The sequence below is a fragment of the Carcharhinus amblyrhynchos genome, chromosome 9, assembly GCF_965287045.1.
Source record: "Carcharhinus amblyrhynchos chromosome 9, sCarAmb.v2.hapA, whole genome shotgun sequence".
Lineage (NCBI taxonomy): Eukaryota > Metazoa > Chordata > Chondrichthyes > Carcharhiniformes > Carcharhinidae > Carcharhinus > Carcharhinus amblyrhynchos.
In genome coordinates this window covers 67,240,765-67,312,853 of record NC_137332.1, presented here as the reverse complement: position 1 = coordinate 67,312,853, position 72,089 = coordinate 67,240,765, and positions in this window count along the sequence as shown.

Here is a 72,089-nt window from a genome sequence, read left to right as displayed (position 1 = left end):
AGAGAGCAGTTGGGGCCTCAGCTAATGTCTCCTTTCGGAAGCTGGCACCTTTGACAATGCAGCACTCCCACGGTACTACAATGAAGTATCAGCCAAGCTCATACTTATGGTGTTATTATTGCTAAATCAGGCTGTAAAGTGCTTTGGAAAGCTTTGAAGTTGCGAAACATGTTATATTAACGCAAATTTGTTCCTTCATGAAGTTTTCTTCAGTCAGTGACCAGGAATTTCCCTTGCCTACAAGGGGACTCGTCACAGATGGGATGGAAAATTTGACCGACCAGTTAGACGGGAGTGGAGATTCCTGGCCGATGTCTTGGCCTCCTCTCCCCCATGTTATGCAAAATCAAGCATCAAAGCTCCATTTGATTCCCTGATACAGATCCTAAACCAAACATAAAAAAGATAAAATGTCTTCTCAGAATGACGATATGCAGGGGAATGACAGGGCTCTTTGAAAGTTAATGGAAAGCCATTTCCCGGATGTTTGCTGTGCCTTCAAACCCTACACAGCAACTGTTTTGTTCAACAGTGATTGGCTGGATTTCATCGTCTCTGCCAAAGATTCTGAGTTTACTATAATCAAAACCATTTGGTTTGACCCCCACACTTACAGCTTTGTAAAGTGTTACAGTAAAATGAAGCTTACCCGGACGCATAATGTGAAAAAGGTCTTCCCACAGTCATTGCTTACATAAAAATGTTGGCCCAAATTTAATAAGGGATGCAAAGGTCGCCCCAATTAAAAATAATAAATGCACATCGGTCGACCTGACCTCTCAGTAGGTAAAGCACTGAGTTATAACCCAACATTCTCGAAATACTATTGCAAAAATGATGATTACAATTATGCTAGATTCCCTGGGGAATATTTAGCGCTTAGCAATTTTAGGATCTCAGAAATACAAGTGATATTTTTGCTGACAAAAAGAGACACGCTCTTAAAGTTTTTTGTCATGCACTCGTCAGGGCAGATTTGCAAGAATTCTAAATCTGGCATTTTGGTCAAGCCAAGAAGACGCTCTGCCCACCAGACAAATGAGTAATGTAGTATATGAACTTCAGTGCCAGTGTGATGCCAGGTATGTAGGCTGCACATCCTAATAACAGGTAGTTTGTATCAAAAGGCATGTCCCTTGGGCTGTCCGCAACAGACCATGCTTGCAAAATGAAATGATGTGGAGACACTAGCGTTGGACTGGGGTAAATACAGTAAGAAGTCCCACAACACCAGGTTAAAGTCCAACCAGTTTATTTGATAGTAAACACCACAAGCTTTCGGAAACGCTGTTCCTTTGTGGAACTTTCCACACACCTGACGAAGGAACAGCGTTCCGAAAGCTTGTGGGTTTACTATCAAATAAACTGGTTGGACTTTAACCTGGTGTTGTGGGACTTCTTACTGTACTACAAAATGAAAAACAATGTTTCCAACATTAGATGTAATTCTGCAACAGGAAAACACTTACTAAGCAATCTTGACTATGCTAAGAATTATACTGACAACCAATTTAAGATTATCAATCAGGCACGCAGTGTGGTTCACTTATGAGGGCTGGAAGCTACATTTATTCACAAATAGGACCTATTCATTGCAAACAGAGAGAACAGGACCACATATTGCACCTTTTTCAACTAAACAAAGCTTGCATGACAACCATTCCCTAGTTCATTCCCCTTCGTAATGTCCTGCCTGGTTTGAATTTTGAATGAAAGCTTGGCAGTTAACTGTTCCCTACTGCATTCTCCATGGAAAAACCTCTGCCATTCAGAGTCCACTTGCCAACCAATCAGAGTCCTCTCCTCAAGTGGAGTAGTTTCCTCTGATGGAGAAATCTAGCGCAAGGGGGCATGGCTTTAAATTAAGGGGTGGTAGTTATAGGACGGATGTCAGGGGTAGGTTCTTTACCCAGAGGGTGGTGAGGGATTGGAATGCCCTGCCTGCTGCAGTTGTAAATGCGCCTAGTTAGGGGGCGTTTAAGAGATCCGTGGATAGGTTTATGGACGAGAAGGGATTGGTTTAGGTTAGTGGGTCATTGTTTTGTAACTGGTCAGCGCAACATCGTGGGCCGAAGGGCCTGTTCTGCGCTGTAATGTTCTATGTTCTATGTTCTATGTTCTACTGTTCCCTTTGAAATGTGGTATTTTTGCAAATCTGTTTCAATGAGTGCAAGACAAAAGGTTTCAACAGCCAGTCTCTTTTTTCAACAATCCTTGAGCTCTGTACCACCTAGCAATTAAATGATGTAATGTATTAGGATGCTACAGGCAGTACCAATCCTATATTCAACAGCTCCGTTACAAAATTCCCAACTTGTTGCCAAACATAATGACCCAAATTGGCTGCTGTGCCAACTACCTTATGATTGTAATATTTTACTTTTCTGTGTTGTTGTTTAATTCAAATTATTGGTCATGTTTTTACTATTAATAGCACTTTTGATTAATTGGACCAGAATTCTGTGGTCGTTCACACCATTACCATGGCAGCGTACGTCAGTCCACGGATTTCCCGCTGGTGTGGGGTGATGTCAATGGGAATTCTCAATGACAGCAGCAGGATCAGAGAATCCTGCCGCTAGCAAACAACGTGGCACATCCCGTCAGCAGGAAACACACGGCTGGGAGGCCTTAGAATCTTGCCCCAGATGCCTATTGTATAGTGTGACGCAGTCTTTTTTCACTCTCATCCATGACCGAATGGCAGAGCGCAGACTCAAAGGGCCGAATGGCCTAATTCTGCTTCTATATCTTATGAGTTTATGAATTCTCACACCCTTCAGACCCTGTCACCTACCACCGCTGTCAAAATGCCTTTTCTGGGCTAGGGTGCTTGCTGAGCAGAAATCTTGAAACTGACTTTTGCAAAACTCATCCACCACCACTCCTTAAGGATGGGATAGATAGATTTTTTAGTCTCGCATGTAATTAAGGGAGGCAGTGGGGGAGTTGAAGCTCAAGATCAGCCGTGGTCATATTGAAAGGCAGAGGAAGTTTGATGGGCCATGTGGTTAACTCCTGCACTCTACTGTCCAGCCAATTGCTCCTCCCTTCCATGCTTTGCCACAGATCTCCACTTTTGCAGCCATCACCATTCATTATGTATCCGAGGGCTGCTGCTAAGTGTCACAGCGACCTGCTCTTCAGCTCATTCCACTGGTGAGCTGCCTGTTACTGATCACAGCTCGTTGGCTCAATAGAAATGAGATCCCGGGCCCAATTTTGTAGGTGGGGGGTGGGGGCTTCAGAGCTCACGAGTCAGAGACAGGGTTACTCCCTACTTCACCCCAGACTCCCAAAAAGCAGCCTACAAAATTCCCAATGTGTCTCACAGATGGTGAAGTCTAAATGAATAAAAGGACCCCAGAGGAGCTATACCCTCGTCCTGTGTGAAGAATAAAATGATAAGAGACAATTTGAACAGTGTTTCTAATACGGGGTAGAAACATCAAATGTATTGGTATTACACTACCTGTGTTGTTGACTGACTTCAATCCATTTGGTATGCATATAAAAGGCAATGGTCCCTGCGTCTGGGAATATTCGTGGCCAAGCCAACACACAAGGCAGATAATGTTTATCTTCCCAAGCTAAAATAACAATCTTTGCTGCACTCTGTCTCAAACACATCTATCTTTAGAGCACAGCCGTCTCCCCATAAGAGGAGAAGACAATTCCACTTTAAGAACAGCAGCAACAGTTTTGCACCATGCCCAGAATATTGAGTCTCCTTGCTTCAGGGCCCAAGTTGTTTAAATCAACTAGTTCCTTGGGCCATTATTCAGTTTTAAATCCATTATTCTGAGAGAGCAATGTCCATTTTTTACACAGTTACAATCCCAAATTGAGACCTGTAACTTTTTATTAGAAAAAGGGGAAATCTGAAATCCCACTTACTGAAAGAATGAAGCCACAAAGTTATTTTTACTGTACAATATTCAAACAAAACAAACACCAGATAACCTCCTACACACTAAAATCCCCAAAACAACGTAAGATACAAAAGTCCAAGGTCACCTACCAACCGACTCAAGAAAAGCTTCTTCCCTGCTGTTGTCAGACTTTTGAATGAACCTACCTTGCATTAAGTTGTTCTTTCTCTACACCCTAGCTACGACTGTACTTTACATTCTGCACTCTCTTCTCTATGAACAGTATGCTTTGTCTGCATAGCGCACAAGAAATAATACTTTTCATTGTATACTAATACAGGTGACAATAATAATAAATTAATTAAAACTGAACATAAATGAACAGAGAATTTATGGTTAATTACAAGCTATAAGTTATACATTAAATGGGCAGAAATAAGTAATGATGTGGAGATGCTGGCATTGGACTGAGGTGGGCACAGTAAGAAGCTTCACAACATCAGGTTAAAATCCAACAGGTTTATTTGGAATCATGAGCTTTTGAGCACTGCTCCTTCCTCATGTGACTCACCTGATGAAGGAGCAGCACTCCAAAATCTTGTGATTCCAAATAAACCTGTCGGAATTTAACCTGGTGTTGTGAGGTATAAATAAGACAAATCTTACAAATTGGTTCAGCAGTCCAATCAATCTCAGTCACAAAGCTCTTTAAAAAATGTATTCCTCGCAAAGAATTTCAGCTCCTCTTCTTCAACGATTTAGTCTGATCATCAGCCGACTGCAGCACACAATCAATCCAAGTTCTACAAGTATAGTGGTTCACCAAAAACAGCACGCATCTGCAGAATCTCCTCAATCTTGCTTACAGTGGTCTGATGGCACAGATTCCCCAGTATTATCTTCAGGTAACTGAGGCTGGGATTTTCTTGCTTTGTTGAAATTTAATGGACTTTTGACAAACTTGCCTCATTTCCCGTGATGGGACCCTCCATGGCAGAGTCAGAAACTCACAGCCAGAAACAGTTACAGCCACTGTATATTTGCTTACTCTCTACTTCTGCCTTTGCCTTCTTCAGCCTGCCTGTACTGCACCACTGTTGGGTTCTGCTGCCTGGGCCTCTTTTTGTATAGTTTCAACAAAAAGTTTTGGTTTCCAATCTAAGTTTCAGTTTTGGTTTCCTCAGCCATTAGGAGGGCCAGTTTCCTTTCTCAGTTTATATTTTGAGCCTGCCTCAAAAATAAGGCTTTGCCCACAGGTTCTGTCACAACACCTATAGTCGGCATAAGGAGTAATTCAGTGGATTGACAAATCCAATTCAGTCAGTAATTTCACAGGCCCTCATTGTGAGGGAGAGTTAAACTCTTCAAAATACATCATAATCCTAAAAAAATATATATTTAAAAATAATTTCACATCTCAAACTCCCATCCAGTTTGAAATTTTTAGGATAAGGATCTAAAATCTTTCTTTCCCTTGAGGGTGCCTATTCCAGTTCCAATTTCTGATGTTTCATGTGTTTATAATAACCCCTTAGATAATTTGCTGAAAAAAAAGGTCATGAATAAATACATTTTAAAAACTCCTTGATATCATGGACTTTCAAGGTTAACAGAGAACCATGTTTTCACCATCATGTTCAGTTCCCAGGACTTCACTATGGGACGGGAGGGGAGAGACTGTTCAAGGCTGAGGCTAAATAACTGAACTTTCTGAAGAATCTTCAGCAACTGTGGTAAATATAAAAGTTAGCTCATAGTGAATTTGTAAAAAAAAGTGGAGTTATACGGGAATCATATTTTCAGTTGAATCGTTAAGGTTCATGCCATCTGGCACTGGGGAAAGAGCTGTCATTGGGGGGAGAGGTTGCGGTGGTATAATGGTATTTTTACTGGATAGTAGAGACCCCTGGGTATTGCACTGGGGAACTGGATTCGAATCTCACCATGGCAGAGGATGAAATTGCAATTCAATGCTAATCTCTGTCTTTAAAAGTCTAATGAAAGTGTCATCCATTGTTGCAAACTCCCATCTAGCTCATTAATCTCCTTTTGGGAAAGGAAGTCTGCCATCCTTATCCTTCATGTAACTCCAGACCTGCACCAATGTGGTTGACTCTTAAAAGCCCTCGGCCTAGCAAGCCACTCATTTTAAGTGACTCTAATTGCCAAAATATTGTTTCTCTCTATCAATCATCTGGTTTGCTGAGAGGTCATTCTTTAATTTGACACAATGCCATTCGTTCCTCCTGAAACTCAAACTAACTCATCTGTTCCATGATTGTCTGCTGATCTTAAAAATAGTTGTACCTCTGCAGGTCTTTCACAGGGACACAGACCAGCATTGGTTACTATATTGTAAATTATTATCCTGCTATCTCCATGTTAACATGCTGCTGGGAGGCTGGGTGAAGTCAACTCAGTTCCTGGTGGGCCGCAAAAGAAAATACAAATTGTCAATCATAGTCCAAGAGATGAGAGTGGTATGTAGTGCAGGAAATGGTGATTTTCTTTTTGTATTTATTCCTGGGATGTGGACATCAGTTGTGAATTCAGCTGTTTGCTGACTGTTCTTAACTACTGTTTCGAGGGAGTTAGTAAGTCACCTTCTTCTAAAAAAATTCATTCATGGGACATGGGCATCACCAACTGTCCAGCATTTATTGCCCATCCCCAATTCCCCGAGGGTAGTTGAGAGTCAACCACATTGCTGTGGATCTGGAGTCAAAGACCAGATCAGGTAAAGACGGCAGATTCCCTTTCCTAAAGGACATCAGCGAACCTTCTTGAACCACTGCAGTGTGTGGTGTAGGTACACCCAGAGTGCTGTTAGGGAGGGAGTTCCAGCTTTTTGACCCAGTGGATGTGAAGGAACAGTGATAGTTTCGAGTCAGGATAGTGAGTGACTTGGAGCCAGTGCTGTCCCCATGTATTTGCTGTTTTGTCTTTTTAAGTGCAGTTGAGGTTACAATAAGATCAGACATGACCTAACTGAGTGGCGGAGCAGGTTTGAAGGGCTGAATGATCTACTCCTGCTCCTAATTTGTACATGGTAGAGATCAGAAGTTTGGAAAGGATGTTAGTAGGGCAGCACAGTGATACAGTGATTAGCACTGTCGCCTCACAGTGCCAGGCATCCGGGTTCGATTCTCGGCTTGGGTCACTGCCTGTGTAGAGTCTGCATGTTCTCCCCGTGTCTGTGCGGGTTTCCTCCGGGTGATCTGGTTTCCTCCCACAGTCCGAAAAACATGCTGGTTAAGTGGATTGGCCATGCTAAATTCTTTCAGTGTACCGGAATGTGGCGATCGTCACAGTAATTTCATTGCAGTGTTAATGTAAGCCTACTTGTGACTAATAACTAATCTTTCACTTAACCTTAGTCATGGTCACAGCACTCAAAGGACCATAATTTACTGTAGTAGGGCATCTAACGGCATTAGTTAGACTTGCCCGTACACATTGACGTAAGTTTTTAGCGTGACAAGTAAGTGCAAGTTGATAGCTTGGCAGTGAGCAATACCTAGCATTTGGGACATAAGAGAACTTGATAAGATATTGTGTACCTTCTTAGCCAATCAGTGCAAGGAGTGTAAATTAGCAATCTCAACAATGAATCAGGTACTGAAAGAGAAATAGAGACAGTGGGACAAGGTTAAATTGAGAAAGACTAAAAAACATAGTGAATGGAGAAATTAAACGTGATCAGAATTAAACTGGACCATTCGAAAATCTCAAGGCTTCAATTAAAATTGAAATTTAGGGGGAGATGGGTCGCGGTATTGTCACTTGATCAGCCATCAAGCAGCGCAAGTTAAATGCTCTACAGACAAAGATTCAAATCCCACCATGTCAGTTAGTGGAATTTAAGTCCAATGAATAAATTAGGAATATAAAGCTAATCTCAGCAATTGCAACTATCAGCAATTGTTGTAAAAGCCTATCTGCTTCACTATTCTCCTTTAGGGAAGGAAATCTGACACCTTATCTGGTCTGGCCTATATATGACTCCAGACCCATGGCAATGTGAATCATAGAATCCCGACAATATAGAAGGAGGCCAATTGGCCCCATTGAGCCTGTACCAACCACAATCCCACCAAGGCCCTATTCCCATAGCCCTACACATTTATCCTGCTAATCCCCTTGACACAAGGGTCAATTCAGCATGGCCAATCAACCTAACCCACACATCTTTGGACTGTGGGAGGAAACCAGAGCACCTGGAGGAAACCCACACAGACATGAGGAAAATGTACAAACTCTACACAGACAGTGACTGAGGCCGGAATTGAACCAGAGACCTTGGCGCTGTGATGCAGCAGTGCTATCCACTGTGCCACCGTGCTGTCTTTCTGAAAAAGCACAAAAATATTACCTCACGACAGAAGCTTCAATTCAGTGGTCACCAAAAATGTGCATAGAGGTGTTAAGGAAAATGTTGTTACACGGTGAGTATTTGGGATGCTTTGCTACTGTGAGGAAAGGACTTTGCCATTTTTAAGATGGGAGAGAAAGCATCATGCAAAGAAAAGCCAGAGAATTGCAGATTGTGGCATGCCCAATAGCCTTGCTGTAACATTCAGGGGGCAGTAAACGTTTAAACAAGAGGTCAGTACCATCTGTGTTAGGTTGGCACATGGGACATTGAACAGACGTAGATATGCAGAGCTGGCAGGAGAGGGAAACAATGTGGAGATGCTGGCATTGGACTGGAGTAGGTAAACACGGTAAGAAGCCTCACAACATCAGGTTAAAGTCCAACAGGTTTACCTGATAGTAAACCCACAAGCTTTTGGAATGCTATTCCTTCATCAGGTGAGTGGAGAGTTCTGATCAGAAACAGGGCATATAAAGGCACACACAGAGTACTGACAGAGTACTGATTAGAATGTGAGCCTTTACAGCTAATCTGCTATTCAAGTCTTAAAGGTGAAGACAATGTGAGTGGCAATAGCATTAAGCATAGGTTAAAGAGACGTGTATTGTCTCCAGTAAGTGAGATGTTGCAAGTTCAGGCAAGTCATGGGGATTACAGATAGTGTGACATGAACCCAAGATCCCGGTTGATGGCCTCATCTCACTTACTGTCCTGTCTGAAGACAACACACATCTCTTTAACCTGTGCTTAATGCTATCTCCACTCACATCGTCTGCACCTTTAAGACTTGAATAGCAGATCAGCTGTAAAGACTCACATCCTAATCAGTATTCTGTAAACTGTGTGTGCCTTTATATGCCCTGTTTCTGAACAGAACTTTCCACTCACCTGTTGAAGGAACAGCATTCCGAAAGCTTGTGGCGTTTACTATCAAATAAACCTGTTGTGAGACTTCTTACTAGGAGAGGGAAAGGCAGTGAATTAATTTAGGAGCACTCCAACAAAGGGCTGGCATGGATGTAAAGGATCAAATAGCCTCAACCATGCTGTAAATTTGTACACTCAATGGGGCATTTATAATCCCACATGGCAGTTTGGGAATTGAAATAATCTGGAAACAGTCTAATAGAAGTGACAATGAAGCTGTGGAATTGTTGAGAAAAAGACAATGATTTTGCAGCATGGTGGCACAGTGGTTAGCACTGCTGCCTCACAACGACAGGGGCTGGGGTTCAATTCCAGCCTTGGGTAACTGTCTGTGCGGAGTTTGCACCTTCTCCTCTTGTCTATGTGGGTTTCCTCCGGGTGCTCCAGTTTCCTCCCACAATCCAAAGATGTGCAGGTTAGGTGAATTGGCCATGCTAAATTGGCCATGCAGTTTGGGGGTATTAACTGGATCAATTTGTGCAGGGTTGGATGCTCTGTTTGGGGGAGAGTTGATGCAGATTCAACGGGCTGAATGATGTCCTTCTGCACTTTAGGGATTCAATGATCTTGCCCCATGGATGTTGAACCTTGAGCCGATAGATCCTGTCTGAATCAGCACAGTCGTAATATTACACAACACAATGGAAGGAGCCCTTGGAATGTATGCAGATGGGAATTCACTTGCGCAGTGGTACTTGCTATGATGGACTGATTGATGAGGTTGCAGGGCGGGGGGGGGGGGGTGGGGGGTGGGGGGAGGGGCGCGGGGTTGGGGGGGGGGGGGTGGAGGTGGAGGAGGTTGGTTAGTGTCATTAGATTTTCCGTCCTGCTGGGTTCCCTCAAATTCCACCTAGCAAATATGTCCTTCAGCACACAGCTAACTCCATCAGTCATAGTGCAACCAAACTCCTCTTGGATGGAAATTGCTCTTGTCACCCTCAGTTATGTGTTCAATATGGAGGAGTGTTGATGGATGGATGTCAAGAGGGAATCAGCAGGAGGTTTCCCTGCCCATGTTCGACCCGTTGCCATGAGACTTCATGGAATTTGGGATCAATGATCCCACATTCATTGCAGTGAGTCTCCAATTTTCCTTTTTAAATTCCAATATGTCAGTCAATCTATACAAAAGCCTTGCTTGGAGAAGAACAGGATTCATCTTTCACATGGACCTTTGATTAAAAAAAAGAACAGCTTGTTTGGCTTGTTGCCTATGCTTTGCACTCACACAACAGCAGGAGTGTGGGTTAGGCTTCCAAGTAGTTTTATTTTGCATATATACATATATTAAATGAGGAACATCAGAGCTTGCAAGTGCCTGCAGAGATACATGTTTTCCAGTCAGATGAAATAGCTGAGCTGAGGTGCGAGGGTGTTCTTTGTATTACACACCGCTCCTGGGGTTACTGTCGTCAGATTGTCTTCAGTTTGCACATTTGTTAAACCAGTTTTCCACCCAGGCTTCTTCCTCTGTATCTGAAAGCTCCTTAACTGAGCACAGTTCCAGCAGCATTAGTCGCCCTCTTGCACCTCACCTAAAATAGCCGCAATAGGAATTCTTGGCAGGCTGGCTGCCTTTTAGGGGCATGGAAATCACAATCAAAGCTTGATCCTGGAAACTCCTGGCACTCAGCCCAAATGTACTGCTAGCTGAGCCAGATTGGGAAAGAGCCACAAAGTGATTTAATCACAGGATGAGAATTTCCAGTCTTGTTAAACTTTGCAGGATTTTCCACACGAAGGGAGCGTGGGCACAATGTAACACTCCTGCATTAGCCTGCCTCAGATCAGCTCAAGTTAGCAGAAGGCTGGGTTATCAAGTCCTCATGTTTTAGAGAAGGAAGGATTTTGCATTCGTGCAGCGCCTTTCACAACCTCAGGACCTCTGAAAGCATGCTACTACTGAGGTCTCGTGAAGTGTAGCCACTGATGTAATGTGAGAAATGTGGCAGCAAGAAGTGTAAACAGCACAACCACAGGCACTGTCGCTGGGTCAAAATCCTGACACACTCTCCCTAACAACCCAATGGTTACACCTAGACCACATGGACTGCAGCGGTTCAAGAAGCCAGCTCACCAGTACATTCTCAAGGGCAATAAAAATGCTGGCTTAGCCGTGTCCCATGAAAGAATTTGATAAGGGGTAATGACCAGATAGATTGTTTTTCTTTGGTGTTGCTGATTGATACATATTAGCAAGGGCACCAGGGATAACTTCCCCATTCTTCCACAAAATGATGCCATGGTGTCTTCTATGTCCACCTATTAAGGCAGGTGGAACCTCTGTTTGACGTCTCATCCCTCGCACTGCACCTTCAACAGCGCAGCACTCCTTCAGAACTGGGCTGGAGTGGCAGCCAAAAGTGTTTTGCTCAAATCTATAGATAGGCTGCCATAATTGTGAAAGAGGAGACTGAACTCAGCAGGGGGTCGGTCAGGGAACCATTGTGTGGAAATTGTGTGATTGCCTTACAGAGCCAGGAAGGAATTTCCCAGAACTATCCTCGAAACGAGGCAGAGGTAGAGTGAGAACTGATGCTCACAAAGAATTTTTTCCCTCTTATTTACACCTTCACCTTGTGAGTGCAATTTTTTTCAGGCCCACCGATTGTACTGTTCAATTGTAGAGATTCAGACTGAAATAATCACACAATCACCCTGTTTGACCTCCACTCTCTGAGACACTTAGCAAGACAAAAGGAAGAAGAACAGTTCAGTTTTCACCTCCTATTTAAATTTTTCAGAGTTAGTATAATATTTGACCCTGACTTTAAAATCTGAATTATTTCTTTGTTTCACTGAACAAACTGAACCCACAACCAACAGGTTAGATCAAAGTTCTGCAGTCCTGCAGTTGTGAGTGGTTGACAATTAAACAAATAACCAAGGATGAGGCTTCTTCAAACATCTCCACCCTGACTTCACATTGGTTTCACTCTCCCAAGCCCAGGTACTGACCCTACTTTAATGAGGAGTGCAGGAGAACATGCCAGGATCAGCATCAGACATACTTAAAATGAAGAGTCAACTTGGCATCATAACCCACTCCAGGTAAATTTCCCCAATAATGCTGATAAGGGTTATGCGGAGAGGGCGGGAATGTGGAACTGAGCCACGACAGATCAGCCATGATCTTATTGAATGGCGGGGCAGGCTTGAAGGGCTAGGTGGCCTACTCCTGCTCCTATTTCTTATGTTATGTTATTTGTCACCATCCGACTGCGATACCCCCAAATTGAGCTCTCCCATTTTTATTCATCCCCCTTTTGGTAACAAATTTAAATTTAAAAGGGATCTTTTTTGCAGATGCCTTATCCTAGCTCCAATATTCACGTTTTGAGAAAGGAGCCAATTTAACTAGGTTCCCTTGAGTTAAGGATAGAAATAGTTTATTAAGCACTAAAGTCAAGAAAATGGTAAAACACATTCATATACATTCATACAGATTAGATTCGGTCCATTGGCTATTCCTCTTAGTCTCCTGGGATTCGGTGCTGTTAACAAGGATTAGAAGGGAGAATTGAGTTCTAAGTAAATAAATACTTTTAAAGAAATATACGGAGCAGTCCTTGACACATGAGGAATAGATGATTGAGTGTTGTGACCTTTGCAATTTGAGCTTCCAATACAGTGGACTTCAGTAGGGGAACAGTCAGTTTCAAGGTTAGAGTCAAGTTGACTTCGGCAGGCGAATAGTTGGTTTTATGATTCCAGTGTTCTGTAGTTTCGTGGTGAAGCTTCCAGTTCTCCTTTCAGTTCTGGTCCTGGCTGGCTTCCACAGTCAGAGAGAGCTATTCCTGCAAAATGGCTATTTGTAGAGGTATTGTGTGTGTGTTTACTGGTTTGTACTTTTGTGTCGAAACCTCCAGCACTTGTTCTCACAGACAGACAACCTGGAGTAGCTTTCTGCTGGCTTTTAACCCATTCCTTGCATATTCCAAATGCAAAGGCAAATCCGTAAAATTCATCTGGCTGTTACATTTGGGCAACACAGTGGCACAGTGATTAGCAGTGCATGTCTGATGCATGTAGGAATTATACAGCAAATGGTAGAGCCCTTAGAAGTATTGACAGGCAGAGAGATCTGGGTGTACATGTCCACAGGTCACTGAAAGTGGCAACGCAGGTGGATAAGGTAGTCAAGAAAGCACATGGCATGCTTGCTTTCATCGGTCAGGGCACTGAGTATAAAAATTCGCAGATCTTGCTGGAGCTGTACAGAACCTTAGTTTGGCCTCATTCAGAATATTGTGTCCAATTCTGGTCACCACACTACCAGAAGGATGTGGATGCTTTGGAGAGGATACAGAAGATGTTTACCAGGATGTTGCCTGGTCTGGAGGGTATTAGCAATGAGGAGAGGTTGAATAAACTTGATTTATTCTCATTGAAACAACAGAGGTTGAGGAGTGATCTGATTGAGGTTTACAAAATTATGAGTGCCATGGACAGAGTGGATAGTCAGGTGCTCTTTCCTAGGGTAGAAAAGTCAAGTTCTAGGAGATAATGAAGGAAAAAAAAACATCAACTTACATCTAGGTTTAAAGTGCGTGGGAAAGAGTTTGGATAGATGTGCGAGGCAGGTTTTTTTTACACAAATGGTGGTGAATGTCTGGAACACGCTGCCTGGGGAGGTGGTGGGAGCAGGTACAATAGCATCATTTAAGGTGCAACTAGACAAACACATGAATAGGATGAGAATGGAAGGATATGGACTCTGTAAGTGCATACTGTTTTAGTTTAGCCAAGCATTATGATCGGTGCAGGCTTGGAGGGCCAAAGGGCCTGTTCCTGTACTGTACTTTTCTTTGTTCCTTGCTGCCTCGCAGGTCCAGGGACTTGGGCTCGATTCCTGGCTTGAGTCACTGTCTATGTGGAGTCTGCACATTCTCCCTGTGTCTGCGTGAGTTTCCTCTGGCTGCGCCGGTTTCCTCCTACAGTCCAAAGATGTGTGGGTTAGGTCCATTGGCTACGACCCTTAGTCTCCTGGGATGCGTCGGTTACAGGAATTATGAGGTAAATATTTGGGGTTACAGGGACAGGGCCTAGGTGGGATTGTTGTCAGTGCAGGCTCGATGGGCCGAATGGCCTCCTTCTGCACTGTATGGTTTCTATGATTACGCAGGAAGTCTCTTGATGGGATGGTCATTATGTTCCTTTGTCTCCACCGGAGATGGTGATTAGCTTCTGGATGCCTTTAGAAGTACTTGGCCTGGTAATGGGCTGGGGTCCATTGTCTCCTAGGGAATCACCCTGAAACAGCTGGTGATTTGTGCCTACTTAAAAAAGAAACCTCAAGTTTTATTTAAAGTCCAATTTTTCCAGGTGTAACTTGGTATTTTTTCCCTTCATTATTATGATACAGGTGAAGCTACAACACAGGACTACTTGCATGTCAAATAATGGAAGAAGCAAGCAAAATTGGAGCTAAATGATTCTACAATCAACTGATCAGGTAACTGCCAAACCTAGAGATGAATGGCAGTGGATAATTAAACATTCCCACCCTCAAATAATGGAGAAGTCCAACATTTCAATACAAAAGACAAGACTGAAACATTTGCAACCATCTTCAGAGAGATGTGTTTGGTGGGTGACTCTTGTCAGCCTCCTTCTGAGGACCCCAAAATGTCTTTAGTCGGTTTGGTTCACTCCACACATCAAATCACGGCCCAGCTCACTGGACACAGCAAAGGACATGGGCTCCAACAACATCCCAGCTGAGGTCTGAACACCTATGCTCCAGAACTAGCTATGCCCTCAGCCAAGTTGTTCCAGTAAAACTGCAACAGTGGCAACTACCCAATTATGTGGATAATCTGACCTGTGAACATAAAGCAGGACGAATCCAATATGGCCAATTACCACCACATCAATCTACTGTCAACCATCAGCAAAATGATGGAAGTGTTGTTGAAGTGCTATTAAATGGTAATTATACAATAGTAACCTGCTCACTGACACTCACTTTGGGTTCCATCAGAACCCTCAGCTTCTGATCTCAGCGCAGGTTTGGTTCTAACATTGGCAAAAGAGCATGTTTCAAGATGTCAGTGAGAGTGATTGCTATTGATATCGAGGCAGCACTTGACTAAATGCAGCATCAAGGAGCAATATTGAAGGTAATGAGAATCGGGGGGCGGGGGGGAGTCTTTCCACTTGTTGGAGTCATGGCTAGCACGAAAGATGGTTGTTGTTGTTGGGGGTCAGTCATTTCAGCAACAGGACATCACAGCAGGAGTTTCTCAGGGTACTGTCTTAGGCACAACCATCTCTATTATTAGGTTGGAAATGAGGATGTTCACAGATGATTGCTCAGTATGATTCAATGTTCAGCACCATTTGCAGCTCCTCAGAAACTGAAGCACTCTGTTTCCACATGCATAACCACAATAACATTCAGGCTGTTAAACCCCCACACAAATGCCAGGCCATGACCATCAGCAGCAAGAGAGAATGTAATTATTAACCCCCCCGCAACCATTCCATTACATTGCCATTGCTGAATTCCCACCATCCACGTCATGGGGGTTGCCATTGACTGGAAACTGAACTGGACTAACCAAATAAATGCGGAGGTTACAAAAGCAGATCAGAGAATGGGAATTCTGTAGTGAGTAACTCACTTCCTGACTCCCCAAAGCCTGTACACCATCTACAAGGTGCAGCCACTACTGTGATGGAATGCTATCGACATGCCTACAAAATATAGCTCTATCAACATTCAAAACTTTACACCATCCAGGACAAAGCATGACCAGTTCCCTCCACCACTGCTTTCTCATGACTGCAATGCTTACAATCTACAAGATACAGGACAGGAACCCAGCAAGGATTCTTCAACAGCGCCTTCCAAACCCACTCCCTCTGCCTAAGAGAAACAAGAACATAAGAACTAGGAGCAGGAGTAGGCCATCTGGCCCCTCGAGTCTGCTCTGCCATTCAATAAGATCATGGCTGATCTTTTTGTAGACTCAGCTCCACTTACCTGCCTGCTCACCGTAACCCTTAATTCCTTTAGTGTTCAAAAATTTATCTATCCTTGCCTTAAACACATTCAATGAGGTAGCTTCAACTGCTTCACTGGGAATTCCACAGATTCACAACCCTTTGAGTGAAGAAGTTCCTTCTCAACTCAGTCCTAAATCTGCTTCCCCTTATTTTGAGGCCATGCCTCCTAGATCTAGCTTCACCCGCCAGTGGAAACAACTTCCCTGCTTCTATCTTATCTATTCCCTTCATAATCTTATATGTTTTTATAAGATCTCCCCTCATTCCTCTGAATTCCAATGAATATAGCCCCAATCTACTCAGTCTTTCCTCATAAGCCAACCCTCTCAACTCCAGAATCAGTTTAGTGAATCTCCACTGCACCCCCTCCAGTACCAGTTTATCCTTTCTCAAGCAAGGAGACTAAAACTGTACACAGTACTCCAGGTGTGGCCTCACCAGTACCTTATACAGCTGCAACATAATCTCACTGTTTTTATACTCCATCCCTCTAGCAATGAAGGCCAAAATTCCATTTGTCTTCTTAATTACCTGCTGCACCTGCAAACCAACTCCTTGAGATTCCTGCACAAGGACACCCAAGTCCTTCTGCATAGTAGTATGCTCCAATTTTTTACTATTTAAAGAATAACCCATTTTGCTGTTATTCCTACCAAAATGGATGACCTCACATTCACCAACATTGTACTCCATGTGCCAGACCCTCGCCCACTCACTTAGATTATCTATATCCCTTTGCAGGCTTTCAGTGTCCTCTGCCCACTTTGCTCTTCCACCCATCTTAGTATCATCTGCGAATTTTGACTCACTATAGTTGGTCCCCAACTCCAAATCATCTATGTAAATCATAAACAATTGCAGTCCCAATACTGATCCCTGAGGCACACCACTAGTCACTGATCACCAACCAGAAAAACACCCATTTACCCCCACTCTTTACTTTCTGTTCATTAACCACTCCTCTATCCATGCTAATACATTACCCTTAACACTGTGCACATTTACCTTAAGTAGCAGTCTTTGGTGCGGCACCTTGTCAAATGCCTTTTGGAAATCCAGATACACCACATCCATAGGTTCCCCATTGTCCACTAAACATGTAATGTTCTCAAAACAAGGAGCTTGGGAACCCACTACCTGCAAATTCCCATCCAATCACTTACTATTCTCCACTGTCACGGGTCAAAATCTTAGAATTCCCTTCCTTTTATTCATTCATTCCTTCCTTCATTCACATAATGGTAGCATAACTGTCAGGGCCAATATTGCCATGACTAATTTCCCTTGAACTGACTTCTTGAATAAAATGGAGTGGCTTACTAGGCCATCATAGAGGCTGATAGGGCAGCAGAATGGCTAGCACTGCTGTCTCACAGCACCAAGGTTCGATTCCTAGCTTGGGTCACTGTCTTGTGGAATCTACATGTTCTTCCACACCTGCATGGGTTTCCTCTGGATGCTCCAGTTTCCTCCCACAGTCCGAAAGACATGCTGGTTAGGTGCATTGGCCATGCTAAATTATCCCTCAGTGTACTTAACAAGTGCCAGACAGCGGCAACTAGGGGATTTTCACAGTAACTTCATTGCAGTGTTAATGTAAGCCTTGTGACAACAATTAATAAATTCAATTAAAAGTCAAACAAATGTTGTGGGTCTGGAGTTACTTGTAGGCCAGAAAGTGCTACCCACTAAGCTACAGCTCTGACATGGATAATGTTGTAAGAAGTCTCACAACACCAGGTTAAAGTCCAACAGGTTTATTTGGTAGCAAAAGCCGCTAGCTTTCGGAGTGCTCGCTGCTGCTTCATCAGGTAAAAATAAGGGAAGGAGCAGCGCTCCGAAAGCTAGTGGCTTTTGCTACCAAATAAACCTGTTGGACTTTGACCTGGTGTTGTGAGACTTCTTACTGTGTTTACCCTAGTCCAACGCCAGCATCTCCACATCATGGATAATGTTGGCAGGGAGCATTGAAACAGGACTGGAATGCACAGAGAAAGGAGACTGACACAGAGAGAAACCGATAAAGGAAGGATGTGGAAGCAGGGTTGAAGTCAGAGGGAAGAAGTTGAAACTGGGCAGGAAATTGGAAAATAAGGGAAGAACTAAATGCAAAGCAAAGGGGTTGATGGAGAATCAGGGTAGGAGATGTTAAAGGGGTGGAATAGACCATGACAGGAGGTAAAAGGCAATGGTGGGGAGACTGCAAAAGGGCACTGGTTGACAAAAGGTGAAAAGGAAGGATGGGAAAAGAAAAATGCTAGTGGCCTGAAGAGAAACAAACTGATCAAGAAATGGGAAAGAAAAATGTCCAAATTTTTTCAGAGAATGAAATTGGTTGTATGAACTTGGCCAGAAGCTTTCTGGAGATCTCCAATCCAACAGATGTTTATACTGAGGACAGTTCCTTCACGTTGGTTCAGAGGGGGAGTTTCATCAATTCTTAATTGGGCCACTAGATGGGGCAACCTTCAGGAAACACATATCAGAGCAATGGATCTTGCTCAGGATGGAGGTGTTCTCCATTAACTCAGTCGATGGAAGGATTGTGGTAAGGATACATGCAACTCATTTATCAACGGGAGGCAAAAGGCAGCCCCATTCTCTGGCTATAAATTCCAACTTTAATAATCAGAAGCTGCTTTCTGTCAGGCTCATTAACATCATATTCAGTCAAGTAAAACCTGGTGCCGTGTGTTTATTCCCCGCGCAACTGCAAAAATAAATTTCTTTTGTGCTTAGCGATTTCCTGTTTTTCAAATTCCGACAGGCTTTAATGCTTGACTGCTGGGGAGGCAAGAATTTAATCTCTCGTGCGGTCAGTGCTGCTAACACAATTGAACATTGTTATCCCAAGGGTGCAGTTCAAGGCTGGTGCCTCTGACTTCCCTTTCTTCCAATGGGATAGAATTCCACCATTGCCTTGCCTCTCCTCACCAATGCTCGAAAGAACATAGAACATAGAAACCGTACAATGCTGAAAGAGGTCATTTGGCCCATCGAGTCTGCACTGACCATAATCCTACCCAGGCCCTATTACCATATCCCTACATATTTACCTACTAATCTCCCTAACCAATGCATCTCAGACACTAAGGGGCAATTTTTAGCATTGTCAATCAACCTAACCCACACATCTTTGGTTGAGTTTGTGAGACCAGTTCTTGGCCTGAGCACAGGAAACTGAGAGGTCATTGGGCTATTCTATTTAAATGTCATCCTATTTAAAAGGCTGATACAGGATTTTCAGTTTGATGCGGACAAATTCAACTTGCAAATATACAGTGCATTATTATGTAGAAAAGATGCCAACACTGGCAAGGACACCAAACCTCAGTGGAAGAGTTTGGGGGAGTGACTGAAAGATTGGCTTTGAGAAATAGAGAGAGAGAATTTTAAGGGAGTTTCATTGAATGAGCTCTAACAGTACTGACGGATTTGGGCTGGGTGTAGGGCTGGAGGATGTTGCAGACGTGAAAGTATAAGGGATCTGTAAAGCCACTGAGAACATTTGCGTGCCTCCTGGAAGGAAAGATTTATGCTTCAAGACATGCATGATGCAAAAATGTCACCTTGTATGAAAAAAAGGAACCGCAGTGACCGCAACACTTACTGATGCATCTCCTCATTGAGTATTGTGGGGAAGTTCTTTGCTTGTGTTGCTCTATGCAGATTACAGCCCCTGGCATTATACATTTACCCTGGGTCTCAGTGCAGCTTCGCAGCTGGTAGATAGACAGTTGGCATGATTTTCTCACTTTAGCAGTTGTAGGAGAATTGCCACAAACAATGCAGACTGCTCTATACTGCCTTCATTGAACTCAATGTCCTCAACTGTGTCAGCAGAGGCAGACTCTTTAAACTGCTGTGGGAATGATGCCTGGGCATCATTTTTCCAAGAGAACATGCAGTCAGTTACTATGAAGCATCAGCAAAGGCGTTCCAGATCAGCCGCAGGGTAAAGCAGGCTGTGTTCTGGCACAACTGTCTTTGATATATTATTCTCTGTACTCTTTCAGTGACTCAAATGAGGGTGTCTAGCTGTATTTTTTTTTTAAACTTTATTCCAATCCAATCAAGTCAAATTAAACCCAATTCAGAGTCCCAACAAGTTGGGACATTCCCGATCCAAGCTGACAAGACAGGGCTCTCACCTCCTGTCTTGGGCTTGATCTACATGATCCAAGCTGACTGGAGTAGGTGTAGCTCCTCCTCCAGGGCTTGATCTTATTTGCATCTTAGCCAAATGGCCGAGATGCCGCTTTAAAAAATTGCTTCAAATGAAGCTGAAATGTAACCCAATGACTTCAACCAAGTGCAGCATGTCGATACTACACTTGATCTTAGCCAAAAGCTGTATATCAGAGCCAAAGGCAAACTGTTCAACTTGGCAACACTGTTCGCCAAGGTCAGAGTGCGGCATGTCCTAGTTTGTGAGGCGCTTCTTACTGATGATGCTGTGCAGACATCTCATACGGAAGTTCACGAGCAACATCTTGTAAATTGCTTCTCCTAGGCCTGCAAAGGGTTTGGGCTGACAATCAGAATCAGGAAGGCCAAAGTAATGGGCCAGAATGCAGAGACTCCACCTTCCATCACCCTGGAGATAGTCAACAATTTCACACGTCCTCAGATCAATGATTACCAGCAACCTGCCCCTTGATACTGAAATCAACACTCGCATTGCCAAAGTAACAAACATCATGTAAAGTTGAGAGGTTAAATCTGGACCAACAGCAAACTAAGCAAAAATTCTAAGTTCCATCTGTAGCAGGCTGTGCTCTCAGCACCCTCCTTTACAAGACATTGACAATTTAGGCAGCCAAGGAAAGTAGCTCAATGCTTCCACCTCTGCTGCCTCAGATAAATATTGTGCATCTCCTGCAGGACACAGTACCAAAGCTGGAAGTACACCACCATGCAGGGATTCCCAGCATGTTTGTCCTCATGAGTTAGTGATAAGTCTGTTGGCTCAGTAATGGGAGTTAAAAGAATAACAGCCACATCACCAAAGACATACACTATGGTGCATTTGCTACCTGCACAAGACCTTATTAAGTTGTTAAGTCTGAAATAAAAAGATACCTGTAAGTGAAACTTTAACTTGACCCAGATCGGAGTCAATACAGCTGAAGTCCTCGCAGTTTCCGATAAGCAATCAGGAAAGGCATGGAAATGGCAGAGGACAAAAGAAATGACCAGATGGTGGAAAAGAGAAGGAAAAAACATCAGTCAACCTCGGGCCTGCACTATTCATCAGTGCCAGGTGTTGGAGGAACCGATGCTCTTGAATCGGCCTCCACAATCAAAACAGTTAGAGGGGTGGGTGGTGGTAGGCGATTCTCCCAGCCTCCTGCACTGCTCTAGCAGCACAACAGGCCAGGAGACATCAGCGGAGACCATTCAGCGGGCTCCCCACTGTGCACCATGGCCTCCGTGCATCTCCACCTCAAAGCTTTTTTGAGTAATCACCTCCGAGCTGGAAATCGACGCAGAGCTGATTTAAATATTCAAATCGGCATGATCATTTCATTAGCCACCCCCGCCCTCCCCAGGAATGGTTCACTCCAGCGGGTTTTACATCAGCTCCCCATTAATGAGGAACAGGTGGCTGACCTGCGGGGGATGGGAGGGTTGGGGAGACCGGGCTAGCGGGAAGCAGGGGAGGCATTGGGGCTGAGCTAGACAGTTCTGGGGAGCCAGCGATTGGGGCGGAGGGGGGGAGATGGGGGGATTATAGTGGCAGCGACTCAGGGTTGCGGGGTTAGCCAGCGATTGGGAGGCCAGCAGTGCAGGCCACTACAGATGCACCAATCTTGGCGCTGACAGATTGGCGCATGTGCAGTGGCCTCCTCAGTGTTACGCTGCCAGCTTCCCCAGCAGCAATAGGCCTCACCCACCTACTGGTTTTCAGCATGAATCTCGCTAGGGCACTCTGCAGTGCTCAGAGTGTGGGAGATCCTTTCTGAAAATCCTACTAAAAAACAGGCGGGAGTTACTACCATTTTCATGTAAATTCGGCATAGAATATTTTGGGAGGAATCACCTCCATGATATTTAATGCGGAAGTTACATCCAGCCTGGATGCAGTCCGTTTGTTATTTTAAATTTCTTTTGGTTTCTTTGTGAGCCAGGAGGAGCCAAGAGTGTTCCATAAGGAAACCTTGAGCACTTGCTTATTCTAAGCTTCCTGACCTTCCCCTATAACAGTGAACCCCCGAACCCTTCCTATCTACTCAGCAAGTTTCCAGCAGTGACCCACTGCCTCTGGAAATCCTGCTCCTTCCTGCTGGACACTGAAAGATCCCCAATGAATTTGGATAGAAGAACGATGGCCAACACACAGATCTGGAAATGCAATGAAGCTGGTCTGTCACTGTTTGCTCTCCCTAACCTTTTGAAGGCTCCTATTAGATATCCCCTTAGTCTTCCCTTCTCTAGCGAATGTTTTCTTCCAAATCTCTCGCCATATCGACATTCTCTCATGTCTGTATCTTCCTGCGATTCTTCTTTGTAAAAAAAAAATTCCAAAAATATTTCAGAACTGGATTTTAGGATGGCCATTTCTCTTGAATGGAATTCATTGGAAAAGATGTAGTCACACTTCAACTGACTGCACTTCCATTAAATGTCACATCCCACTATCTCTAGTGCAGCTAAATACCATTTGAGTCACTCTTGACATTAACTCCAGTTATAAAATTACATTTTTCATGTCCTATCACCTCTGGTGTACAGAAGAAAAAACTAATTCCATCAAGGGAAGAAAGAAAAAAGAAGAATCAAGGAATGTGCAACGTGGAATAGATTGCCACCGAGGAGCGGCTACCACACATACCAGCATTGCCAGGGTTCATACTCTTAAACTGATGTGACACGATTACCTTCATCAAATAGTTTAGCTTTAAGTACATTTATTGATGTCACAAGTAAGCTTACATTAACACTGCAATGAAGTTACTGTGCAAATCCCCTAGTCACCACATTCCGGCGCCTGTTCGAGTACTCTGAGGGAGAATTTATCATGGCCAATGCACCTAACCAGCACATCTTTCGGACAGTAGGAGGAAACTGGAGCACTCGGAGGAAACCCATGCAGACACGGGGAGAATGTGCAGACTCTGCACAGACAGTGACCTCAGCTGGGAATTGAACCCGGGTCCCTGGCGGTGTGAGGCAGCAGTGCTAACCACTGCGCCACCATCCCATAAAACATCCGTAATGGAGCTAAAAAATATATTTTGTTTTCAGATACTATCAATGAACCAATGTGTTCTGAGTCACTACCTGCTATTGAAGGGAAAGTCTGTTTGTCCATCGATTTGAATGCAATTAAAAATGGCTCCTCTTTGAGGGAAGAGAGCACTTGCATCGATGTAAGTTTTGAAGAAAATTGTTCAAATCCTGTTTTAAAGTGCAGTCATTATTATTACATAAGTCAATGTGACGTAATAAATACGCAACAAGATTCCACAAACAGCAAGTCAGATTTAAAACTTGCTAGCCTTGTGCAGTGTTGATTGAGGGTGGGATTTTGAGCACAACACTAGGGCTTCCATAGTGTTTCTGAAATCCACTTAACTGGTAGTCAGGCCATTGGATTCGACAACTCATCTGACACCCTTTGACAAATGGCATTCCCCCAGTGCTTTAAGTACTCGGCTCGACCATCTGCTTAAATCTCCGGTTTGGGCTAAGAAGCAATCATTACCTACCTCAGATGCAAATCTAAAATTGTTACTATGGCATAGCAGGTCTTGCTCAATAACCCAATCAACATGTGCATGTGAGTACAGAGTCTGAGGTCATGTAGTAACCGACTTAAGAACAGCTTCTTCCCTGCTACCTTGCACTAAGTTGATCTTTCTTTACACCCCAGCTATGACTGTAACACTACATTCTGCACTACATCCTATCCTTCTCTATGAACGGTATGCTTTGCCTGAACAGCGTGTAAGAAACAATGCTTTTTACTGTATACTAATAGACATGATAATAATAAACCAAATCAAATGTGTGACCAGGAATGGGCGCTAAGTCAGGAATTTGGTACAAGATGGGGAAAGAACTCCTGTTGTTTATGTTCTCTCAGCCTTCAGTAGCTGGTGAGTGTTCTTCGCTTGCCTCCAAGCTAGGAGACTTGTTGCTACTTTGGCTTTGTAAATTAATAACTCCTTGACTAATTAAACAAACAAAGTTAGACAGACATGACAGAGGTGGTGATGTGCTGTGACTGCAGTATATGGGAATCTCTGGAATGCATTACAATTCCAGACAACCATATCTGTGGTTGAGCGTCATGCGTCTGCAGCTCGGCCTCAGAGTTGCAGACTTTGTGGAGCAGCAGGGAGAGGGAGAGTTATACCTGGACACTTTTGTTTCAGGAGGCAGTCGCACCCGTTAGTTCAGGTAGAACTTCAGAATTTGCTAATCGTCAGGGACAAGGGGTGTATCATAGAATCCTACAGTGCAAAAGGAGGCCATTCAGCCCATTGAGTCTGCACTGATCATAATCCCACCCAGGCCCAATCCCCACATCCCCATGCATTTACCCTAGCTAGTTCCCCTGACACTAAAGGGAAATTTAGCATGGCCAATCCACCTAACTCGCACACCTTTGGACTGTGGGAGGAAACTGGAGCACGTGGAGGAAATGCACATAGACAGGGGGAGAATGTACAAACTCAACAGTGAACAAAACCCAGGTCTCTGGTGCTGTGAGGCAGCAGTGCTAACCACTGTGCCACCCTGAGAGTCAGACAGCTATGGGGATCTAAAATATAGGACTGGAGGAGCCTCAATTCTAGACTTTGACCAACAGGTATGAGGTGCTCAAAACCTGTGTGAAAGCGGTACAGGGTGAATGGGAAGATATTGTGGCCTGTTCCTGTGCCATACTGTTCTATGCCCATGGCACAGTGGTGCAGGATGCCAGTCAGGTTGGGGGGGATGGTGGTGAGGAATAAAAAGGAATGTGGCAAATAGGGGAGGGGACAGTATAGTAGGAAAATAGACATTGTTCTCCACAGCTAAGGCCAAGTCCTCCAAAGGTTGTGTCACCTGTCTGGTGCTAGGGTTAAGGACAGCTTGTGGGAAAATGAGATTTAGAAATCCAAGGAGGAAAGTCAAGGCAACAGAATAGAACATGAGTAAAGAGAAGAAAAATGGAACAGGAAGGGACAGAGAGTTTAATAGTATTTGTATATCACTAAGTCTCGCTCATGCAGAAGAATAATATAAAAATAGTCTGAAGCATTCACAATAGGATAGATGAACTACTGGTACAAAATAGTTTAGATCTAATCACCATTACAGAGAGATGGTTACATGATGACTAAGATTAGAGAATAAATATTCCAAGGCACACAGTATTTCAAAAAGTCAAACAGAATGGTTAAAATGGAAAGGGAACCCTGATAGTAAAAATGACAAAAATACTTAAGCGGGAAGGATCTTGGCTCAAGATCAGGAAGTACAATCAGTATGGGTGATGATTATGAACAGCAAGAGTAAGAAAATATTGGTGAGAGTATTTATAGTTTCCCTAACAATAGTTATTCTGCCGGCCAGAGCATTAACCACAAAATTATTGGAGTATTTTTGTCACTTTTATCACTCTTTAACCATTCTGTTTGACATTTTGAAATAATCTAATAGTTCTGCGAAACTTTAATCTTCATGAGGAGGGGTAAAATAGACTCCCCTGTCCTACTACCCCCAATCTGACTTTATCAGTTTTGGATGGAGGGATTCCCAATATCTGTGTTTAACCATTCATATATTGATTACAAGGACAGTAAGAAGTCTCACTCACCTGAAAAAGGAGCAACACCCTGAAAGCTTGTGCTACCAACTAAACCTGTTGAACTTTAACCTGGTTTTGTGAGACTTCTTACTGTGTCTACCCCAGTCCAACTTAGGCATCTCCACATCATGATTGCAAGGAAACAAGTTTGATAGGCTTTATTGAAGTTTAAAACAAAAATAGGTTAGCTTTTACTCAGTTCAAACCCTATCCAGGTACAGATAGCAAAATATTTAAAAAGGTAAACCTGTGCTTCTCGAACTTTCATGAGCCATATTCACACACAGACAAACATGCAAATTTAACAAGCTATGTTGTAGGTAGTTAATTACTTAGTCAAATTGAGGTGAAGAAATTGTGAGTCTTTGGCTGTCTCACTGAGCTGCAGCAGGTATCTTTCCAAGCAATTGAATTGAATCTCATGCAACAGCAATTGCGGGAGTCAATTTCTTCTTGGTCTGTAAAACCTGAAGTTCCTTTTCATGGAAAATTCAGTATCTCTTTGCTGGAGCTTTAAATTATAAGAGATATGGTCTTAGCTTGAGAGAGAAGGGAGCTCCTATTGCTCCATTGGCCATTTCCATACTACTCCATTGTTTGAAGCTTGCATGCTGTATTAAAGAGGTTTTAAAATAGTTACTCCTACTACATAACCTCCCTCTCATCCTAAAAAATTCAGAAAGTGTTTGTTTATCTGATGTTGGACCAATAGTGTTTTTGTTTCTTGGCCAGAAAACTGGTCAACTGCAATGCCTGATGCCAGGCAACTTGTGGCAGCCATTTTTAGTCAATGTTTTTTTCTTATCTTTAAAAGTCCTTTTTGATCTGTTTAGTTATGTTTGGCTAGGGGATGAAATTACAGATTAGTATCATTCATACATAAGTTACATCATTGTCACAACTGGGATAATCAAATTAGCAAAGGTGGCCTAGAAGATAAGTTTATAGAATGTTTTCAGGGCAGTTTCCTAGATCAATATGGAATCGAGGAAGAATAAAGCTACTTTAGATCATGTATTGTATAATGAAGCAGGGGTAACTAGTTATCTCATAGCAAATTATCCAGTGGGAATGAGTGATCGTTATTTAATTGAATTCCGTGCCAAGTTTGAAAGTGACATACTCCAATCACAAATATGAATCTTAAATATAAACAAAGCCAATTACAGAGGTATGAGGAGAGAACTGGTTCTGGATGATTAGATAAATAGACAAAAAGGTATGATCATAAACAAACAGGGAGAAGCATTTAAGGAAAATGTTGTGGAACAGATTATTGCACAAAATAATCTCAGGAGACCCAGTACAAAATGATCATTTATTAGCCAACACATTGGGAGATTACACCATCAGAGAAGGGCCCCTGAGCCACTCTACCCAGCTGAAGCTTTTTTTCTAAGATCAAGTGTAATATCGACATGCTGTGCTTGGTTGAAGTCATTAGATTACATTTTAGCTTCATTTGAAGCAATTTGTAAAAGCAGCATCTCAGCCTTTTGGTAAGATGCAAATGAGGTCAAGCCTTGGAGGCGGAGCTACACCTTCTCCAATCAGCTTGGATCATGTAGATCAAGCCCAAGACAGGAGGTGAGAGCCCTGTCTTGTCAGCTTGGATCGGGAATGTCTCAACTTGTTGAGACTAAATTGGACTTGATTGGATTGAATTGGAATAAAAGCAAAAAAAAAGAACCATGCAATATTTATATTTTGTAAATTATTTATACATTGTCATAACTTTAAGACAATTTGTTTTTTCTTGCTCTTGGATTCTGATCACCTGATGCTATTAACCCTTCTTTAACATTCAGATTAGAAATGTCAGGTTTTGTTAAGGGAATGCAGTAATGCCCTGATTGGGTGAAGTGCAAGTCCACTGACTTTCCAGAAATAATTACTTCATCATGGTTCATGTCCAGTTTAATTTGTGCCATGGAAAGCTCACTCAGATGCCAGGTACCTGACTGGAGACTACATCAGTGCTAATACACTCATTCCCATCTAAAGCTTCTTGTGACAAGGACAACTCCCTCAGGCTGATCACCTTCAATCAATCAATGCCCTCCACCTGTATATCCTTCACCTTAAGATTACAATGAACATACATGGATTCAAATGTCAGGCACATTAATTAAACAGACTCTGTCTTTTGCTCTTGAGCTTCTTGAGTATTGTTACAGTTGTACCCAGCCAGAAAAGTAGTGAGTATTCTCACACACTCCTGACTTGTGCCTTGTGGAGACCATTTGTACTGTCAAGTGTTGAACCACACTGCACAGATAGCATTCAGATTCTATGGCCAAATGTGCTGAATAACTGGTCCAATCAAGCTTCCAGATAGTGGTTAGACCCAAAATGTTGATGGTGGAAACATCAGTGATGGTGATGCTATTGAAGGCCAAGAAGGAGGCAGTTGTTTCTTTTCCCTTGTTCACGATCATCATAGCCTGCCACATCAGTGATATGAATGCTATTTGCCATTTGCTACCTCTTTTATTCTTTTCGGTCTCTGGTGGTGTTCAGCACCATGGGCATTCGGCCCAGGTTCTCAATAAAGAGAAGCGGAAGGCTGGAGGGGATGATTTTGTCTGGCATTCTCGTGCAGCGTTATTGTAATATCCTGTCCAGCAAATCTGGCATTGGAAAATCTTGCACACAGTCCATTGTTTCTACTCATAATGTAGGGGAAATAAAAAAGTCTGTTCCAAATTTTGTTTTCACTGGGAAATCAAGAAGGAGGCCCAAAGTACATAATGAATGTTGTAAGGATTAGTTCAAGTGGCAGCTATGCCAAGATGAAATAGTTTCTCGTTAGTTATTGTAATAAGTAGCACCCTTACAATTGACCATCAGCTACCTTGAAATACACAAGTAACTTGCTGTTTTAAGATTAGGATCCTGGCAATTCCTTTGCATAAATTTCCCCGCTGACTCTGAGTTTCTCAACTGAATGTCTGGCTTGCTTCCCCTGAAAATGCAGTCGTGTTTTGTGTTGTCCCTGTGAATCCCTGTTAGAAAGCAATAGAAGTGCCTTCTTTGCAAGATTTGTTTTAATTAGCAGCAACGAAGAAACATGATAGCTTCATTATTAATATTCTGCCCAACTTTAAGCTATAAACATGATTATGGTAAGTGAATCTATCATGAGGCATCTTTGGATATAGTCCAAGAATCCAATTTGAAACAGTACCACCAACAATGTGTGTGATTTTCTGCGTGAGGTTTGAACTGACCATAGGGTTCAATGACTAAGAAACTTAGCTGCAGATCTCACAAACGGCACAAGAAACATTGACTTAAGGTTGCTAATTAGAAACATGTTGGTGGTGTGCCATCCATGATTATTTTAGCAGATTGCTGTCAAACTGATCACAATTATCATTATTATAATGAGCTGGAGCTGAGTTCATTGGAGGCTTGAATCCGTGAGAAATCATTCTGCCCGAATTCTCAAAGTCCCGCACTCCTTCCCCTGTTTGGTTTGAGGCAACAGTTAACTCTACATCCGGCATTTTACCAGTACGCTCGCCCTGGAATCAGGGTGGGCGAGACTTGCAGAACAGCTTTCTCTGTTGGCCTCGGGTGGGATCTTACAAGCCTTGGGCATGTGAGGTAGTAAAACTCCGGTATACATCTCCATATGGGGAGGGAGTGGTGTAGTGGTATTGTCAATGGACTATCATCCAGAGACCCAAGATTTGAATCCCGCCACAACAGATGGTGAAATTTGAATTAAATAATAATTAGCTGGAATTAAGATTTTACTGATGATCATGAAATGATTGTTGGAAAAACCCATCTAGTTCACTAATGTCCTTTAGGGTTGAAAATCTGCCACTCTTACCTGGCCTGGCCTCTATGTGACTCCAGAGCCACAGCAATGTGGTTGACTCATTAAAAAAATGCCCTTGGGGATGGGCAATAAATGCTGGCCCAGCCCAGCCAGAGACACTTACATCCCATGAATAAAAAACACCCTGTGCACAGTTTTGTTGGAATATCTGTCTGAGCAAATTCTTCGACATAAGGAAGATATTTGGTTCAAAGCAAATCAGGAAGATTGGATACTGTAAACTGAGGGGGAAATGTTGCACTATGATAGCAGAGCCAGAAGCAGCAGGAATATCCAAAATGTGCGGGCCACTGTGACAGAGATAGAGTAATCAAGCTTTAGTGAGCAGAGCTGCCCTGGTTTCTATATCAGAGGTCTGTGAGAGAATGTGGCTGGCTCACTGAGGTAGCAAAAGTATTAATTTTCATTGAGAACTGAAATGAATGATGACAAACCCACTCAACTCATTCAAGTGGTTGGCATTGATCATGACCTTGTCAGTAATGAGTACAAGTATACTTTATTCTTCACTTCTCACTCCGAGCTCCACTGCACAGGTATCCTTCTTGTATAACCCTTATTTCAGCTTCTATTTTCCCCTATCAAGTGTCATAATGAAGTTTCAATGAGGATGATGCCATGGGTTTTAACTGTTAACCTACAAAATCCTGGTAAAGATATATGACCCTTAGACATAGGAGCAGAATTAGGCCACTTGGCACTTTGAGTCTGCTCCACAATTCAATCATGGCTGATTTTATTTTCCTCAGCGTGATTCTCCTGCCTTTTCCCCGTAACCCCTGATCCCCTTATTAATGAAGAACCTATCTACCTCTGTCTTAAAGACACTCAATGACCTGGACTCCACAGCCTTCTATGGCAAAGAGTTCCACAGATTCTGGCTGAAGAAATTCTTCCTTGTCTCTGTTTTAAAGGGTCATTCTTTAGCCTGAGGTTGTGCCCTCTGGGTCTGGTTTTTCCTACCAGTGGAAACATCCTCTCCATGTCCACTCTATCCAGGCCAGTATGCTGTAAGTTTCAATAAAAACCCCCTTCATCTTTTTAAACTCCAACGAGTACAGCCCCAGAGCCCTCAAATGTTCCTCATATGACAAACTCTTCATTCCAGAGATCATTCTTGTGAATCTCCTCTGGACCCTTTCCAAGGCCAGCACATCCTTCCTTAAATATGGGCCCAAAACCTTCCACCCCATGTCTCCTACCATTCCTCATTTACTTCAAAATCATCCTGAACTTGAGCAAACTAAACATCTCTTTTCCACCACAATCCATCTTTTTCACCCAAATCTGGGACAGTTGGGTAGTTTTATCTTTGTGGAATTCCTGTAAGATTTGCCATCATCCAACACCTTTCAGTGGGGCCGGCTGAGATGATGCTGTGCCTTTAAGAAATGTATTTTAATTATGTTTTACTGCAGGATGCTTCCAGCAATCCCTGGCATTTTGTCTGCGCCATTTTGTCTGCAGCCGGTGTCCTCTATTGTTACTGAAGCAGCATATTTTACATCATGTTTGTTTTAATCTGAACAAATGCAGTATTCTGTTGTTTTAATGCTCCCCTGGGATTGCAGAGTAGAGCTTGATTGGGACAATTGACAGGTCAGGTCACATGACTGGGCACAGCTATATTTTCACAGAGAATTCCAGCTTAGTTTTTCACATTGCTTTATTCAGATATTAGTTACTTGGATGTTTTGGAAGCTGCAGAGAGAGACTTATCATTTTCCGTCTCTGAGGTCTGAGGTTTGAAGACTGGAAGCTGCTAGAGTCTAGGTCACCTCTCTGTTTTAATGTCTTGATACATCCTTCCCTGAAAACTGTTGTTTGGATTTCAGTCAATAGATATTAAAAACTGGAAATCCAGTATTAAGTGAGCATATTTGTTTTAATGCTAACTAATTCTGAAGAAGGGTTTATGCCTATGGGGTTGCTTTTAAATTGGAACAACAGGCATAGCTAGCTGTTAAAGAATTGTACTGTGTCATGTTTAAGTCTTGTCATTGGTAAAAGTTATGCAAATTCTTTTTGTTATATTCCAACTTGAATAAACTTTGCTTGATCAAAGCTTCCTTATGGATCACATGAATCAAACCTGGAGTGAACCAAATTGTACTCCCCCCTGCCAAAATCAAATGTAAAACTTAGAGTCTAGGCTGACTTCACAAAACCCCTTAGAGTTTCTGGGCTTTAACACTGCCATATCCGGCAGGGGTGAAACCATGATCAGGCATGGGTTGGGACTAGCCCATTGCATTCATTGCTAATGCCTGCAATCCTAATTTCCTTGAGCTAGGATAGAGTATGTGATCAGGATAGCCAAGGAGGTTAAACCGAGGCTTTACCTGATGAAATATTTCCAAAGCCGTCTGGACCTTTTGGCTAAGATGAAGCTCAGATCAAGCCCAGGAGGGGGTGCAATGCTCATCCTGTCAGCTTGGATCATGTTTGATCGAGCCCAAGATGGGATGAATATTCTTGTCTGCAGCTTGGATCTGGTATGTCTTTCATGTGGGGACACTGATTGGACTTAATTGGCTTTTTGATTAGGAATGAAATATCAAAAAGTACCAAAAAAAAAACACTGCCAGAAACATGCCACGCATTGAACCCAACAATTACCAGAAGTAGTTCATTCTTGTCTTCTGGGAGGGAGCCTCGTGGCAATGTTAAAGAGGAATTCTTCCTTACACCTATTTCATAAAACGACATGTACTTCAGCAGCTGGTAAATGGTGGTGTATGTTTTGTACAGCTCCGTCACTTGCCCACAGTTTCAGTTTAATGTCTCTTCATTAGGTTTCTTTTCAATTTATCTTTGATTCTTTCTCACTTTTAGAGCTTAGGAGCAGCTGTAAGTAAAATTAAAGTGAAAACCAGTGCACACAAGCTGCTCAAGTTTATGTGAGCCCGGATTTTCCTTTCTCCAGATTGTTGGAGACCGGACATATGAGCAAAGATGTGTGTTATGGAAACCATGATGCACGCGTCCAATTGGGAATTGCCCAGGAAGTTTCAACTATTCCCTGAGGCCCTCTGCAAATGTCTCCAACTCTGAGTTACAGTTAGGGACTTTGGACAGTTCCCTAGTATGTACCCAGACAGATAAGGGGAATGTTAGACAGACTAAAGTCCAGTCTGGAGTTTCCCAAACTTTGAGCTGTGGAACACCAAGTGCCATCTCAAATGTATCGGAAAACCCCAAGCATTCTCATAATGTTGACGCTCCTTTTTTTGTTATGAACATAGGAGTGCAGTGTAAACAAGTCTTTTCTGGCTATATCTATGTGTATATTATTAATTAGGAAGAGGCACAAAGTCATAAATACATTTGCCAGCTACATGGCCCCTTAACAGTAACCCATGGGAGTAGTACTTACACTAGAAGTGGATTATCTAACAAGTCAGTTCAGCACAGTGCCCCTTGGCCCCGGCTAGAGTCCATGATGGACAGCATCCCCACCCTCTGCGGCACACGCTAGACAGCCTCCCTACACTCTTGCATTGGACAGTGCCTTGATCCGAGGCTCACTCTGGGTCCAAATCCCTGATGCAGACCCCAAGTGCACGTTCCAGCGCCCGCTCCCAGTTCCATTCCAAGGCCTCTCGTTCCATCACTTCGCTGTTCATGATAGTTCAATTAGAGCCTGGCTTCTCCAGGACCCAGTGTCTGATTGGACAAGTAGCTCTGCAGTATTTTTCCAATGTGCCTGATCCCCTGGATACTGCAGAACCCAGTTTGGAGACTCATGGCCTAGTCCAGCAACTGATAACTAAACAATTAATGTTCTAACCCCAGGCTATCTCCCCCCCGGGCAACCTGACTATCCCCCAGCCTGATAATCCCGCTGATTTGACTGACTACTTTTTGATCCATCCAACCTGAACTCTGTCCCAACCTAACTACCCTCTTGACCCAAACTATATATCCCCTTGACCACCAGTCTACCTTCCTGACCTGACCCAGCTACCCTTTCAACCTGACTATCCCTCTGACCCAACTCAACTACTCCCCTTCCTAACCTGGCTTCTTCCCAAACCCAGCTACACCCCCAATATGACCATCCCCTCACCTACCACCCTGGCATCCCACCCACCCTCGAACTTCACCCATCAGGCACCATACTGCACTACCCACTTACCTACCCATTCACTGACATTGAAACAGGGCTTACAGTGAGGGGGCATGTCCTGCCTTACCCTATGTCTTTGCTACCCTGACAGGGTTCCCGAGGGATGCTATACTGCACATTTCTAGTAAGCTGGGCTTGGGAGACCCCCATAGAAATATACAGCAGTGTAATATCAAGAGAATTTTCAATTGCAGCAGATGATCATTGCCTTTGCTCAAAGAAAGTTAGTCCCAGTTTGATAGTTATAGACATTCTGATTCTTGTGTGAGTAAAGAGGACTACATGGGGGACTATAACTATCAAGACTGAGACTATCTTTGCTCAGAAAATAAAACAAAGAGATCTAGCGGTACAGGTTCATAGTTCCTTGAAAATGGAATCACAGCTGGACAGGGTGGTGAAGAAGTTTCATTGGTCAGAACACTAAATACAGGAGTTAGGACATCTTGTTGAAGTTGTACAGGATACAGTTTTGGTCACCTTATTATAGGAAGAATATTATTAAACTAGAACGAGTGCAGAAAATATTTTCTAGGATGCTACCAGGACTTGATGGTTTGAGTTGTAAGGAGAAGCTGGATAGACTGGGACTTTTTTCCCTGGAATGTCAGAGGCTTAGGGGTGATCTTATTGAAGTCTACAAAATAACAAGGGGCATAGATCAGCTAGATAGTCAACACCTTTTCCCAAAGGTAAGGTAGTCTAAAACGAGACGGGTTTAAGATGAGAGGGGAGAGATGCAAAAGGGTCCAGAGGGGCAATTTCTTCACTCAGAGGATGATGAGTAGCTGGAACGAGCTGCCAGAGGCAGTAGTAGAAGCAGTAACAAATTTGTGGTTTAAAAACATTTAGACAGTTACATGGGTAAGATGGTTATAAAGGGATATAGGCCAAATGCAGGCAATTGGGACTAGCTTAGTGGTAAAAACTGGGTGGCATGGACAAGTTGGGCTGAAGGCCTGTTTCCATGTTGTAAGCCTCTATGACTCAATAACTCTAAGATCTATGTGGTGTTTAGGGGGGATCTTCAGTGAAGGCTGCTACAGAGCCATTCCAATGCCATTGTTACCCTCAGCAAGAGCAAACATCACAATGTTTGTTATCACTGGGTTCAGAGGAGCTGGGCCAATATTTGTGCCAGTCTACAATCAAATATATTTAAGTGGGCAAATTAAGTTTAAATCTGAGCGGTTGGCTGTTTATTTCTTATATCGGCTAGCTCCTTGCACAAGGCCAAACATACGCAGGCAGCAATGAATCATTGTGAAGTTTTTTTCTATTCATTTGTGGGACATGGGCATTGCTGGCTGGCCAGCATTTATTGCCCATCTCTAGTTGTCCTTGTTCCAAGGGCAATTGAGAGTCAACCACACTGCTGTGGCTCTGGAGTTCACATGAAAGCCAGACCAAGTAAAGAAGACTGCCTTCCCTAAAGGACACTAGTGAATCAGATGCGTTTTTCTGACAATTGACAATGGTTTCATGGACATCAGTAGATTCTTAATTCCAGATATTTTTTGTTGAATTCAAATTCCACCATCTGCTGTGGCAGGATTTGAACCTGGATCCCCAGAGCATTAGCTGAGCTAATAGACCAGCTATAATACCACTAGACCATTGCCCCACCTCCCCCCTCAGGTGGCTGTTAGCAGGCTTTGCAGCAGCAGTTCAGCACAATGGCCTGAACTGCAAGACTAAAACATAGAAACCCTACAGGGCAGGAAGAGGCCATCTGGCCCATTGAGTCTGCACCAGCCAAAATCCCACCCAGGCTCTACCCCCATATCCCTCCAAATTTACCCACTAATCCCTCTAACCTATGCATCTCAGGACACTGAGGGACAATTTTAGCATGGCCAATCAACCTAACCCTTTGGACTGTGGGAGGAAATTGGAGCACCTGGAGGAAACCCACACAGACAAGAGGAGAATGTGTGAAGTCCATACAGACAGTGACCCAAGCCAGGAATCGAACCCAGGTCCCTGGAGCCGTGAAGTAGCAGTGCTAACCACTGTGCTACCGTGCCACCCAAGACTGGGGCTTCCTTTCTACTAAGCTCCCTGCAAACTGCAGATCTGAATGTCTCAGTTAGGACCATCAGATTTTAGCTATATCCCTCCCCACATTTCAATTTACAGTAAGGCTGGATGTTTAGGATTGTAGGTGGGGAAGGAATGTGCAGAGGGCAGGAAAGACAGGTTAATGTTTTAGTTCCACGACAGAAATTTTCACTCCTCCCAAACACCTTGGGAAAAAAATACAAATGTCTTCTTTCCCACATTTGCAGTAACACTATCCATAGACTTACTATTAGGCGTTGAAGCTTTCCTGGAAATCAAATAAAAATTGTACATGTCCGCTGTCTGCCACATCACACACAATCTGTGTTACACTTCCTCACACAGCAACTTATAAATAATAATTAACTGGCAGTTTGTTGCAGGCAGATTCCCTGTTGTGATTAGGCTTGCATACTAAATCCTCCAGGCTTTGAGTTGCTAAATTATCAGCTCTTTTAAGGAATATTAGAGAGAGGCATAGGCACAGATAAAGGGGGTAAAGAACATGGCAGCATGGTGGTGAGGTTAGCTTTGAATTGCATTAACAAGGGGTCAAACAATCTGCTGTACTATACATTTCTGTGGTCACTTGGCTTTTCCAAGTATGTTCTTTAAGGGAGGAGTTAGTCATTTGGAACATACAGAGAAACATCCAAGTGGCAGGATACTTTACTCACACAAGAATCAAAATGTCTGTAATTATCACATTTTATTGACCCCCCCCATTCACTTTATCAACCAAATAATGGATTGACCCAAACAGCTAACATATAGACTTTGTGATGTTAAAGGAAATAATTTGGACTGAAGAACAGTCATTTTTGTTGATACAAAAAGTATAGGAGGAAACCCACACAGACATGGGGAGAACATGCAAACTCCACACAGACAGTGACTCAAGCCAGGAATTGAACCCAAGTCCCTAGTGCTGTGAGGTAGCAGTTCTAACCACTGTGCCATCGTGCCATCCCAAGCAAATGCCTTTGTGTCATTGCTGCCCTTGATTTGGATGTGAGGCAAACTCATAAACAATTAATTGATGGGCAAAGTTTTGATCTTTCACAAATGGCTCCAAATATTTTTGAAATATTTTTATCAGGCATCTTTGTGTCTTTGATCCATTCTGCTAGAAATATCTCAAAGATAAACTTTGTCAGCAGTGTAATTAACATTGCCAATAGAACTGCCTTTTGTATCTTTGATTTCCTTCATTGGCACTTTTTGTCGGAGGCCTTTTCTCCTGAAAAGCCTGGGGCTCGATTTCATTAGCTTACTACCATTGACAGCTGAAAAAACTTCTGCAATTTTCAGCATAGCATGTGTACTGATGGAGGACTCCCGACATTTGTAGGTATGATTCTCTCTGCTGGTTCTGTGCTGTGCGATACAGCTTTAACATTGTCATTCTTCAGACTATAACGATTGTGATGAGTTTGTTTTCTCCCAATAACATCAAGCTGTTTACTGTGAATTTTGCAACTGTTCAGGGATAACAAGCAATCTGTTTTCAAGTACAGTTTTTATAGACAGTAGAAAAATTGAAGGGGATCTGAAAGATAGACCAATACTTTATTTATTCTGAGTGTCACAAGCAGGCTTACATTAACACGACAATGAAGTTATTGCAAAAATCCCCTGTAGCCACACTCCAGCACTTGTTTGTTCATTGAGGGAGAATTTAGTGTGGCCAATGCACCTAATCAGCACATTTATCGGACTGTGGGAGGAAACTGAAGCATTTGGAGGAAACCCACACAGACACAGTGACCCAAACCAGGAATTGAACCCAGGTCTATGGCGCTATGAAGCAGCAGTGCTAACCACTGTGCCACACATAATACAGTCTCAGTGGTTATAATTGTTGCTTTACTACTTGCTTATTCTAAAATGCTCAAAACCAAGAGCATCTCTGTCTTTAAGACAGAGATAGATAGGTTCTTGATCAATCAAGGGGATCAGGGGTTATGGGAAAAGGCAGGAGAATGGGGATAAGAAAAATATCAGCCATGATTGAATGGCAGAGTAGACTTGATGGGCCCAGTGGCCTAATTCTGCTCCTATGTCTTATGGTCTTAAGATTGTTCAAACATTTAAATAAACGTGGCATTTATTTTACCATAGGACAAGAAAATGTCTTTTACAAGGAAACAATAAATAAAACCCTTGCTTTGAGTTCATCTGTCACAAACTCCTCTCCAAATCATACTGCTTCCACAGTCGAGTGCACATCTTTGCAATAATGTTACTTCATTCAGCGTGACTGCTTCCCGAGATTCACTAATACGCAGAAAAGATTCTTGACTCTGGCATGTTGTCATTCCTTTGTCATGGATGAAAAGCAAGCTTAAAGGGTAATAAAATTCAGTTCTTCTAAAGTTTACAAGCATTTTATTCATCTCTAATTGACCTCAACAATGGCTAACAATTGATAAGTGAATCCAATTAATGGGAGTCCCACAGGAAACACTGAACAGCAAGTAGATTTCAAGGGACAATATGCTAAACATCACAAATGTACTCCAATTCCAGGCTATTAGGACACAGTGAGGGGTAATGAGGTTGGTGTTTATTATAATCTACAAAATGCCTTTGAATACAAATTGCATAAATTGAGAAGACAGATGCGAAGACCATGAGAATGGAGTGAAAAGACATTTGAAAGCTCCATCTGTGGTTGACATTTGGAAACCAGTGAGAATGTAAGTGGGTGAGTGTGGTGGTGATGGTAACTGATGGGTTCTTTTTCCAAGAGCGGAAGTTTGGAAGCATGTTTTCATGTAGCATTGACTGAGCACACATATGGTCCCATCTAGCTGCAAAATAAACTCAGATGTGGAAGAGCACAAATTGGGGCCATTAGAATGCAAACTGAAGTTGATAAAGGAGGGTAGGAGAAGCTATGAGGCTGGGCTAGCACTTAATATAAAAAAGGATAGCAAGAGTTTTTATAAATATATAAAAAGGAAGAGGCTGGCTAGGGTGAACGTTGGTCCTTTAGAGGATGAGAAAGGGGAGCTAGTGGTAGGGGATGGGGATATGGCGAAGGTCTTGAATAACTTTTTTGTTTCTGTCTTCACGGAGGAGGACGTGAATAATTTGCCGGGTGTTAGCGATGGAAAGGTGGTAGGAATGGAGGGTCTTAATGACATTACTGTTACTAGAGAGGTGGTGCTCGACAGACTGGAGGGGCTGATTGTGGACAAGTCCCCAGGACCGGATGGAATGCATCCGAGGGTTCTGAAAGAAATGGCGGAGGTGATAGTGGATGCCTTGGTGGTTATTTTCCAGACGTCGCTGGATTCTGGGGAAGTGCCGGAAGATTGGAAAACGGCTAATGTTACGCCGTTGTTTAAGAAGGGTGCCAGGCAAAAGGCGGGGAATTATAGGCCGGTTAGTTTAACGTCTGTGGTAGGTAAAATGTTAGAATCCATCATTAAGCAGGAAATTGCGAGGCATCTTGAAGGGAATTGCTTGATAGGGCGGACGCAACACGGTTTCATTAAAGGGAAGTCGTGTCTGACAAATTTACTGGAGTTCTATGAGGATGTGTCTAGGGCAGTGGATAGAGGAGAGCCGGTGGATGTGGTCTTTCTGGATTTTCAGAAGGCGTTTGACAAGGTACCTCACAAGAGGTTATTGCAAAAGGTCAGGGGACATGGAGTTGGGGGTAGGGTGTTAGCGTGGATAGAGGATTGGTTGTCAAATAGGAGGCAGAGAGTGGGGGTCAATGGGTGCTATTCGGATTGGCGGATGGTGACTAGTGGGGTGCCCCAGGGGTCGGTGCTGGGGCCTCAGCTATTTACCATTTATATAGATGATCTGGAGGAGGGAACCGAGTGCAGGGTGTCGAAATTTGCTGATGACACCAAGATTGGGGGAAAGGCAAATTGTGCGGAGGGTGTGGAGAGTCTGCAGAAGGATCTAGATAGGCTGGGCGAATGGGCCAGGAAATGGCAAATGGAATTTAATGTTGGCAAGTGTGAGGTGGTCCACTTTGGTAGGAAGAATGGTAGGAAGGACTATTACTTACGTGGCGAAAAACTGCAGCAGGCGACGGTGCAGAGGGACCTCGGGGTCCTTGTGCATGAGTCGCAAAAACCCAGCTTGCAGGTGCAGCAGGTGGTCAGGAAGGCGAATGGGATGCTGGCCTTCATAGCGAGGGGGATTGAATATAAAAGTAGGGAGGTCTTGCTGCAGCTGTATAGGGCATTGGTGAGGCCGCAGCTGGAGTACTGTGTGCAGTTTTGGGCGCCGCACCTGCGCAAGGATATTTTGGCCCTGGAGGGAGTGCAGAGGAGGTTTACTAGGCTGATACCGGAGTTGAGGGGATTGAGCTATGAGGAGAGGCTGAATAAACTAGGCTTGTACTCGTTAGAGTTTAGAAGAATGAGGGGAGATCTCATTGAGACGTATAAGATGATGAATGGGATGGATAGGATAGAGGTGGAGAGACTCTTCCCGCTCAAAAAAGACAGTAGGACTAGGGGGCACAGCCTCAAGATAAAGGGGAGGCGGTTTAGAACGGAGTTGAGGAGGAACTTCTTCACTCAAAGGGTGGTGAATCTCTGGAATTCTCTGCCCGTTGAAGTGGTGGAGGCTGCCTCGCTAAATATTTTTAAGAAGCGGGTTGATGGGTTTTTGATAAGAGAAGGGATTAAGGGTTATGGGGAGAGGGCGGGAAAGTGGAACTGAGCCACGACAGATCAGCCATGATCTTATTGAATGGCGGGGCAGGCTCGAAGGGCTAGATGGCCTACTCCTGCTCCTATTTCTTATGTTCTTATGTTCTTATGTTCTTATGAACGATCAAGCTCACAATCCCCAATAGAATAGGAGTCCAAAGGAGTGGATTTTCTCTGTAAAAGAGAAACTTTCACAAATATATTATTGATAAAATCCTCCAGTGCAGGAGGCCATTCAGTCCATCAAGTCTGTACTGACCACAATACTACCCCATCACCCCATTTATCCTAGCTAACCCCTCTGACACTGAGGGAAAATTTAGCATGGCTAATCCACCCAACCTGCACATCTTTGAACTGTGGGAGGAAACAAGAGAACCTGGAGGAAAGCCATGCAGACACAGGGAGAATGTGTATATTCCACACAGACAGCGACCCAAGCCGGGAATCGAACTTTAGTGCTGTGAGGTAGCAGTGCTAACCAGTGTGCCACAATGCCGCCCCCATCCTAACATGCTTTTCCTGTCACTCTATATAGAGGTGGTATAATGTGCTGCTCATTATCATTTAACTATACTGGAATCAATTTATAATGGTCGCATGCATCATCATCTACTCCTCACAAGTCAAGGGCTGTTCCATCTTACTTTTCATTTATATTTACTTACAGTTGGACTCAATTCTTACTTATAATCCATATGAATGAATATGCATGTGTCTGCCATTTCTCCTTCCCTTTTTAGCAGTTAATAAACTTTTTAAACGTAACGATGGAACAGGTACACAAGGGGAAGGGAACTGTGATAGTGTGGCCCCTTTAAGTGGCTATTCCCTGGTCAGGTCAGACCGGATGGACCATCGAGGTGAGAAGTTGAGCCAATCAGGTACAGGATTCGTATCCCGGGTCAGGGAGGATCCTCAGTTGGAGCCAGAGAAAAATGGAGAATAGTCAGATTGTTCATTCTGTCATACACTTTGTTGCAAATAATTATTTATCATTGACAATAAGCCAATTTATATTTTGAGCCACATTGTATCACCTTCCACTTATTACAGGAACCTTGTTAGATGAAATTGTTGCTACCAGAACCGGGTAGATTGAAAATAGGGTCACAAAGAGTCATCCAGACATGACTCTATTCTCTCTCCATAAAAGCTGTCAGACCTTGCTGAGATTTTCCAGCATTTTCTGTTTTTGTTTCAGATTCCAGCATCCGCAGTATTTTGCTCTAAAGAAAGGAGGCGCTGCTGGACATGGTTCTTGGAAGTTAGGAGGGTCAAGTGGATCAAGTGTTGGTCTAGAAACACTTAGGAAACACTGATCGCTGTATCGTAAGGTTTAGGGTGATGATCGAAAAGGACAATGGGCAACCAAAAATAAGAATAATTAACTGGGGGAAGAGTTGACTTCTTGGGGAAAGAACAGAGCTACGCTGGTTAGACCAGAATGAAAGATTGGTGGGAAAAACTGTGGTTGATCAATGCGCTATCTTCAAAAACAAAATAGTTTGGGCACAGTCAATGTATGTTCCTTTAAAATAAACAGATAGGGCAAAGAAATCCAGAGCTCCCTGCATAAACAAAGAAATAGAAATTAAGATAATGAAGAAGAAGTGTGCTTATGACAGATGTTGGGAGAGAAATTACAATGGAGAACCAAGAGGAATACAGAAGAGAGGCGACACAGCATGTTTGAGATACAAGGAGAGATTACAAGGCAAGACTGACAACCAACATGACAGGGAAGCACAAAGGCTGAAACTCGACTGCCTTGAACACCCGATTCCAGGCTGGGCCAGGTTCCCGAAATGAAAATCTCCTTTGGCCTTGGGCGGGACTTTACGATTTCGCCCAAGTAAGGCCATAAAATCCCGCCCAAAGACTTCTATGGGCATATTAATTGAAAAAGTATGCTCAAAGAGGGAGTATGGGGCTGATTAAGGATCTAAAAGTGGATTTATACCTGGAGGCTGGGGGCATAGATGAATACTTGGGTACTGGGGGTATTAAATGAATACTTTGCATCCTCTTTACCAAGAAGGTACTTGCTACCCAGATAATGGTGACAGAGAGGGATGGGGTGCAGAGGGGTCACTAGAAGGGTTAAAAATTGATAAGGAACGTTGGATAAACTGTCAATAATTAAAGTTGACATGTCACCAGAACATACATCCAAAGGCATTGAAGGAAGTGAGAATGGAAATTGCAAGGATGCTAGCCATAATTTTACAGCCTTTCCTAGACTTAGGGGAGATACCAGAAGACTTGAGAATTGCAAGTAATTATGTCCTTGTTCAAAAAAGGTTGTAAGGATAAGCACGATTTATCACAGACAATTTAACTTCAATGCTGAGGAAACTTCTAGAAACAATTATTAAGGAAAGGGTGAAAAGTCACATGGAAAAAATAAGATTGTTTTGGAAAAACCAATGTGGATTTCTAAAGGGAAAATTGTGTTTAACTAACTTGCTGGAGGTTTTAGAAGAGGTAATAGAAAGGATTGATGAGGGTGTGGCGTACATAGGCTTTCAGAAAGCATTCACTGCACAACAGGCTTTGTGAGAAAGGTTTAACTCATGGAATAAAATGGCCAGTAGCAATATGGATAAAAGATTGGCTAAATTCTAGGAAGCAGAGAGCCATAGTCAAAGAATATTTTGCAGTTGATGGAAGGCTTGTAGTGGGGTTCCCTAGAGCTCGATATTGGGACGATTGCTTTTCCTAATATTATTAATGATCTAGATCTTGATGTGCAGGGAACAATTTCAAAGTTTGCAGATGATAAGAAACCTGGAAGCATTGTAAACAATGAAGAAGATGGTGTTGAACTTCAAAAGGATGTGGACAAGTTTGCAGGGTGGGCAGACAGGTGGCGATGAAGTTCAATGCAGAGAAGTGTGAGATGATGCATTTTGGTAGAATCATAGCATCCCCTATAGTACAGAAGGAGGCTCTTTGGCCCATCGAGTCTGCACTGACCACAATCACACCTAGGCCCTATCCCCAGAATCCTATTTATTTACCTTGCTGACACTGGGGACAATTTAGCATGGCCAATCAACCTAACCTGCACATCTTTGGACTGTGGGAGGAAGCCAGAGCATCCAGAAGAAACTCATGCAGACATGGAAAGAATGTGCAAACTTCACACAGGCAGTGACCAAAGCCAGGAATCAAACCTGGGTCCTTGGCACTGTGAGGCAGCAGTGCTAACCACTGTGCCATCATGCTGCCCCATGAACAGGGAGAGACAACAGAAAATAAGAGGTACATCAATATAAATGGGGTGCAGGAGTCGAGGGACTTGGGTGTGTATGTGCACATATCATTAAAGGTAGCAGGAAGGTGGAGAGAGCAGTTTATAAAGCATATAGTATCTTTATTAATAGAGGCTTAGAGTACAAGAGTAAGGAAGTGATCTGACCTTATACAAGACACCAGTTAGATCTCATCTGGAATATTGTGTACAGTCCTGGGTTGTACACTTTGGGAAGGATGTGATTGTATTGGAGAGAGTGCAGAAGAGGTTTAGAACAATGGTTCCAGGGATGAGAAACTTCTATTATGAGGATAGATTAGAGAGGTTGGGACAATTCTCCTTGGAGAGAAGAGGCTGAGAGGAGATTTCGTCGAGATGTTCAAAATCATGTGTAGCTGGACAGAGTAAGTAGAGAGAAAAGTAAAAGAATCGGCAATGGGAGGGCACAGATTTAAGATGATTGCAAAAGAAGCAGATGCACGGGGTGGCACGGTAGCACAATGGCTAGCACTGCTGTTTCACAGTGCTAGGGACCTGGGTTCGATTCCTGGTTTGGATCACTGTCTGTGTGGAACCTGCATGTTCTTCCTGTGACTGCATAGGTTTCCTCAGGGTGCTCTGGTTTCCTCCCACGTTCTGAAAGATGTGCTAGTTAGGCGCATTGTCCTGATCAGATGCCAGACTGTGGCAACTAGGAGGATTTCACAGTAACTTCATTGCAGTATAAGCCTTACTTGTGACTAATAAATAAACTTTCACAGTATGAGAAAAAACTTTTTCACACAGTGTGTGCTTTGGGTCCAAAATGCACGGCCTGGAAGTGTGGTGGAGGCAGATTCAATTGAGGCATCCGAGTGGACGTTCAATGATTATTTGAATAAGAAATATGTGAAGGGACACAGGGAAAAGGCAGGAGAGTAGAGCAGGAGAACAAGCCAGGATGCTCTTTTGGAGAGCCAGTGCCAATCAGATGGACCAAATGGCCTCCTTTTGCACTGTGGCAATTATGTGACCCTGTGGAGGATGGCGGACTAAGACTCTGGGCTCTCTAATCATTTTTCCCAATTTGATATTTGAGGCACGCGGAGATTGGTAGGGATTAGGCTTGGGGTATGGTGGGGGTGTGGGGAAGGGGTAAGGGAGGTGGGATGGGGTTGCTGCTTTGGTAGTTAAAGACCTTGCTTACACTCTGAGGCAAATTGTGGCCTTGTGCAGTAGGAAGCTAAAGCCAGTGCAGTGTGAAATTGGTATTCGCCCAATCGTGAGAGTCTCCCACCTGGTAAGTGGGATTAAAATGACCCCTAGATTTACATGTAAAAGATGCATATTCAGTCTGTCAGTGCCAGTGGACCTGGACTGGAGCAGAAGGAACCAGCTTTAAGAGAGGTTATAACAGCATCAAAAAGAGAACAAAAAAACATTTACTGTCATTCCATCTGCACTGTCACTGCTCCACTGCAACCTCCCCAACTGAAATGTTTCACTCATTTCCATTATCTTGTCACACCAGCTGTTTGTTTCCATCAACTCAGTATTAATTATGAATGTGAGTCTCTACAGAGATGGAATTGTAGTCACAGCTCACTATGACTCACGCCTAGTGCAGGAACTTTATAGTGAAATGTTTATCTGCAGTAGTCAAAGGTGACAGACTGCATCATCGTGGAGTGAGGCTGTGTTTCCATTTCCACTGCACTATTATTCGGGTTGGAGTGCTGACTCAGAAATATCCCGGTTCCAGGAAAGGGGAAATGAGTGGGTCTTCTGGTTCAGATCATATGTGTTCAGGTGCTGATCCCTGGGAACGATGTTAAACCAAGGCCTCAGTCTGCGTGCTTTGCTAGTTCGAACACAAGCAGAAAACCTGATGCCTTCACAGTGGCTTCATTGCAGTGTTAATATAAGCCTACTTGCGACACTAATAAATACATTTTAACCTTAACACTACAACAATGATCCTTTTAAAAAGTGCTGCATTGGCTGTCTAGAGCTTTGGGACTTACTCAGGTGCAATATAAAACTACACAACCTTGATTTTGTTCTATCAAAAATAAATTATCAATCATCCTCTTGGTGTCTTGGCCAGAATTCTTCCCTCAAGTGATACCCATTTGGATAAAGTGGGGAGATAAGAATACTGGTCGGAACTGGTCTTGTATAGCCTGAAATACAACACCAGTAGAAACTGGGAAATAAGAATGCCTGTCAGAATTCATCTTGTATACTTTAAAATGGAACACCAGTAAAACAAGGAAATAAGAATACTGGTCGGAAGTATTTTTTCCTAATGGGTAATGCTGAATGAGCTGGTCAATGTTGTCATGGGATCTTGATATGCACAGAAAAAAAGTTGTGGTGTTTACCTCTGTGAAAATGCTCGCTGCATTAATGTGCAGCTAGCCACATGTGAATTCCTTTGGAAGAACATTCCTATGAGATTGTAATATATTAACAAAAGTCTATTTTGTTATGGCCTTAAAGTAAATAAGCATCATGCAGATTTAAAAACTCATTAAAATGTGGTGGGAATTGATGGTAAATGACACCATTTAAAGCTTGCATAATGCGTAGCACATCTGTTGTTATGTCTGTACCTCTCTGCAGCAATATGCTTTCAAGCTTCCTAATTGAAAAGCTCAGACTTGAGCCTTTGGTCATGTTAAAATCTCTCGCACGGGAGTCGGGTGTGCTGAAACTGTGCTGCACAAGAAATTTAAACAGGGCAAGCCCTCTAATCGCTATTTGGTTAATGTCCACCTAAAAATCAGAACACGCATTGAAATTTGTTCATGATGATGGTTTCCCCCATCCCCAGAGGATTTCACAACCTGATTTGTGTGGCACGGTGGCACAGTGGTTAACACGGCTGCCTCACAGCTTTAGAGACCTGGATTCGATTCCTGGCTTGGGTCACTGTCTGTGTGGAGTTTGCACATTCTCCCTGTGTCTGCGTGGGTTTCCTCTGGGTGCTCCAGTTTCCTCCTACAGCTCAAGGATATGCAAGTTAGGCGCATTGACCATGCTAAATTGCCCCATGGTGTCCCAGGATGAGTAGTTTAGAAGGATTAGCGGGGGAAATATGTAGGGTTATGGGGATAGGGCCTAGGTGGGATTGTTGTTGGTGTAGATTCAATGGGCTGAATGGCCTTCTCCTGCATTGCAGGGATTCTATGATTTAAAAGAATTACTTATCACCATTAATGAACTACATCAATAGCTTCCGCAGAGGGCCTCCATTTTTATGAGCATGTACAGATGATAACTTTAACAATGGCTGTCCAGCAATTGCCTCTTGTAAATGATTGGATTCTAACTGGAGTCCTGTGGCATGGTTATGGACAGTCGCAGTCCTTGAAAGACAATCTGCAAAGACAGGGCGTGTAAGAGACATGCTTGGATTTTTAAAAGTATGGTCGATCGGATGCTTAAATCTGCTCCAAAGCTGATCTATGTTTTGAGAAAGTGGATGCTTCTGCCTATACATTTTTATCAGTGGGAGCTAGATCTGGTAAATCTGTGTGAACATAACTTGGTGTCGTGAGACTTCTTACTGAAGCTGTGTGAGACACACACTCTCTCTTCGCAGATTTCATCCTTGGCAAAACATACTTGCTTTTTAATTTTGTCTTGTTTGAGTTGCCTGGAGTTTAAGAGCTAAAGATGCATAAAGGTCCAATCCTCAAGTGTCACTATATCCAGGCACTATAGGTAATCCCGTCAAAGTCAAGGTTAAGTTAGGAATTATATATGCACAATATTATGTCAGCCCGTATAGGCTCCACTGAGCTACTCTAATACTATGTCTCCCTCCAGTGGCAGTATTGAAAAATTACTTCCTTGTCAACATGGGAATGGGGAGTAAGTGGGATGGAATTTCACTGGAATAGGTGCAAAATCGATGGGTGAGATTCAGTGGGGGGGGGGGGGAAGTGGGGAGGTGTGGGGAAGCGGGTTTGGGGGAGAGTGAGTGAGTGAAGATGTGTTGTTGGGGGAGAATGGGATGGGGAAGAGGAGAGAAGTCAATTTAACCCCCCTCCCAACACCTATAGAGACACAGCCTCAGCTTTGCTGGACCTGTGCTTATCTCCCCTGCCCATGACCCAGACTCCATTAAGGTCCCAGGTTCGGGCTCATGCAGTGATGTTTCTGGCTTCTCAGCTGAGCCGGGAGCTGCCTTGGGGCTGAGATAGTAACTCTCGCTGTCAGCTTCAGTTGAGGCAGAGTGGCCTCACTAATGGCCTCTGTTCAAACTTCCAGCATCTGCAGTATTTTGTTTTAGTTTCCTATTGGTCTATGTCATTGCTAGTTTCATAAATGTCTGCCTGTATGCTTCACGTATTGAATTGTAAATGTCCATCGAAAGATGAGGTATTGTTCCTTGATTTTCTGTTATAGAGTCATAGAGTCAGAGATGTTGACAGCATGGAAACAGGCCCTTCAGCCCAACGTGTCCATGCCGCCCACTTTTTACCTCGTCCCAATTGCCCACATTTAGCCTATATCCCTCTAAACCCATCTTACCCATGTAACTGTCTAAATGCTTTTTAAAAAATTAAATTGTACCCACCTCGACTACGACCTCTTCCAAACACTCACAATCCTCTGTGTGATAAAAAATTGCCCCTCTGGACCTTTTTGTGTCCGTCCTCTCTCACCTTAAACCTTTGCCCTCTATCATAGAATCATAAAATCACACAGCACAGAAGAGGCCTTTTGGCCCACTGACATATTAGGAACACCGGAACTCATACCTAATCCCATCTGTCAGCGCTTAGCGTCATAGAGCCATAGAATCATAGAGGTTTACAGCATGGAAACAGGCCCTTCGGCCCAACTTGTCCATGCCGCCCTTTAAAACCCCTAAGCTAGTCCCAGTTGCCCACATATGGTCCATATCCCTCTATACCCATCGTACCCATATAACTATCTAAATGCTTTTTAAAAGACAAAATTGTACCCATCTCTACTGCTATCCCAGGCAGCTTGTTTCAGACACTCACCACTCTTTGTGTGAAAAAATTGCTCCTGTGGACACTTTTGTATCTGTCCCCTCTCACCTTAAACCTATGCCCTCTAGTTTTAGACTCCCCTAACTTTGGAAAAAGATACTGACTATCTAGCTGATCTTTGCCCCTCATTATTTCCCCAAGTTCCCCAACATCCATGCTTTTCTCAATTGTAAACACTGATGAGAAATATTCATTTAGGATCTCACCCATCTCTTGTGGATCTGCACATAGATGACCTTGTTGATCCTTAAGACGCCCTACTCTCTCCCTTGTTATTCTTTTGCTCTTTATGTATTTGTAGAAGCTCTTTGCATTCTTGGCCCATTGCTCTGAAAGTTACGATGTGCCAAGTGCTCATCCAGATACTTATTAAAGGATGTGAGGCAACCTGCCTCTGCCACCCGCAGGCAACACATTTCAGACCGTCACCACCCTCTGAATAAAAAAGTGTTTCCTCACATCCCCTCTCAACCTCCTGCCTCTCACCTTGAACCTATGTCCACTCGTGACTGACCCTTCAACTAAGGGGAACAGCTGCTCCTTATCCACTCTGTCCATGTCTCTCATAATCTTGTACACCTCGATCAGGTCGATCCTTAGTCTTCTCTGCTCCAACAAAAACAACCCAAGCTAGCCAACCTCTCTTCATAACTTAAATATTCCATCCCAGGCAGCATTCTGGTGAATCTCCTCTGCAACCCCTGCAACATCCTTCCAATAATGTGGCGACCAGTACTGCACACAGTACTCTAGCTGTGGCCTCACCAGAGTTCTATACAACTCCAACATGACTTCCCTGCTCTTGTAATCTATGCCTTCATTGATAAAGGCAAAAGTCCACAGGCCTTTTACACCACCCTATTAATACGCCCTACTGGTTTCAGTGGCCTGTGGGCAAACACGTCAAGGTCCCTTTGTTCCACAGAACTTCCTAGTGTGCTACCATTCATTGAATGCTTTCTTGTCAAATTACTCCTTCCAAAGCGTATCACCTCACACTTTTCAGGGTTAAAGATAATGGCCACTTATCTACTCATTTGACCATTCTGTCTATATCTTATTGTAGCCCAAGACACTCCACCTCTATGTTAACCACCCATCCAATCTTTGTATCATCTGCAAACTTACTAATCCTACCACCCAGATAGTCATCAAGTTTTATACTACCCTACTGTTGGGAAAAAATGTTGATCTTACCTATGCCCCTCATTATTTTATAGAGCTCTATAAGGTTACCCCTAATTCTCCTACGCTCCAGGGAAAAAAGTCCCAGTCTATCCAGCCTCTCCTTATAACTCAATCCACCAAGTCCCGGTACTATCCTAGTATATCTTTTCTGCACTCTTTCTAGTTTAAACATATCCTTTCTATAATAGGTTAACCAGACTGTACACAGTATTCCAAGCTTTACCTATGTCTTGTACAATTTCAAAAGACGTCCCAACCCCTGTAGCCAATGTTCTAACCAATGAAGCTAAACATGCCAAATGCCTTCTTCACCACCCCGTCCGCCTGTGACTCCACTTTCAAGGAGCTATGAACATGTACTCCTGGATCTCTTTGTTCTATAACCCTCCCCAGTGTTAAGCTTCACCAGTACTGTAAAGGAGGCCAGGACAGAGAGATCAGTGTGGAAAGAGTTAAGAATAGCAAGCCTTTGGAAGATCAGTGATGATCAATGTATGTTTAAGAACATAAGAAAGGGCAGCAAGAGTAGACCGAGTGGCAGCATTATCCTCTTCCACCACTTAATAAGTTAATGGCTGATCTTTCCAACTCTACTCCCTCTTCCCCCACCCCACCATCTCCGTATCCCTTAAATCCTTTAGCACCCCATAACAAAGTCAACTCACTCTTCAATCAATGATAGAGTCTGAGGTACATAGGAACATAGAAATTAGAAGTAGGCAAATTCAGCCCTTTAAGCCTGATCTGCCATTCAAAAAGATCATGGCTGAGCTCTCCCTGGTCCCAAATCTACCTCCCTACTTGTTACTCATATCCCCTTATCCCTTTCTTTTTATAGAAATTTATTTATCTCTTTCTTGAAATCATTCAGTGATTCAGACTTCATCATGCTATGGAGCAGTGAATTCCACAAATTCATCACCCTCTGCGAGAAGTAGTTTCACTTCACCTCAGTGTTCAATCTATTGCCTCTCAACCTATACCAGTGACTTCTTGTTCGAGATTGCTCCATAAGAGGAAACATTTGACCTACATTTACTTTATCAATCCCTTTTAAAATTTTATATACCTCGATCAGATCCCATCTCATCCTTCTAAGCTCCGGCGAGTATAAGCCCAAACTGTTTAATCTCTCCTTATACGTTAACCCTTTCATCCCTGGTAGAGAATTCCAAATACTCACAACCCTCAGAATGAGGAAAATTCTCATCATCCCAGTCTGAAATGGCTGGCTTCTTCTCTCAGGGCTATGATCCTTGGTTTTAAATACTCCAAGAGAGAACAACTTCTCCCTACCCTGCCAGGGTCCCTAAGAATTTGTACATTTCAACAAGATCACTTCTTATTGTTCTGGACCCCAGATAATATTGAATTCTATTCTATTGAATCTAATATCAATAGACCACCCTCTCATTGCAGGGGTCAAAAGAGAGAACCATCACTGCACTACTGATGAGGGAATTATATTCTTCATTAAATAAGGAGATCCTGCACTGTACTCCAGGTGTGGTCTCACTAAAGCCCCATATAATTGAAGAAAGATGTCCTTATCAATGTTACCTCTAACCTCCTCTCATTGTGTGTGGGCTCATTTATTGTGCTGCTTGCTAATATCTGGGATGTTGTATGGCTTGTGCTCCCTAACAATGAATACCAAACTAGAGGCATAAGATAAGAAGTATAAATAAATGCTTGTTTCACCTGGATGGCAGGAAGGGAGGAGCTAAAAAGACAGGCATTGCAAGTCTTGTGCTTCCACTGGAAGTGGTCATGGGAACAGAGTCACCCCTGGGGACCCTACAAGATTGGGTCAAGATGTTTAGAAAAAATAATGCCAATGGAATGCTGTAAAGGGAAGGGGGAGTGGCATCACAGTAGCGGTAATGCAATTGATGGGGGATAGATAACCCACTGACTATTGAAACTGATGAGGTAGAAGGTGAGAACAACAGAGGTGTGGTTCTGCTGTGGTGGGAGGGAAGGAGTGAGGGCAGAACTGAGTTGAGGAGTGTATGCACTGTGGGGGAGGGGAATTCTTTGTTGAGGGAAAAGGACACACAGAAGCAACAGCAAGGAAGGTGGCAACATCAGAACTGATGTGACGGAGAACAAGGAGAATGGAATGGAATCCTTACATGAAGCAGATGCAAAACAATGAATGAAGGTAGTTCTGGGCTAACGGTAGAATACCCACCAAAAACTGGGTATCCACCATATAGTCATGAGAAATATACCAGGAAAGGTGTGCTGAATAACTGATGAAAAGTCTTGGCTATGTAGATTGCACAGGACGGATTTCTGGATATAGTTCTGTTGATTTACAAATTCATTTATTGATCAGAACAGAATCTCTTGAGAATTTAGGCATACGTGCTAATCGTTTCATGGCCTTGTGATCTCAGATTGGAGACCAAGTAACACATACTATCTGATGTATTGTTCACCAAGCCTGCTACTCAGTCTACCTTGGATGAGGGTGGGAGAGAGGTCGGGGGTGAAAGGGGATGCTGGAGGGTGGGGGGAGACAGACAGCCATCAGGGGTGTGAACACAAAGAGATCAGATATCCTAATTATGATGAGGCCTCAGTTCTGTCAGACTTAGGACAAGTGAGCTCACGAGATACGAGGCAGATAGTTATGTGGTGAGCACCACCGTAGGCCTGGCCTTCAGCTGGTCACAATGAATGGAGCAAAAGTATATAGGTTGTGAGACACAGGCCACTTCACATAGGCTTCCTGCTGAAGCACCATCAATAGTGGGAGAACTTGCCAACATTCAGGGACTGTACGTGATTACAGAACCTCACACAACCAGATCCTAGATGGAATACTTCAGTTTTACAATGGCCAGAGCTTGGGATCATTAGCCCATACCATTCCAAAGTTTAACCTGTGATGCCAAGGGACTTAAGGGGCCCAGCATACAGCTGTCTAATTACTGACTGAATTAGGCCCCTATGGAAGAAACATGAGGAGTTCAAGTGGTGGAGAGTGGGCTATGATAACTCTGGCTACTGAACCTAAATAGGTATCTCAGATTGCTAGGCCTCATATGGTCATATAGTCTATAGAAACATAGAAAATAGGTGTGGGAGTAAGCCATTCGGCCCTCTGAGCCTGCACCACCATTCAATATGATCATAGCTGATCATGTACTTCCAGTATCCCACTCCCACTTTCTCTCTACACCTCTTGGTTTCTTTAGCCACAATGGCCACGTCCAGCCCCCTCTTGAACACACCTATAGTCATGAGTGAGGCTCACCATTTTGTCCTCCCTCAGCTGTTGGAGAACAGTAGACTCCCAGATTGCCATACATCAACAATTTGTGGTTCCTTGTGGTCAATAAACTGGGGAGATAAAAGGAATATTAACCTCACTGAGTCACAAGGCGAGATTCCTTGTCAACTGTGCAAAAGTAAGAGTCTAGAATCAGGTCACAGCTTACTTTTCTTCAAATTTATTTAACTTACAAGAGAATGAGTCCCTTTGTGATCAGTAAGAAGTTTTGTGTCAAATCTGTCTTTTCTTTTAAAGACAGGGTCACTTCCTGTTCCTGAATTGTCGGCGATGTGAATGTAATATGAATCACTCTTCAAAGAGGTGGAAGAACCTTTTTTCCTGTCTGCTTTTAGCCAGTTGCCTGGGTAACCTTTTTGTAGCACATGCAAACAGGATTCTTCATCACTAACAGCCAGCGTTACATGAATCACCTCATGATTATGAGGGGGAAGTCATCTTGATATAATAAAGATGCAACTGGATAGACTGAACAAAGATAAACAAAACTATGAGTATTCCGAATAGGGAAAGAGGTCCAGCTGACTTTATCATTTTCAAAAATAGCCAGGGAATGAAATTGCTAAAGTAAGATTCAAGGGATTTTTTTAAAACGTCAGTGAGCTAATGGATCGGACATTTCTTTTGAAGCACAGAATTAAAGTAGGTCAACGTACTGTTTGTATTAAATAGAATTGGGCTTATTTGTTACACCTCCTTCTGACAAACATCACCAATAGTTTACTTTGATGTTCTGACAGTTTCTGTAGTTGAATTTAAAAGAAAACGTTTTAAGGGCAGGATTTTCTGACCGCATTCGCCCCAAGGCCGGAAAATCCCGCCCGAGGCGTCAATGGACCTTTGCACGGTCCGCCGCCCCCCCCCCGCCCGCTACGATTCCCATGGCCGGAAGGAAAGGAAAATTCCCGCCCTCTGGATTTAACTTAAACGGAAAGACAGATGCTAGAAATAAAGAACAAAAGAAAACCAAAATGATAGCTTGTTGGGGTTGTTTGGGGGTGGGGCGGGGAGGGGGGTAGGTGGTTAGGTGGTGTTGGATCTACACCAGAGCTAATTTACACTTCATAGAATCATGGAAACCCTACAGTGCAGAATGAGGCCATTCAGCCCATCAAGTCTGTACCAACCCTGATCCCACCTAAGTCCTGTCCCTGTAACCCCACATATTTGCTCCGCTAATCCCTCTAACCTACTCAACCTGGTAAACTAAGGAGCAATTTAGCATGGCCACTGCACCAAATGTGCAAAATTGGATGTGACCAGAGCGTGGTTCTCTCTGCACCCTCAGAGAATGGGATGTTAGGTCTTCCGTTGAACTCCCCACCACCAGGAATAAGAGGCAGCTAGACACCTGAGGACCAGTCACCCTACCAACACCTCCCTGCATGGCCTTTGCCCTCTTTCTGTATTGCGGGTTGTTTAACTGCAGTCTGGGAATAGGACTGGAGGCAGAAGAGGAGCAGGACTCCTCGCACGCTGAGCTGTACCGAGCAAAGCTGAGCCAGCCATGCAACTGGAATCGTTTCTCCGTCCACCCACCGAACCGAATCCCCAACAAGCTGCTGCCTTGATTCCAGACATGGCGCAGGAGCCATTCCACTTGGCATGTGGAATTCAAGCTCATACTCAGGGAAACAAATTCCGATACACACGGAGAAAGAAACTTCGGTCTGGAATTTCCTTAGGGTTTCTCCTGATCCCCAGCTCCAACCGGATTGGAAGGTTAGCTGAAATCCAGAAGAAGTGGGTGAAAGGTTATGGGGGGGATAGGCAGGAGTGTGAAGTTGAGGTTAAAGTTAGATTAGTCATGATCTTATTGAATGATGGAGCAGGCTCGAGGGGCCGATTCCTGCTCCTAATTCATATGTTGTTAAGCGGTCATTCCTACTATGTTGATTTTCCACTGAGGTTACAGCTAGAAATAAGGAAAACTCCATAGAACTTTGCCTGTCTAAACACGTGCCCTCCATGTTCTTAAAAAAAAGGAAATGGGCCAAATAAAATAAAAATAGAAGCAAGCAAATTTTTTTATTCCTGAAGAAAATCACATTTGCCATAAGTGGGATCATCCTGTTGTGAGGGTCTAAGACCTCACTTTGCGGGCGGGATTCTCCGCGCGTCTCATGCAGCATGTTTCGCAGTTGTAGAGATGGTCTGCCATTGCCCAGCAGGGGGAGCTCCTGGTCCCACTACTGTCAGCTGAGTTTCCCGTTTGCACACCTTGCACCGGGTTTCCCACCGCAGGGATTCACCGTCAGCAAGACTGGAAAATCCTGCTGGTGGAAACAGCCAGAAAATTCTAGCCTGGTATTCTTCAAAGTATAAACTTCATTGCCATCTCTAAAATATTCAAACTGGACAAGTTTTAAGTGTATTTATTAGTGCCACAAGTAAGCTTACATTAACACTGCAATGAAGTTACTGTGAAAATCCCCTAGTTGCCACATTCCGGTGCCTGTTCGGGTGCACTGAGGGGGAAATTTTGCATGGCCAATGCATCTAACTAGCACGTCTTTCAGACTGTGGGGGAAAGTGGAGCACCTGGAGGAAACCCACACAGACACAAGGAGAACATACAAACTCCACACAGACAGTGACCCAAGCCAGGAATCGAACCCAGGTCCCCGGCATTGTGAGGTAGCATTGCTAACCACTGCGCCACCATATTGCTCTAAAATGGCTGAATCTATGTCTGCCTGCGTCCCTGAACAAAGTAAAAAGTCTGACAACACCAGGTTTTAGTCCAACCGATTTATTTGATAATATACTCACAAGCTTTCAGGGTTAGTCCCTTCGTCAGGTGAATGGAGAGTTCTGGCCTCAGACAGAGCATATAAAGCACAGACAGTTTAGAGATTACTGATTAGAATGCGAATCCTTACACCTAACCCCCACTTCTTGCCTTCAGACAACCACACAACCTCAAACAGACCATTGTTCGCAGCAAACTACCCAGTCTTCAGGAGAACAGTGACCACAATACCACACAACCTTGCCACAGCAACCTCTGCAAGACATGCCGGATCATCGACATGGATACCATCATCACACGTGAGAATACCATCCACCAGGTACACGGTAAATACTCTTGCAACTCGGCCAACATTGTCTACCTGATACGTTGCAAGAAAGGATGTCCCGAAGCATGGTACATTGGGGAGACCATGCAGACGCTACGACAACGGATGAATGAACATCGCTCGACAATCACCAGGCAAGACTGTTCCCTTCCTGTTGGCGAACACTTCAGTGGTCACGGGCATTCAGCCTCTGACCTTCGGGTAAGCATTCTCCAAGGCGGCCTTCACGACACACGACAGCGCAGAGTCACTGAACAGAGACTGATAGCCAAGTTCCGCACACATGAGGACGGTCTCAACAGGGATCTTGGGTTCATGTCGCACTATCTGTAACCCCCGTGACTTGCCTGGGTTTGCAAAACCTCACTTACTGTACTGTCTGGAGACAATACACATCTCTGTAACCTGTGATCAGTGCTCCTTCCACTCACATTGTCAGCCACTTCAGGTCTTGAACAGCAGGTTAGGTGTAAGGATTCGCATTCTAATCAGTAATCTCTAAACTGTCTGTGCTTTATATGCTCTGTCTGAGGCCAGAACTCTCCATTCACCTGACGAAGGGACTAACCCCGAAAGCTTGTGAGTCTATTATCAAATAAATCGGTTGGACTAAAACCTGGTGTTGTCAGACTTTTCACTGTGTTTACGCCAGTCCAACGCCGGCACATCCACATCATCCCTGAGCAAAAGCAGCTACTGGCAGTATCAGGTAAACTTGCACCTCGTTATCCCTGAAGAGCCGCTAACAAAGCCCCTGTGGGCTGCACAGACCAATTCAAAGAGAGCTATACAAAGGCCACCTACACTTCTTAATCCACACTGCATGTCCAAACGAATTTACTTGTCTGCTAAGACATAGGGCCCTACAACCTTCCTTTCAGCTCTTATAAGTGAGTCATATGATGCAGGCTTCTGGCTTGGGGAACCAGTAATATAGCTTTGTTGAATAGCAAAGTCTCAGTCTGCTATTTTATTACCTGACTAGCAGCCTCAAAGACAAGTTCTGGCCCAGGCCTCTGGCCTCATCCTCATTGCTTTTGGTAGAAATTCTGTACCGTCATCAACAAGACTGATTCATCTCTCCATGCCTTCCTCATTGTGTGAAGTCAACGTCACTGGGAGAGTGAATGATAAGAGTGAGTGATAACCAACGCTATATACAGCATTGGTTATCAGCCTGCTGACCTCCATGAAAGAGACCTCATCGGACATTGATTCTGGAATCTGCAACCTCCATGAGCTAATATTTATCTTCTCTTCATTGTAAATCCTTCTTTACTCCATCCCACCCTTTTTTGTCTGAGCGTGGAGGCAACATTGTGACCCTCCTCCTGAGTTTTCAATGTGTGCAAATAAACTAATCCCTTGAGTTCATTCTATCTCAAGTCTGCTGTGGATTTATTAATAGAAAATTGGATCATACTGAAACTGAGGGGCTGGGAAATAAGTCACCGCTTATCAAAAAGAAACAAATCAAAATGTCTTTTGGTTTATGGATGATGTGAGAAGGGAAATTAGTATTGTTTAAATTAACCCCCTCTCATATGTGTAAGATTGTTTTCAACATGATTGTTCAGGAATCTCCCAGAAGGTCAGACCTGCATCCCAGGTCAGTCTATCTCTAATGCACAATTCCCTAGGCAACACTCCAACCTAACTAACCAACTTCTAATGGACAAAAGAGGGCGATTGAGTGATGTGGGCACAGAAGAGAGGCTCTTCCCGCTCAGAAAGGACAGTAGGACTAGGGGGCACAGCCTCAAGATAAAGGGGGGGCAGTTTAGAACGGAGTTGAGGAGGAACTTCTTCACTCAAAGGGTGGTGAATCTCTGGAATTCTCTGCCCGTTGAAGTGGTGGAGGCTGCCTCGCTAAATATATTTAAGACGCGGGTAGATAGGTTTTTGATAGGCAAGGGGATTAAGGGTTATGGGGAGAGGGTGGGAATGTGGAACTGAGACACGACAGATCAGCCATGATCTTATTGAATGGTGGGGCAGGCTCGAAGGGCTAGATGGCCTACTCCTGCTCCTATTTCTTATGTTCTTAATTCAACTGCCCAGGACCCTCTCACCGTCTCTTGCACTGATCTCAATTTCAGACACTTGGGCCAAAGATGCAGGACTTTGCTGGATAGTTACTTGGCAAAATTTAATCTGTGGGGTAACTTGGTGATTAACAATGTAACTGAACTGAGATCCACAATTAATCGCCCCAATTATAAACCCCCTCCAAACCTCTCGCCAATTCGACTACTCCCCAATCTGATCTCTTTCCCAGCACAAGTCCCCCAACCTGACTGCTCCCTGACCTGACCAGCCCTGTGAGCTGACTAAACACCCTCCATCCATTGACTATCCCCCCAATCTGACCCGACCTAACTAGCCCTGCCCCCTCGACCCAATGCAACCCTCAGCATGTTATTATTTAATGCTCTTTTCAGAGAGGGGCACGTCTGCTAATGTTTGAAGAGTCCTTGTGAAAGCACTTGCCATCCTAATTGGCATTTTGTAAGGAGAGTTGGGAACTATTTGAGAGCATCTCCGGGAGGCTGGTTTACTTGGCTTCCTCGAACAAAGATCAGTGGCGATCCCCAGGTCAGTTTTTAATGAGCGCTCCATCTGCAATTCACTACCTGTGGCGCTACTTATTAGAATGTTTCATTCTGGGTGGGCATCGGTGTATTTCATAGAAACCCTACAGTGAAGAAGGAGGCCATTCGGTCCATTGAGTCTGCACCAAGAACAAACCCACCTAGGCCCTATCTCAGAAACCTCTCATATTTACTCTGTTAATCCCTCTAACATACACATCCCAGGACACTAAGAGACAATTCATCATGGCCAATCAACCGAACCTGCACATCTTTGCACTGTGGGAAGAAACTGGAGCACCCAGAGGAAACCCACGCAGACCCAGGGAAGAACATGCAAGTTACACACAGACTGTGACCCAAGCCGGGAATCAGATCCGGGTCCCTGGAGCCGTGAGGCAGCAGTGCTAACCACTGTGGCACCTTGCCACCCCTTTATTTATAACCAAGATTGATAAGAGCTATACTTTCTTAACCCTGTGGATGTCATAAATCAGTCTTCATTCACCTAGCAACTCTGTGAGACATCCCAAATGGCTTCACGTATATCTTTGACATACAATGACTTGTTATTTTGTCAACGCAGTATTCCCGAGCATAGCAAAGTTCTGTAAACAGCAATAAATTCAGGGGCAGATGAATGAGTTTCTGGTTAAGTTTACTATCAGTTGTGTTGGTGGTTATGTCTAAGGGAGAAACATTGGCCAAAACATCAGACACCATGGGAAAAGCTCCCTCTGAAACAATTTGTGGGGAGTAGCTGCTTAACTTTAGTATTAACATAGAAACCTAGAAAATAGGAGCAACAGCGGGCCATTTGGCCCATCAAGACTGCTCCTCCATTCATTTTGAGCATAGCTGATTCAGGGTTAGCTTTATGCTTCGAGTCCAAGGGAATGGGGGAGATCCTGAATGAATACTTTGCGTCGGTATTCACGAAGGAGCGGGGCTTGATGTCTGGTACGGCCTTCGAGGGAGCTGTAGACCAATTGAAGGAACTATCTATTACGAGGGAAGAAGTGTTAGTGCTTTTAGGTAGCATTAAAACTGATAAATCTCCGGGGCCCGATGGCATTTATCCCAGGCTGCTTAGGGAGGCGAGAGATGAAATTGCAGGGCCTCTGACACAAATCTTTGTCTCTTCTTTGGACACAGTTGAGGTCCCAGAGGACTGGAGGATAGTGAACGTGGTACCATTGTTTAAAAAGGGTAGGAAGGATAACCCTAGTAACTATAGGCCAGTGAGTTTGACATCAGTGGTAGGCAAGTTGATGGAGAGGATTCTTAGGGATAGGATGTATGAGCACCTAGAGCGTTGCAATCTGATTAGTGATACGCAGCATGGCTTTGTTAAGGGGGAGTCTTGCCTTACGAATCTGGTAGAATTTTTTGAGGAGGTGACAGAAACGGTTGACAAAGGATGAGCCGTTGATGTCGTCTATATGGATTTCAGTAAGGCGTTTGACAAAGTCCCTCATGGTAGGTTGGTAGAAAAGATTAAGGCTCATGGGATACAAGGCCAGGTATCTAGATGGGTTGAGAACTGGCTTGCTAAGAGGAGACAGAGAGTAGTAGTGGAGGGGTCCTTTTCTAGATGGAGGTCTGTCACTAGTGGTGTGCCGCAGGGCTCAGTACTGGGACTTCTTCTTTTTGTAGTATGTTTAACTGACTTGGAAGAGGGAGTAAGTGGTGTGATCAGCAAATTTGCTGATGACACCAAGATGGCTGGATTGGCAGGCAGTGAGGAGCAGTGTCTGGCAATACAACGGGATATTGATAGGCTGGTATATTGGGCAGATATATGACAAATGGAGTTTAATCCGGATAAATGTGAGGTGATGCATTTTGGCCGGAATAATGTGGGGGGAGTTATATGATAAAGGGTAAGCCTCTAAAGAGTATAGAAACACAGCGGGACCTGGGGTGCAAGTGCACAAGTCTGTGAAGGTGGCAGTACAAGTGGAGAGTGTGGTGAAGAAAGCCTATGGTGTGTTAGCCTTTATAGGAAGGGGTATAGAATATAAGAGCTGGAGTCTAATGTTGCAGTTGTATAGAACGTTGGTTAGGCGGCATTTGCAGTACTGCATCCAGTTCTGGTCACCTTACTACCGGAAGGACGTGGAGACTTTGGAGAGAGTGCAGAGGAGGTTTACCAGGATGTTGCCTGGTATGGAAGGACTGGGTTATGAGGAAAGATTGAGCAAACTGGGGCTGTTTTCCCTTGAAAGACGGTGACTGAGGGGGGATCTAACAGAGGTATATAAGATTATGAAGGGTACAGATAGAGTAAACAGAGGTAAGCTATTTCCTATGTTAGGGGCACACAGTACGGGGGGCCATGGGCTTAGAGTGAGGGGGGAGAGGTATAACACAGATATTAGAGGGAGGTTTTTCACACAGAGGGTAGTGGGGGTATGGAATGCTCTACCAAGTAAGGTGGTGGAGGCAAGCATGCTAGAGTTGTTTAAGAGTAACTTAGACAGGCACATGAGTGGGTTGGAGATGGGTGGATATAGGAGATTGTTTTAAATAAGATTCATTAGCATTGGGACGTCCCTGGTAATGTGTAAGGATGAGGAATGATACTAATGTTGTTCTCTTTTAAATCACAGGTTTTAAGTCAGGCCGCCTTGTTGTCCAACAAGGGGCATACACGCGATGGGTCATATTGGGCCGCTCTTGGATGTTCGAGATTGGCCTAGTGCTTCATGTTGTTAGTGTGTGCCTAAACTGGACCAGATGCTGGGCAAGACGACAGCTCAGTGACTATCACTGTTTACTGTGCAGACACAAGGATATGGGCCGGTGTCTGTGGGAGTTTGTGCATTCTCCCCGTGCTTGCGTGGGTTTTCTCCGGGTGCTCCGGTTTCCTCCCACACCCCAAAGATGTGCTATTAGGCTGATTGGCAGTAATAAATTGTCCCTAAATTAGTTTCCTTCAATGTGGAATGCAATAAGCATAGATAAGGGTCATGGGTGGAGGGGGGCTACTGGTAGTGTTAAAATGGTGGCGCGGGCTCGTTGGGCCGAAGGGCCTGTTTCCCGGGCTGTTTTTGTTCTTTGTTCTTTACAATTTGCATGTGAGGTAAATGGGGCAACGGTGATCAACTACTTGCACCCTTCAATTCTCCTGCCCCCAGTCTCTATCTGCACTCTCCCCTGGATCCAGTCTTCTTCCTGCCCACTGATTCCTAAATGATGCAGTGGCTGATGGGGCCGAATGGCCTACCCCTGTTCTTGACGCGCCTGGCATTAGGAGGTGCTGCAGTGTATCCGGATTTTCCAGATCCTTACGTCGGGGTTTTGCCGATTCCCGTCCCAAGCACTTCCTGGCGAGTAAATTGCTAAATAACCTGACTTCTTGTCACTGTGACGTTGACTGTGAGCAAAGAAAAGTGAGTTTGCCGCCCTCTGGTGGAAATGTAGAAAATGGTCACAGAAAGTGCTCTGCAGATGTGGCAGCATCTGCGAAGAGATTGAAAAAAAACAAGAACTCAAGTCAAAAATTACTCTTCTTCAGAACCAGGCCCGTTGATTATTCCCAGTACTTTCTGTTTGTGTTTCAGATTTCCAGCACCTGCAATATTTTGCTGACAGAAAAAAGCCAAGAAGGAAATGGCATTGGACCAGCATTCTTATTTCCCATTTTAGATTATAGAATTCCCTGCAATACGGAAGGAGGCCCATTGAGTCTGCACTAACAACAATCCCACCTTATCCCCGCATATTTGACCTGCTAATCCCCACTGCCTCCCCCCGGCAAAACTATGGCCAATTCATCATGGTCAATCAACCGAACTCACACATCTTTGGACTGTGGGAGGAAACCAGAGCATGTGGAGGAAACCCATGCCGACACGGGGAGAATGTGCAGACTCCACACAGACAGTGGCCCAATCTGAGAATCAAACCCAGGTCCCTGGCACTGTGGGATAGCAGTGCCAACCACTGTGCTGCAGTGGTGTTCCACTTTAAAGTATACAGGAGCACATCAGGCCAGTATTCTCATTTCCCTGTTTTACTGCTCTTTCCTTCCTGGAGCACTTTGATCTTGTGGGAACCGTCAGCATCGCTCTCTTCTCTAAGTACTTGGCCAGACATATGTCCTTTGTCTTGCAATCAGGTATCATAGGGATTGAAAATCATGTCAAATTGTATCCTTACATTGTCTCTGAGGAGCTTGGTGGCAGTGGGAGGAATAGACAGAAGCCCTCTGGAGGAGTTAGAGAGGGAGGAGCATTCAGACTGAATAAACAGATGAGAACAAGAAAATAGACCCTTCATCTTTGGTAGAAAACCAGTGCTGGGAGATCATGAAAAATTATTTAAAAAAATTAAATGCTTTAGCAAAGGTAAGTTTGAATGTCACCACAAAACTTGCCGAGAAAGTTCCTAAAAGTTTTCATCCGCGAAGAAATGTCAAGAACATTTCCAGGAAGATTTTTATGAAGGTTGTATCTTTCTTCTCGTCAGTTGAAGCCTGTGAGTGGCAGACTTTCCCACAATGGCTGAAAAGTGTAGTCGTTGCTCAGGGGAAATTGGATCTATCTTTCTCCTTTTCTCTTTCATGCCAGCGTTTCACTCGGTCTCAAAGGTGTCTGTAGCACTCCCCATGTGGCATCTCCAAGCATTATGATCAGGGGCCTGCGCTTCTAACTGACGGTTGTCAATGTGGCACACAGAGAGGCATCTCTTCAGGGAGTCTTTGAAATGTTTGTGTCAGGCCATTCTGTTCCATTATCAGTGATCAGCTCTCCATCCAGCACGACCTTGGGCAAGTAACTGTCATCCATCTGGGCAACGTGACTTGCCCAATGCATTTGGAGGAGATTGCCTTGATGCTGCTGATGATGGCTATTTCCAGCACATCATTGTTTGTGATATGATCCTGCCAGTGAATCATGAGGATGCTATGAAGGGAGCACTGATGGATATACATGATGGCGGTGCAGGATCCTATGACTCAGCGCCATACAGAATGACGGTGAGCTGATGTCTTTGTACACTATGAGTTTGGTCCGTGCTCCGGGGACTTGCTCCACATCCATTGTAGAGTCTGCTGAATGCTTGTTTTCTTTGGAAAGCCTATTGTCCTTGTCTATGTTGGCATCAAAAGAGATACTACTCCCGAAATAGGTAAATTGCTTAACAGCTCGATTTCCTTTGTGGAGATGCTTAGAAATTGATAATGCTCTTGGGATGCAGGCTGTTACCAGATTTCAATTTTCTTTAGGCTGATTTTTAGTCTGAAGAGTTGAACTTCCTTGGGAAAATGTCTTGTAACACATTATAGGTCTGACTGACTGTGGGCCAGGAGAGCACAGTCACCTGTGAGAAAGAGGTCCGTGGATGACTTTTTATGGTCTCTTTGTGTGAGCCTGAAGATTTCAGAGGTCGAAAATACCTCCATCAGCCCTGAAGTGTAGATAAACTCGTCCCTCAAAGTCTTCCATTGCCTGTTGCAACATCATGCTGAAGGGAATGGTGAATAAGATTGGGACTAGCACACATTCCTGCTACACATCACTGGAGATTCGGAAAGGATTCGTGAGGTCGCTGTTGTGCTTGACTTGTCTAATTTTCGTGTAAGTGCTTCACCGTGCCAGGAACCTGGCTGTATGTCCAAGTTTAAGGTCTATCTCTGTTCACAGTGTCAAAAGCCTTGGTGAGGCTTACACAACTGCCGTGGTTCCTCTGTTCTGAAACTGCACTGGTTCTCCTGGAGATTTTCTTCTGTGATGATAATATAAGCCTGTTCAGAGGTATTCCAGCCAGGATCTTCCCAGCAATAGGAAGGAAGGTGATCCCATGGTTGTTGGGGCAGTCTGACTTTTCTCCTTTTGTTTTTGTGCAATGTGATGATAAAAACACCAGAAAGATCCTGTGAAGATAGGAGAAAGGGATAAAGCGGGAGGGGACCACAGTTTCAAACTGGTAGAAGTTAAATTTAGGATCGAGACAGTAATTTGGTCAGGAAAAGTTGAAATATAAATTTTTTTAGATATTCTTTATGTGGGTGTCACTGGCTAGGCCAGAATTTACTGCCAATCCTAATTGCCCTTGAATTGAATGGGCTATTTCAAAGAGACAACCACACTGCAGTAGGCCAGACAAGGTAAGGGTGGCAGATTTCCTTCCCTAAAGGGACATTAGTAAGCTAGACAGGTTTTTACAACAATCAATGATAATTTCATGATCACCATTATTAAGATCAGGGACAGGATATTATTGGCTTGCTCCCACACAGGCGAAACAAAAATCAATCCCTTTTAAAAATTACTGTGTGCAAAAATAAATAAATAAATAAATCAACTCTGAACTTTGAAAATAAATAGTCTGTGAACGTCTGTGACTTTGGCAGAATGGGAAGCATTGCCTGAAGAGGGATCTATGAACAATACCACTGAGCTGGGGATCAGGATGAGACGTTGGCTGGTCAGCACTTTGGTGGGAATGAGGAACAAGGGAACAGGGTGGTGGGCATCACGAACACATTGACTTTGGAGAGAGTTCAGCACCAGGGTTGTGGGAAACATTAGAGTCAGTTTGATTTGGTCGGCAAATGGAAGAGAGGGATGCGGAAGAGAGGGCTAGAATGGTTGTCTCGATCTTAGTGCCAAAGCTGCCCACGAGCTCCTCGCACTGGTTGATGGAGGTCAGGATGGGAGAATGTGGCCTAATTAGGTGACGAGAAGCCAATCTCTTTGCCTTAATGACGACAATGGTCAGTGTTAACAAAGTAAAGCAGGATCTGATGATGCTTCATGTAGTCCAGTCAGATATGATGATGGATAGTTGTCTGCCACAGGCCTTCAAAGGAGCCTCTCTTGGACTTCAGGGAGTGAGATGATGGGGCATTACAGGACGAGTAACCAAGCTGTGAATGCGTAATGGTCTTAATGGGGATGAGAGCATCAAAGGTGTTGGAGAGGGTGTGATTTTTACAGATAGGTAGCTGCAGAAATGTCATAATGAATCATGGGCCTCAGGCAAAGTGACTGAGAATTTGAAAGTACTGTGGTGAGGGAAAGTTTCTGAGCGAAAGGTGCGGGAGAGGGGGGAGAGGAATGTGGGTGGAAAGTGACCTAAAAAAAATGGCCTTATCAGTGATGTTGTAATGGGAATGTGAGGCCATGTGAGGCAGTAAGATCGAGGAGGTGGCCATGTATCTGACTTGGAGAGTTGTACGTTGGCTGAGATTTATGGAGATATATTGTACAACCAAAATAACTTGACTCAGCATTGTAGCTTTTTAATTTCCAGGTATCAGTTTCGATTTCTTGAAAGGAAATACGAGAAATGTACCTGCTTATAAGAAATGCACGGTAACACAGTCCACAGTTTTCTGTCTGCGTTGCGTCTGGCACAGCTCGCACTGATCCTGGAAAATTACTTGTAGGCCTAAAAGAGAATTTTGCCAAATGGTTTGGGATCATCCCGGTCCTTTTCCACTGGTGCAAAACAGATCTCACCCAGAAAGGGTATGAGGCTGATCAGCCTGAGATTGACTAGATTTCAATCTCATTAGTGAGTTTGACACACCGTCATCCCACCTCCCGGAATGTTCCCATTTCCCCAGCGGGAAGTCACTACTGTTCTCTCAAAGACGCCAGGGGTTGCAAGGGCGAGCAAGAGGATGACTACCTCTTAATATGAACCTCAAGAGTGCAAAATGGCAAGTCAGCTGCTGCTATGTTGCGGGATGGGGTGGGGGCCTTCAAAGGTGCAGGAACTTGGGGGGCTTGGGCTGGGCTGGAGGTCCTCAGGTTGGTAGTCGCTACTGGGTTGAGGCTTGTGTGGTGAGTATTCTCCCTGCCTACCGAAAGACCTTTGAGGGTTTGTCACATCAGGTCAAGTTCAAATCCCACTAATTTTGCACTGGTTCCCCTGTTATCAGTCTCCGTGTATGGCTTTGGGGTTTATTTTTGATATCCCATCCCAGGTCCCACTAACAATTATAAACTCAGGTGCGATGGTCCTGCTGGGGGCGGGCTTGGGGGCCATTGAAGCCCCCAGTGGTCAGGGACATTACTGGGCATTGCCCACCTGGCAGTGCCCAACTGGCACTGGTCAGTAAGTCTTCGAGAAAATTTTGCCCGCAGTGTGGAATCAGCAGGATGAATTGTGTATGTTTGAGTCAGATGTTTTTGGTCCATCACAGTGTTTGATTCTATCAGCCATATCCGTATACAACTGTTAATCCTCCCTTTCCAATGGACAGTTAGAAATTATTGCTAGGAATAAGCTGTCTAGTATGGGCGATTTTGCAAACACACTTGGAATACTGTGTACAGTTCTGGTCACCCTTTAATAGAAAGAATATTATTAAACTAGAAAGAGTGCAGAAAAGATTTACTAGGATACTACCGGGGTTTGATGGTTTGAGTTATAAGGAGAGGCTGGAAAGACTGGAACTTTTTCCTCTGGAGTGTAGAAGGCTGAGGGGTGATCTTATAGAGGTCTATAAAATAATAAGGGACATAGGTCAGTTAGGTAGTCAATATCTTTTCCCAAAGGTAGGGGAATTGAAAACTAGAGGGCACAGGTCTAAGGCAAGAGGGGAGATACAAAAGGGGGGCAATTTTTTCACACAGAGGGTGGTGAGTGTCTGGAACAAGCTGCCAGAGATGGTAGTCAAAGCAGGTACAATTCTGTCTTTAAAAAAGCTTTTACTCAGTTACATGTGTAAGATGCGTCTAGAAGGATATGGGCTAAACTCAGACAATTAACACTAGCTTAGCGGTTAAAAAAAGGGCAGCATGGACAAGATGGGCTGAAAAACCTGCTTCCATGCTGTAAACCTCGATGACATTTTCAACTCATTGCAAAGGCTTATTTTTAAGTACAGGGAGTGATTCTCTGGCCTCTCCTCAGCATTTTCCTTGGCAGGTTAGGTGGATTGGCCATGGTAAATTACCCGTTCGTGTCATTAGGACGAATACATTGGGTTATCGGGAAAGGGCCGGGGTGGGTTTGTTGCTGGTGCAGGCTTGATGGGCTGAATGGCCTCTTCCTGCACTGTAGGGATTCTATGATTCTAAGAAAGTCTGGTGTGTGAAAGATTTTCCTACATTTCCTACATGTTTCCTACATTACAACAACAATCTCACTCCAGAAGTATTTCACTGACCGGAAAGCATGTTGGGATAGACCCGAGGTTGTGAGTGGCACTATACAAATGTGCTTTTTTTAAAATGTTTCTCTCTTGCGCCTCCCAGTGTCCAACTTCACAGCAACACTGAAAGGCATTCACCTGGACTCCGCCCCCCCCCACCCCACCCCTTCCTCTCAGATGGAAAATTATGTGAGGCTGTAGCGAAAGGGGGAAAACTTGACGATTGCGCATAATATTGCTGAGAATCCGAAGTAGGTCATCAGCAAGTAAATAAATAAATAAGTGTTATTTTTCCTCAATTAAGAAGCTGACGGGTATGACTCACTTCCAGTTGCTCTGATAATATCAAAGCTGAACTGAACACTTTTGAACATTGTGGGTGGCTGAAATGAATTTTCTCTCAGCATCTAATCACGCAGAAAATTCAAAGGTAGTGTAGAGTGACAGATAAAGAGCAGCGGACTCCCCTTGCTGTCAAAGCATTATCTTCCACTCAAGTTTTGTTTGACCTCAATGATTAATTCAGCCTGGGTACCAAGAACATTCGCGGCCTCTCTGTACGCTTGTGGTTCTCCCTTCGATGGGATGAAGGAATGTTGAAACGGATTTTTGACAGACTAGAGAGTCAAAGCTTATGGGAGACAGACAGGAGAGTGGAGTTGAGGACACAACAGATCGGTCATGATCTTATTGAATGGTGGAGCTGGTTGAAATGGCCTACTCCTGCTCCTATGTCTTATGTTCCTAATATAGGAGTAGGCCACTTGAGGCTGATCTGGTTGTACCCTCAACTCCACTTTCCTGTCTGCCTCCTGTAACCTTTGACTCTCTTATCTGATCTGTCGTTGAACAGATACGCAGGGATAGCTTCATACACAGAGGACCAGAGGAATATGCCCACCCACCCTGCCTGGAAGGGCATTTTCCACTAAACACAGTATATTATGAAACCCTAGGGGACGACCACATTTCATTTCACGATTGTGTTTTAGTTTAAAATTGCCCCTCAAAAATACTTAATTGGCTGTAAGGCACAATTGCGAGGTCAAGGAAGCTGCTATGGAATTACGAGTTTTTTTTTCATGGATTGGGGTGGTGGGGTATAGGGAGGCCACAAATGTTTCTGATACCTAGGCTGCCAAGCACTCTTAATTATGCCAACTCCCCCCATCTCCCCGACCCCCAGTGACCTGGAACTTTCCACACACCTGACGAAGGAACCGCGTTTCCGAAAGCTTGTGGGATTACTATCAAATAAACCTGTTGGACTTTAACCTGGTGTTGTGAGACTTCTTACTGTGTTTACCCCAGTCCAACGTCGGCATCTCCACATCACAATTAAAAATGTGACCGGCCGTTCTGGCGTGTTTTGTGCAAAAATGATGACTGTTTAAATAAATGCTTGAGATTGCTCTCGACTTTGCACCGTGATATTATACGTAGGTCGAGAAACCTCTATCCACGTATGTGAAAACCAACAAGTCCAAAAGACGTACGTTTTTTAGTACAGGACCTTCTAGGTGTTGTGAATGTAGCCCAGTCCATCACTCAAACCAGTTTCCCATCCATTGACCCTATCTACACTTTCCGCTGCCTCAGAAAAGCAGCCAGCATAATCAAGGACCCCACACATCCCGGACATTCTCTCTTCCACCTTTTTCCATTGGGAGAAAGATACAAAAGTCTGAGATCATGTACCAACCGACTCAAGAACAGTTTCTTCCCTGCTGCTGCCATCAGAATTTTGAATGGACCTACCTCGCACTAAGTTGGTCTTTAGTAAGCTCCTAGTCCTAGTAAATGTTTTCTGCACTCTTTCCAGTTTAATAATATCTTTTCTATAATAGAGTGACCAAAACTGTACACAGTATTCCCAGTGTGGCCTTGCCAATGTCTTGTACAACTTCAATAAGATGTTACAACTCCTGTATTCAATGTTCTGACCAATGAAACCAAGCATGTTGAAAGCCTTCTTCACCACTCTGTCCACTGTGAATCCACTTTCAAGAAGCTATGAACATATATTCCAAGATCTCTTTGTCCTGTAACTCTCCCCAACTCCCTACCATTAACTAAGTCCTACCCTAGTACAATCTACCAAAATGCATGACCTCACATTTACTAAATTAAATTCCATCTGCCATTTGTCAGCACACTGGCCCAAGTTCTATTCTAAATGCTTCTCAAATGTTGTGACGAAAATTGAATTCACATTTCACCATGTGCCTTGGTGGGTTTCAAACCTGGGTTTCCAGAGCAGTACCCTGGGTTCCTGGATTACTAGTCCAGTGACAATGCCACTATACATGGTGAGCATGAAACTACCATTGATAGTTGCAAAAGCCTATTTAGTTCACGGATGTCCTCTGGGGAAGGAAATCTGCCATCCTTACCTGCTGAGGCCTACGTGAGGCTCCAGACTCACAGCAATGTGGTTGACTCTTAACTGTTCGCAAGGATCATATGAACAAGTAAAAAAATGATCGCAACTAATCTATCACCCACTCCCTACCCTGCCAATATTGACATGTTCTGTGGCAATCTTAAACCTGAAGATGCTACTGCAGTCAATCTGACTGATACCCAGATTTCAAAATAAGTCTTCCATTGTGCTGTCTCTCATAGCCGTGACACTCTTGAACCCAGATAAAGGGTGGAATTCTCGTTCAGGTGAGGCTCGTAACATCTTGCCCGAGGCCAACGGAGAATTCCAACTTGTGAGCCTCATCCACCTTGATTCTGGGGCAGGCGAGGAGGTAAAATTTCGGCCATAAACTTCAATTAATGAAGAAAATGTCAATCTTGAATGCAGATCTGAGCTCAGCTGACTCAAGCTAGCCAAGACAGAGCCTCGCATGTTTTAGAAATTAATAAGTCTTTTGTTCATCTTCTTGGAAGATGTTTTAGTATTTTCCCCTTAATCCTTCCTTTTGGGGTGATACCTGAACTTATACCCCCAGGACACGGTCCAATAGTGCAGTGGCTTGCTGACCTGGTGCGACCCAAGATGTTAATGACACACAGCACTTTCACTGCTACTTTAAATGCCATTCTTTACATTCCTACTCTCTGTTCCAATGTACTCTGAGATGATATCAGAAGTGTTATGTTAATCTCAATGACGTGACAACTACTTATGGTTGTAATTAGTATTGCAGTGACTACCTTCTAAATACATCAAAAAGTAACAAATCAATCAGCTGAGTAGTAAATAGAAAGCATAACACTGATGATGAGTTATAGCCACTCCTTCATTCATGAAACAATACTGCCTGTGTTGGTTCATTAAGGCTCAGGCAGGAACGTTGGTTTATTGCATCCACATGACAATCCTTGTGTGGGATCTTACAGCCTCACTTGTCCCGAAGCTGTAAAACCCCGTCTGAAGTCAATGGACCTTCCCATAGTCCACCCCTCGCCTATTCCAATTCCCATAGTGGGCAGGGTGGTAAAATTTAGTATTTTTCTCCTCATTCCTTCTTCTTGGAGTGCTACTTAGCTTTTAAAATCACTCATTCTGCATGTCATTCCTTCAATGAATAAGTCTGTTCAAGAATATTAGGCTATTGGACAGGTACTTAGTCTTCCATAAGTCAATCCCACCTGGAAGGCTTCTCTATTCATCCATAGAGTTAGCCTCCCTGACCCAATCGATCCACTTTGCTTCAAGAGCCTTTCCCAAGGCTGTCAGCATTAGTTCAATCCAAGCGTAGAGACTTTTAGTCATGATTCACATGCCTGAGGCTCTTTCCTGTGACAGAAATTCGATTCAAAAGTTAAAAATTAAATATAAAAATGTCCTTACCATGCAGAACTTCAGACTTTGGTCTAGTACAG